The sequence below is a fragment of the Eschrichtius robustus genome, chromosome 3 (assembly GCF_028021215.1).
Source record: "Eschrichtius robustus isolate mEscRob2 chromosome 3, mEscRob2.pri, whole genome shotgun sequence".
NCBI lineage: Eukaryota > Metazoa > Chordata > Mammalia > Artiodactyla > Eschrichtiidae > Eschrichtius > Eschrichtius robustus.
The window spans coordinates 28,299,560-28,367,420 of NC_090826.1; the positions used below are offsets into that span (position 1 = coordinate 28,299,560).

At 38.3% G+C, this 67,861-nt stretch overlaps 1 protein-coding gene and 2 pseudogenes across 2 annotated transcripts; 1 reads left to right on the top strand and 2 right to left on the bottom strand.

The window, feature by feature from the left end:
- Positions 1-1,231: 1,231 nt before the first annotated feature.
- On the bottom strand, positions 1,232-50,301 carry ZMYM6 (zinc finger MYM-type containing 6). 2 transcript variants are annotated; one of them, XM_068539471.1, is made up of 16 exons: positions 50,141-50,301; positions 48,918-49,084; positions 38,714-38,798; positions 37,630-37,879; positions 34,306-34,480; positions 34,014-34,205; positions 24,068-24,218; positions 22,871-22,986; positions 21,775-22,050; positions 21,456-21,606; positions 18,671-18,843; positions 17,411-17,561; positions 16,055-16,189; positions 15,449-15,489; positions 5,679-5,823; positions 1,232-3,086 (listed from the first exon to the last, which is right to left on the bottom strand). In XM_068539471.1, the coding sequence occupies exons 2-16, from the start codon at positions 49,008-49,010 to the stop codon at positions 1,255-1,257; spliced, it is 3,966 nt and encodes a 1,321-aa protein (XP_068395572.1). In that variant the 5' UTR covers positions 49,011-49,084; positions 50,141-50,301; the 3' UTR covers positions 1,232-1,254. The 2 variants fall into 2 exon arrangements, with proteins under 2 accessions (XP_068395572.1, XP_068395573.1); XM_068539472.1 differs by lacking the exon at positions 50,141-50,301 and adding an exon at positions 49,798-50,035.
- Positions 41,222-41,643, bottom strand: LOC137760963 (ribonuclease P protein subunit p20-like; annotated as a pseudogene).
- Positions 46,777-47,158, top strand: LOC137761686 (small ribosomal subunit protein eS12-like; annotated as a pseudogene).
- Positions 50,302-67,861: the final 17,560 nt, after the last annotated feature.

Sequence of the window (67,861 nt, forward strand, 5' to 3'; positions counted from 1 at the left end):
CGGGGGGGGGGGGATAGGGGTAGGGGGGTAGGGGAGGAGGGAGTCGCTCCTGCCCTTGCCACACTAGCTTGGCGATCTGAGCTGTCACCTAACCTCTGTGGGCCTCAGTAGCTTCTGCATCTGTAAATGGGGATAATCCCGTTATCAGTTCTGAGCCTATAGGAGGCCTAGCACAACGCCTGGCACATGTAAGAACTCAGAATTATTTGTAAATTAGTAAATTTATGAAATTATTAAGAATAAATCAATAACTAGTAATTTTTAAATAAATTGTTCTTTTCTATCATTGCCTGAAATATATTTTCCCTCTAATATCTCTCAGCTGAAATTAAAATGTGAAAGGTGTTTGAAAATTCAGATTCTTACAGCCATGGGTAGAGAGGCTTTCACTGAACAAACACCCTACAGGCCACTCCTGGCCCATCTGCTTTTACCTGGAAATCTATCTAGACCTGGATGAGAAAACTATGACAAATTCAGAAAGCGCTCTGGTTTTACTCCCTTCCCCTCCCTCAGCTAACAATGTATGTTTGTTTACATTTTTTAGTAAAATTTTTTAAGGCAGCTTTCATGACATGAAAATTATATGAAATTCATGTTTCAGTGTTCATAAATAAGTTCATAAACTGTGGTTTATTGAACCACACTTTGCGTATTGTCTACCGCTTTTGTGCTGCAACAGCAGAATTGAGTAGTTCCCACCTTACAGCCTGCGAAGGCTAAAATATTCATTACCCAGCCTTTTACGAAAAAGGTTTGCCAAGCCCTGGTCTAGAGAGCCAGAGAGGCCCCTAACAGGGGTCTAAAACTCTCCTGCTGCTTCCACTTCCTGATAGCCGAGCTGCTTGGATCTTTGTTTTCTACCTACCCACAACCTGCTGGGTAGATAGCCGGCAGGCTGAAGACTGAAATGTCCTATGTGCTTCTAAAGACCAAGCAGTTTCAACATCCAGGTGTGCTAGCTATTACATTATAAACTGGGCCTTTCATTACCTACATCTTTGTCACTAATCCAAATTATCTGATCAGTCAATAAAATAGCTAAGTTCTCTACCTTGGACTACTAAAATTATATATAATTAAGTATAAATGCGTAACTATTAAATTCCTCAATGAAAAGAGAAAAATTATTAAAACACTTATTTAATCACCGAGAACACACATCCACATTAGGAATTTATATTTTAGGATACTTATCTCATACAAAATTTAACACAAAATTATAGACTTTGATAATAAGCAATATGCACATTACTATTCTTTCTCCTTTACTAATTTTTCTATCCTCGGAATTAAAGATGTGACTGCAAGTCGTAGGGCAGGGCCAGAAACCAACAGATTTCTTTGTTTTGACTCAGTCAAAGCTGAAAATGTAGCATCACATAAATAAATAGTTGAAAAAGGCAATAAAAATTTCAGTGCCTTTTCATGGAGTTCTGGGTAACTTGCCTTTGCATTTATCCAAAACTGAGTTACAGACATTGATTTAAATACTGACTGTAATCCTAAATCTGACGATAACTGTGCTAGTTTTTCTTCTTCGAAGTCCGTGAGATTACTATTTTGGTGATTCATAAAAGGATTAATTATCCACAAATTTCCTGAACACAAGTCTTCTTCTGGTGGGTAACAGTCATTGAGCATTTGAGAAAGTCCTTCCAGGTGCTCAAAAATAATGCTTGCAATACTGCTCATATTTAAGCCTGATGAGTTTGAGAATTCAGAAAATGAAGGGAACATGTCATAATCATTCTCTTGCATGCGCTTCAACCACATTTTTAACTTTTTCTTAAGCATATCGATTTTATTATACAAATTGAAGAGAGTAGTCATAGATCCTTGGAGACTTAAATTTAGTTCATTTATAAGTGAAAAAATATCTGATAAGTAGGCCAGCTTTGCAACCCATTCCTCATCAAAAAAATACTTGGCCAAATCTGAATGGTTTTGATTTAAAAATATTTCAATTTCATGTCGTAATTCAAATAATCTTGTTAAAATTCTCCCTCTTGATATCCAACGTACTTCAGCATGAAGTGGTAAATTCACGTGCTCAGACCCCATCTCTTCACACAAAATTGTTAACATTCGTGAATTCAACGCATTGGTCTTTATAAAACTTAAAATTTGTGCTGACTGCAAAAGAATTTCATGTAAGCACGGAGACAACTTTGCTGCTGCTAAATGTTCACGGTGAATAAAACAATGTGTAAATGCCACTGTATTCATGGCAACTTCTTGAATTTTTGCCCTTAAACCAGAACACCTACCAGTCATGCTTGCAGCCCCATCTGTACAGAGACCAACACAATGCTTCCAGTTCAGAGATTTACTATCAATATATTTATTTATTAGTTCAAATATTTCAAAACCAGTCATTTGAGAAGGCATTTCAATGCAACATAATAATTCTTCTTTTATATCACTACAACCATAATCAATGAAACGAATATAGCACAAAAGAAGGGTGGTATTTGAGATTTCTGATGACTCATCTATCTGAAGGGCAAACCACTTTGACTCTCTGACTTTTTGAATCAGCTGATCTTCAATGTCTGCAGATAGTTCATCAATCCTGTGTCCAATTGTACTATTAGAAAGAGGAATGGTTTTCATTTTGTCTCCAGCACTGGGACCCAAAACTTCTGAACACATTTCTACTAAATACGGTTTAATTACTTCTTCAGCAATGGAAAATGGCTTTTTGCTGGCAGCAATTTGGAAAGCAATTAAATAAGAAGCTTTCACAAGTGACTTTTCAACTAGTAAACACTTTTTTAAAGCACTGTTTTGACATTCCATTTCAAGAGATTTTTCTTCAAAAAAATCTACTGGTTTGTTTTCTAATTCTGAATGCTTTGTCTTCAAATGATGAGAAAGATTTGCTGGCTTCATGTTTTCACTGGATAAAATTTCTCCACAGATGACACACTGTGGCCTTGGTGAACTTTCTTTTGATCCCGGACAGATAATAAAACCAACTTTTAAATATTCCACATCATAAGTCTGGAAAAAACCTATTCTTTTTTTCTTTGCAGGTGGAGAATCAAGTTCCGCATCATTTTTCTCGTTAGGCACAGATAAATCTGAATGAAATATTTGAATCACTGTTATTTTCAAGAACAAATAAGCAATGTTCTTTATGTTTTTCCCCCACGTGTTTAAAATTTATATTTTATTACTATTTATATTTGTCAAAAGCATACACTAATTAAGGTTTAAACACAAACCATAATACTTCCATGATGCCATTAAAAACTGAATTTCTCGGGACTTCCCTAGTGCTCCAGTGGGTAAGACTCCACACTCCCAATGCAGGGGGACAGAGTTCGATCCCTGGTCAGGGAACTAGATCCCGCATGTATGCCGCAACTAAGAGTCCACATGAGGCAACTAAGAAGGCTGCAGGCAACAACTAAGAGTCCACGTGTCACAACTAAGAAGCCCGCATGCCACAACTATGAGCCCACATGCCGCAACTAAAAGATCCCGCATACCACAACGAAGACTAAGACCCAGTGCAGACTAAATAAATAAATATTTTAAAAAACCAAAAAAACAAAAAACTGAAATTCTCTTTGCCCAAAGCTTGGTCACTGACTGTAGTAAAACTGTAGGCAGTGGTATGTGTCCTAGCAGTGCCATGTATTCAGTAGATTAGTGGAATTAGGGCTGATGTACACAGAATACACCAAGTTAAGAGTAAACTATTTTAGGGACTTCCCTGGTGGCTCAGTGGTTAAGAATCCGCCTGCCAATGCAGGGGACATGGGTTTAAGCCCTGGTCTGGGAGGATCCCACATGCTGCGGAGCAACTAAGCCCGTGAGCCACAACTACTGAGCCTGCACTCTAGAGCCCCCAAGCCACAACTACTAAGCCTGCGTGCCACAACTACTTAAGCCCGCGCCTAGAGCCCGTGCTCCACAACAAGAGAAGCCACCGCAATAAGAAGCCCACGCACCACAATGAAGAGTAGCCCACACTCACTGCAACTAGAGAAAGCCTGTGTGCAGCAACAAAGACCCAACGCAGCCAAAAATTAATTAATTAATTAACACCAAAAAAAAAAAGAATATACTATTTTACTTTTTAAAAGATGGGGAAAAAAAGTGAGAGGAAAAAAAAATTTGGCAAAAAGTTAACATTTGGTGAATCTAGATGAAGGGTATGTTCATTATGTATATTCATCTAAGGGTGTTCATTGTGCTGTATTTTCAATCTTTCTGAATTTTGAATTTTTCAAAATTAAAGTTGAGGGGACGGGGGTTTATTATTAGTTTTAATACGCAGTGTCAGTGAAGGTGTAGAGAAATGGATGCTCTCAAACATTGCTGATTGGATCATAAATTCATATAACTTTTCAGGAGGGCAATTTTGCAATACATATCAAAATCTAAGCCTTAAAATTCTATGAGAGCTTTTGAATCAGTAATTCCACTACTTAGGATTTATCCTAAGGACATAATTAAACAAGTGGAGAAAGATCCATTTACACAGCTTAACTCAATACTGTTTATAATATTAAAAAACTAGAAGCAATCTAATGTCAACCTTAGGAGGATGGATATACATTATATACATCCATACGTTATATACATTGGAATTTATGCATCCATTAAGAATCTCAACGTATATTTAAATTTATGTTGATGTGGAATGATGTTTTCGTGCAATGTCAAGTGAAAAAGTAGTTTACAACAGTATACAGAAAACATCCTAATACTTAATCTAGAAATTCAAAAATGTATAAGCACACACACAGCCACATATATAGCTGTCCAAAGATCCCTTACTACTTTTCACATGTGAATGTGTATTTAATAATTCATGTAAACAAAGAGTGTATCATTTTAACAGGAATATAAAACAATCAAATTTACTGAGAAAGGAAAACAGAATTCTCCTTGACTCCTACTAAAAGAAAGGCATCCTACATAAAAACTCATGGTCAGCTGTTGACAGACTAAGCTTTTACTTTCATTTTTTGGCTGCGCCGCACAGCATGTGGGATCTCAGTTCCCCAACCAGGGAACGAACCCGCACCCCCTGCACTAGAAGCGCAGAGTCTTAACCACTGAACCACCAGGGAAGTCCCCAGACTAAGCTTTTAAATATATTCTGTGAAGTAAAAGTATCATTAAAAACAAAAATCAAAAAATGTTTTGGGCAGAGTAGGCTATAAAAGTAACTGAAAACATAAGGGTAGTGGGATTAAAAGCAGTTAACATGGATTGGGGCAAGAGTGTACAATATTTTCAAGTATGAATTCAAATAATTTTCCTAATCACCAACATCTCAGACATATAGTTATACTCTTAGTCAATTCAGTGTTTAAAAAAAGAACCAAGGTTAAATCACTAATACTTTTAACTAAATTCGTATCTTGGTAATTATTATAATAGCCTGTCTGTACATTAGAAAAGCAGTGCACATGTACAGAAGATGCTTGTCCACTCTACACATAATGCTTTGCGTGCATCTGGATTCAATTTAGTAGTTATTAGTGTTAATGACAATACAAAAGGAATAAATTAGATGTTCAAAGTATGTGATCCAAGAATTGTTTTCACATTTAAGAAACTGTCAATGACTTTCTTTTCCTTTCTTAAAAAATCAAAAACAAGCACACAAAACAGAAAACAAACTTACTACATGTGGAAAGCACAACAACACATACCTGTCTGACATTCCTTGTGTTGTGTGTGTGGTTTGCAAGAGGTGGCCTTGGTCTGTGTGACGGGTTTGCACAATAATGCTTTGTTCTTTAAAAGCTTCAAAGACTGGGAAGACAGAAGTTTCATGGCATCTGTCTGTGTACTTCCCTAGTTAAAAAAATCCAGAAACCAGAGAGATTTTTTTTAGTACCTTCTCACTGACTACAATTGCTATCAGTTGAAAGGTGACATATATCAAGAGAAATATAATTCTCTAAAAGAGTGGTACAAGAAAGTTGCTTTGGAAAATATATACTAATTCCTAATTCTTCAATCAGTATCAGTACCATTTATTGATTTAAAAAAATACTCTGCCGATAATAAGTACAATCAAAACAAAGAAAACAATCTGCTGATTAGGACAATTGGCTATTCAGAAAACTTAGATCCAACTTCAGACCATATGCGAAAAAATATTCCATATCGATTAAAGACCTCAACATGAAAAAAATAAAACTTTAAAATCAATGGAGAATTTTCAAATAACCGGAACTCAGAGGAAGTATTCTTAAATAAAACACAAAAGAGTTCAAAATAAAGTAGAAAAGGTTGATACAACTGACTACCTTGAAATTTTAACTTTTGCAAACAAAGGTCTTTAAGGTTGAAGGATAAACAACAGAGTGGGAGAATGTATTTAGAACATGTTCTTTCATTCAGTAAACATTTACTGAACGTTTACTACAAGCCAGGCACTGTCCTTAGACCTGGGCATACAGCAGAAAACAAGACAAAGTCCTGCGCTTATTGGCCTTACCTTCTAGAGGGAGACACAGAATATAAACAAGTAAAACAAATACATAATGTATAATTCCAGGTCGTGGTAACTGCTATGAAAGAAATAAAGCAGGATAGGGAATGGAGAGTGACAGCGTGAAGGAGAGGTAATTCTGGAGTAAACATTTGAGCAAAGACCTTATGAATATTCAAAAGAGCATGCCACGCAATGCCTGAGGTCAGAGGATTCCAGGCAGAGGCACTGAGGTGCAAAAGACCTGAAGTGGGAAAGAGCGTGACATGCTTTAGGAACATCAACAAGGACAAGACTGAAATAAAGTTAAGCCAGGGCTAAAATGGTATGTTTGGAAAGGTCGGCAGAAGCCGACTTGTATAGGACCTGGAAGGTCTTAGTAAAAAAAACAACAGAAAATTAGGATTGTACTTTAAGTGTGATGGGAAACCACCAAACGGTACACAGTAGCCTCCCTCATCTGCGGTTTTGCTTTCTTTCATTTCAGTTACCCATGGTCAAGTGCAGTCTGAAAATATTAAATGGAAAACTCCAGAAATAAACAATTCATAAGTTTTAAATTGTACACCATTCTGAGTAGCACTATGGAATCTCTTGCTGTCCCATTCTGTCCTGCCCAGGAAGTGAACCATCCCTTTGTCCAGCGTATCCTGCCCATTAGTCATTTAGTAGCCATCTTGGTTGTCAGCTTGATTGCCGTGGTATCACAGTGCTTCTAGTCAAGTAACCCTTATTTTATTTCACAATGGCCCCAAAGAGCAAGAGCAGTGATGCTGGCAATTCAGATATGCCGAAGAAAAGCCCTTAAGTATGTCCTTCAAGTGCAAAGGGAAAAGCTTAACACTTATCACAACGCCTACGTTTTTCACCTCACTTCATCACCTCATATCACTACGACAAAGGTGAATACAGTACAATAAGGTATTTTGAGACAGAGATCACATTCATATAACTTTTTTTATAGTATACTATTATAATTGTTCTATTTTGTTATTGTTGTTAATCTCTTACTGTGCCTAATTTATAAATTAAACTTTATCATAGATATGTATGTATAGGAAAAACATAGTATATATAGGGTTCGGTACTGCCCATGGTTTCAGGCATCCACTGGGGGTCTTGGAACGTATCCCCCATGGATAAGGGAGGACTACTGTTATTTAAATTTACTTTTTAAATAGGTGATAGATGCAGTAATTTTGAATGATGTAACAATTCAAAAGGTATAAAAGTGTATACATGAAAAGTAAGTTTTCCACACCTGTCTGCCATCTATCCAGACTCAGTCTTGAACACAGTGTTCCCAGTTTCGTATACATCCTTCTAGAGATGGGCTATGTAATTAAATACGTTGCTTCTGACTACACATGGTAGCATATTATTAGCAAGGCTCAGCACCTTGCTTTGCCACTTAGTGAACTATCTTGGAGGTATTTTCATAAAACTTTATACAAAGCTGCCTAGTAACAGCTTTATACACTGAATGTACTATATGTAATTTGAAGAGTCCCTGCTGCTAAACATTTAAATGTTACAAATCTTTTGCTATTATAAACAATGCTACAATAAATATCCTTACACACAAATTGATTCTACATGTGTTAGTATATCTATAGACCAAGGTCTTTTTTCCTGCAAAAGCTTTGTTTCCATTGGGTCCATGGCTTGGGAGAGGGCTCCAGCGTGGTTAAAAAGCTGCCTAGTGGCTGCAGGGAGAGGCTCAGGCAGAAGCCCTGACACAGGGGGATAACAGAGGGGCCCTTCAAAGGCAGCTGGGCTGGAGGCTCCTAGCCCTTCTTGAGTTGAGGGTGACCCCCTCAAAGATATACTCGCCCAGCCCAGCCTAACACCAGCTGGTCTGTCAGGTGGTGGCCCATCTTCTTGATGAGTTTCTCCTCCTCATCTATGAAGTGATTCTTCAGGACGTCACAGAGATGGGGGTCTGCACAGGCAGAACCAGGGTATGAAGATCCAAAAGGGCCTGGTTCAGGCTCTTCTCCACAACCATGGTGGCTTCCATGGCATCCAGGGTTTTACCCCACTCATCTTGGGACAGTTTACCCTGGAAGAGGATACAGCCACTGCGCTGGTTTTGCATCTTCAGGAGACTCGGAAGAAGTGGCCCACACTCTCCAGAGCCACATGACCATGGTGGAAATGGACGCTCAGAGAGTGGTATGTGTAGGAGGCCCGCAGAGGCAGGCTCACCAGGCGACTGACGGAGGCCTCCACCTTGGTGGAATAATTCTGACCAGTCTGGGAGTTCTCGGTTGACTGGCAGTAAGGACGATGTTGGCTGGTCTCAGAGACAGCGGATGGCTCAGAGGATGGTTCTGAAGGTTGGGAGTGGAAAAAAGGCTGGAGGGTGGTCAGAGGCTGGAGGAAGGGGCGTCCCGGGGTCTATTCCAGCCAGACACTACTGAAGCAAGAGACATGCCCGCAGGACCACCAGGCACACTGACTGGAATAAGGTGTTTATAAGTGCTGCTTGGTGGGTCAAAGTATATGAAAATCTGTATATTACAATGTATGGGACCTAGTTCCCAATACTCGAAACATTATCAAACTTTTTTGCTATTTCTCAGTAAGTGAGAAATTATATAACAGTATTCAGGTTATATATTTTTCATGTTTAAGCATTATTTATATTTTCTCTTCTGTGAACTGTCTGTTCATATCCTTTTCCCTGTCTTCCTTTATCTTTTAATTCTACGCTTGTTTTTTGAATGGGTAATATAACGTGACAAAATTCAAAGATTCAAATAGTAAACAATGAAAAAAGTAATTCTCCCTCTTAAAATTCTCCCCCCGTCTTTCAGTTCTCCTCAGAGGTAATCACTACTATCTATTTATTGGCTGCCTCCCAGAGATATTCTATACAAATGTAGAGGCATGTGTTTTGTGTTTTTTCACTTATTATATATAAGACTGCTCTATGTCTGTAGAGAAAGAGCTGTCACGTTCTTTTTAACTGCATGATATTCCACTGCATGGGATACAGTATATTTAACTACAGTCCCAACAGAGCCACTGTGTATGCATACAGGGAACTCCACTTGCCAGGCCATGTGACTAAGTGTGGGATTGGAGAGGGTGCATTTCAGACTCTCTAAGTAGAGCTATTTTTTTCTAATTTGCACAATACCTCAGAATGAACTCACAATGGCCTTGACCACTGATGAAACAGTTAGGATGTTTACAGGCTTTTCCTCCTACAAACAGTACTGCAATTGTTATCCTTGTACATCATTCATAAATGTGCAAAATATACCTGAAAGATAAATTCTTAAAATTGGAGTTCCTGGGTAAAACGGTATTTACGTTTTAAATTTTAATAGGTTTTACTAAATTGCCCTCTGTAGCAGTTTTACCAACTGCTATTGGCAATATGTAAAAATGCCTTAACAGTGTAATTCATCATTTTTATCTTTGCCATCTGATGAAACTGTAGTTCTAAATGGCATTTCTCTAATCTTGAAGTTGAATCATGTTTGCATACTTTCATTATTTTTTAAAACTTAAAACTTTTCTCCATCTAGACATCACTTTGGTTTAACTTAGTAGAAATCCAACTGTATTTTCTTCCATATGTCTACTCAGTTGTCACAACACTATTTACTGAATAATCTAGATCTCTCCTACTGATCTGAACTGCCACCTTTATTGTTTCTAAATTCACTGATTCACTTTGCTGTACACCTGAAACTAACACAACCTTATAAATCAACTATATGCCAATAAAAATATAAAAAAATTTTTTCTTAATTTGTAGTTATCCTATAATTTTGGGAACTAGCTCTTCCCCTTCTCTATTCTTTTTTCAGAATTTCATTGAAGGTTTTTAAAGCACTGGAGTGACAATCTGATTTGTGTTTTAAGACGATCATTCTGGCAACAGTGTGGAGAAAAAAACTGCAAAGGGCAAAAATGGAAGGAGGAAGACAAGTAGGAGGTCACTGCAGTAATGCAGAAGAAAGATGATGGTGGCTCAGACTAAGAAGACAGCAACAGGAGTGATAAGAAGGAACACTGGAGAGGAAGTGTGGGGCATATAAAACAGTTCTGCTTTATTTGAGATGGCTAGTCACAATCTAAGAGTAAATGTCAAGCAAGCAGTGGGATGGATACGTGAATCTAGAGCTCAGAGGTCAAGGCAAGAGAAATAAATCTGGCAATCAGCCACCATCTAGGTGGTTTAAAACCACAGGACTATAAGGAGTCCCCTACAAAGAAATGTAGATTGACAAAAGGAACAAATGATTGACCTAGAAGTTGAAGAAGGTATTTCAAGGAATGAAGGAGAGATCAACTGTATCAAATGTTACTGAAAGGATGAGTAGAATAGGAACTGAAAATTGACCACTGGATTTGGCAAAATAAACACTGATGGAGATCTTGACAAGAACACTTTCAGTGGAGTGGTGCAGACAAAAGCCTGACTAGAGTGAGCTAAGGGAAGATAACAGATAAGGAAATAGTGGCAGCAAGTAGAGGCCACACTTAGAGGAGTTTTTCCAAAATGGAGAGCAGAGAAATGGGACAGTAGCTGAAAGGTCATGGTGTTAAAGAAGGATTTTTTTCAGGTAGGAAATATTACTGCATGTTTTTGTGTTGGTAAAAATGATAAGTAGAAAGGAAGGCAAATCCAGAATATATAAAGAAACCCAGGACTTCCCTGGTGCAGTGGTTAAGAATCTGCCTGCCAATGCAGGGGACACGGGTTCAAGCCCTGGTCCAGGAAGATCCCACATGCCGCGGGGCAACTAAGCCCGTGCGTCACAAATACTGAGCCCACAAGCCACAACTACTGAGCCCGCGTGCCACAACTACTGAAGCTCACGTGCCTAGAGCCTGTGCTTTGCAATAAGAGAAGCCACCGCAATGAGAAGCCCACACACCACAACGAAGAGTAGCCCCTGCTCGCTGCAACTAGAGAAAGCCTGCGTGCAGCAATGAAAACCCAATGCAGCAAAAACTAAATAAATAAAAATAAATTTATATTATTAAAAAAAAAGAAATCCATAAGAAAAAGACAAACACAAATATGGGGAAAAATTAAAAACAGGAAATTCAAAGAAAATTCAAATGTTCAAAAACAGAAATATAAGCAAACACACTAGTAATCAGTGACATGTAAAATAAAACAAGATATTACTAAACAGATTGGCAAAAAAAAAGTTTAAATCTGACAACATAAAATAACAATAAGGCTCTGGGAAATGAGTACAAAAATAAACTGCTGGTGGGAATAAAAACTGGAACAGCCACTCTATAGGGCAATTTGAAAACTAAAAATGCAAATGCACTTTGTCCCCAAAATTCCATAATTCCATGTCTACACTAGACAAACACCTGCACATGTGCACAAGGAGACACAGAATGTCCACTGTAGCAGAGATTTTTGATAGTGAAGCAACCTAATGTTTATCAATAGGCAATAGATAAATAAAAGATGGTACCTATGTACAATATTATACAGCAGCAATAGGAATATACCAAATCTATTAAATATCACATGGATATTTTAAAAAATAACATTAATTATTTTCCATGGATGTGTATATATGAATGTGAAAGATTAAAAATGGTCTGGGGCTTCCCTGGTGGCGCAGTGGTTGAGAATCTGTCTGCTAATGCAGGGGACACGGGTTCGAGCCCTGGTCTGGGAAGATCCCACATGCCACGGAGCAGCTAGGCCCGTGAGCCACAACTACTGAGCCTGCACGTCTGGAGCCTATGCTCTGCAACAAGAGAGACCGCGATAGTGAGAGGCCCGCGCACCGCGATGAAGAGTGGCCCCCGCTTGCCACAACTAGAGAAAAGCCCTCGCACAGAAACGAAGACCCAACACAGCCAAAAATAAAAACAAAATAAATAAATTAAAAAAAAAAAAAAAAGGTCTGAAAGGAAACACACCAAACTCAGAACAGTAGTTGCATCTAGGGTTGTGAAAAAGGACTGAAGGTAGTGATTCATTTTTTAAAAAGGAGAAAAAAGGGAGGGTAGAAGAAAAAAAAAAAACTGTGAGCTAATAAGCCAAATCTATCAATGGTTAATTCTGGATGGAGGGAATACAGTAGAACAGGGAGTTGGCAAAATATGGTTCATGGGCCCACCACCTGTGTTTGTAAATAAAGTTTTACTGTTCCAGTGTTTTACTCACTCATGTATTGTCTATGGCTACTTCTGCACTACAATGGCAGAGGCGAGGTGTTGTAACAGAGACTGTATGCCCTGCAAAGTCTAAATATTTACTCTCTAGGCCTTCATAGAAAAAGTCTGCTGACATTTGCAGTATATTCTCTTCTTTGCACTTCCCTGTATCTCACCTTTCCCCCAAATTTAAGACCACTTAAATAACCTGAAGGAGATTCAGACCAAAGTCCCAGAGAAACAAAGAAAAGATTCTAAAACTGTCAGGTTTTTTTTTTTAAATCATAAAAATACTACATTATTTATTATTATACTTTTTATAGACGAAACTGAAAATATTAATCAGAACTATTCTGTAACATAGTTTAAATGATTGGTGAATTACAGAAATACTCCATATAGGGAAAACATATATAGGGCAGTCACATTTAATATGAGGGATATGTTCCTGAAAATCCTGAATAGTTCAAAACCAACATAATTCAAGACTAATTGTCCCATACGTATAAAGTAGAGGAGGGATGCATTATCAGAGTCATAAGCCTATAACCAATATAGAATATTTTTATAATACATAGTAATAATACTTATTAATATAAGGTACATTAACAATGATTCATTATACAATTAGGCAGTTAATAACAAAATTATTAATTCTACAACACAGTGATCTATTAATAATGTAATTTTAAGATATAATTTAATGTACAATACATAGCATACATATAGATACAAAATTAACTTAATGGTAGTTCATTAACTAATGTGGTATACTGCCTGAAAATAATGAAGTAGAGTTATCACCATCTTCCAACAACACTAATAATGGGAGAGTTAAGAGATATGGAACTAAGTAGGATAAACTATCTCTCCACATTATGGTGAAGGCTGGTCTGATTCCCTGGAAGACTTTTGCTAAAGAATGAATCTAATGAATCTAACGTGGTTTGGTTTTTTTTCTCATTTTTTCTTTTTTCACTGAGGATTTCTTGATATGCAGACACACTGTCCGTCTTTCGCCTTGCCACCATGGAACCGCAATCCACATTTGGATCATCTTCAAATATAGCAACTGGTTGCTGAAATATGGTCAAAAGTCTATGCCAGTCACTTCACTGCTAGTTGATGTGTTAAAGGCCCAGGCTAATTGCTGGAGCCCTCTTCCTGCTACCTTTGTTTTTCTAATTCTAGCAAGTCTTCCTTTATTAATCCCTGGGGAACAACCCAAGCAAAATTTCAACATTCCTTTCAACAACCTTGCACAAATTTACCTCCTTTACCATTTTCATAGCTTTTTTTTTTTTAATTAATTCATTTATTTTTGGCCGTGTTGGGTCCTCGTTGCTGCACGCGGGCTTTCTCTAGTTGTGGCGAGCGGGAGCTACTTTGTTGCGGTGCGCAGGCTTCTCATTGCAGTGGCTACTCTTGTTGCAGAGCATGGGCTCTAGGAGCGAGGGCTTCAGTAGTTGTGGCTCACGGGCTTAGTTGCTCCGCGGCATGTGGGATCTTCCCAGACCAGGGATTGAACAAATGTCCCCTGCACTGGCAGGCGGATTCTTAACCACTGCGCCACCAGGGAAGTCCCTAGTTTCTTTATTAGCAGATGTTATGGTGTCTTCCAAGTTAAAGCCTCTTTAAATTCTGGTAAAGCTGAAATGTTTTGATAGCTTCAGTGTTAGCAGATATAGCTGGCCTGCTCATTTTTATATTCTTAAAACCTTGGTGGGCTTTAAAATTGGAAAGCCAGCCATGACTTGCAGTAAACCTTTTTGTCTCAGTGTCGCCTCCTTTCAAATCATCAAAAATAATTCATGCCTTAGCACAGATGATAGCTTGGCCTTAGGGACGCATTATGGCAGCACTGATCTTGCAGCTGTGTTGCCAGGATTTCTTCCATTTATTCCATTATCCTTGCCTGGTTACAAGATAATTTTGTGAACTAAAGAATGTACCTGCTTTAATACTGCTTTGGGGTTTTTTGAGCATTATCTCTAATACTCTGCAGGGTGCACTCTCCTAAATTAACAGCATGAGATATCATAGCAATGGTCTGGCCTTCTTCACAAAGTTTTATCACATCTAACTTCTGCTCCAAATTTAGAATTTGTGGCACACTTTTTAGTATAGGATCACCACTTAATGAACCTGAATGACACTGTTATATGATATCAATATTTTAAAAAAGATTTTAATTGTATCAAGAGCAAATGTTAAGAGAGCAACACAACAGTCACTGAAAACATTAACTCAAGATCTGACACATTAGGTTCGTGTGATATTGATAAAGGATGATAGGAATTTTGTTTTCCTGTTAAAGTGATGCTGACATAGGACAACAATGAGATAGTCTGCAATTCTTTCAGCCTGCCAGATTTGAAATTATGTATTTCTTTAAATTTTTTTTTTAATCTTGGGAAGTTTCACAATAAAGTGGGAATTTAAATATATTTTTATTTTGCACTATTTTCAGCCTCACATAATTCAAAGATGCAGAAACCAACAATATACTGAACTTTTTCAAGAGACCTTCTAGTCCAAAAGAAAAATACTTGAATGTAGTAAAAGAGAAAAATAAGCAACCAGATGGAATTAACAAGTATTTAAAGAAACTAAGGAACCAGAACACAAACAATAAAATCAGGAATGCATTCTTATTAATGATCTAACTTTAAGATTCAAAAACAAAAATCAGTGCATAATATATTACTCTACTTTTTAAAAAGACTAAGCAGCAAATAGACATGAACTCAGACATACATTAGAAGGCTATATCCAAAATGAAACTAAACCCAAGGGGCATTAATCAGGAAAATAATTAATAAAACTTACATCTTCAATGATCTTTGCTGCCTCTTTAGTATTAACTGCACCTGTTATAAATTAAAACATACATTATCCCTAGAATATACAGAAGTAAACACTGAAACCAAGAGGTTACTTTCCTCTTGCTAAGGTTGTCTAGAGCCTAGTCCAGAATTTCTCAAAAAATGGTACAAGGAAACTTGGCATCAATATTACCTGGGGTGCTTGGTAAAGGTAGGGATTCCTGGGCCTAATCCCATCCTACTGTATTAGAATCTCCGAAGGTAAAGGCAGCGATATTAAAATCAATTGGGAGATTGGGACTGACATATATACACTAATATGTATAAAATGGGTAACTAATAAGAACCTGCTGTATAAAAAAATAAATAAAATAAAATTCAAAAATTCAATCAATCAATCAATAAAATCAATTGGGTTCTTAAAAAAATAAACTATACATACCACTTCCTTCCCTATACATGCCACCCTGCTTGCTTTCCACTTCCCTCAGAGACAGAGGGGCTTGTTTCCTCATATAAACATATATGTGAACATTACCAATAAGAGCTATTTACCCTAGACAACGCTCACCTCTACAGTCTACCCAAATGCCTTTACATCAAGTCATACCTTTTAAAACAACATTCCCTGTGAGCTGGGCAGGAGATATTTTTGCCAATGACACCACATTGGTTATAACTGGTATTGTATTTGTCCTTGCAGAAGGGAGCTCCACTGAAGCAGTTTGCGCCTTAGAAATATTTACTGATTAAAATAGACAAAAAGGTAAGACCTAGTATAAACAAAAGGATCACACACACACATTAAAAAAACCCTGTTAACAGCTAAGTTTCAAGGTACAACGCAAATATCTAACTCTGTATAATGTTGGGCTGGGTGATTCTGTTCAGATTAGTGTTCATTAGGACTTAAAGAGTACCTGATTCTCTAAAATTATAAACTTCAAATGATACTTAATAGGTGAAAATACAGGTATCAGCTTCAGGATTAACCAGACTTTTCCATTAGTGAATATTAAAATTCCTACACCTAAGCTTGATTCAAATAAAAATTTAACATGCTAATTTTTATAAGCAAGTTGGTGACGTAGCTGTCCATCCACATAAAAACAGTGACTTTGTTAACCCACATTATAGAACGAAAATTCTACCACCACCCTGACTGGTCTTAGGGAATGAATGATAACACAAAAGATTAGCACAAGGCATATGTGATTAAGGTGATGATTAATAAGATTGCAAAGGTAGACAAAGGCCAGACTTCAAAGTCAAAGCACACGAATTCTGTCAATTCAGCAGCACGCCAGGCTTTGATGAGAGAACATAACATCAAATGTTTTTAGTCTAACTCAGAGAAGTGCTACTTCAGAGAGCTACTTTCAGAACATGCCACATAGCTATTCATCTGGATATTTTGACCACATTAGCTGTCCTACTTGCAAAATTATTTTATTCTTAGCCAGGAAAAACTTTGCTACCTGTGAAGAACTGGTCTACTTTATTTTTTCTGATATAATTAACGTGTTGTTCTTTTTTCCTTGGCTACAAGCAAGCTCTGGATCAAATCTGACTCCAGTCACAGCAACCATATTAACGTACTTATATCCTCTTCCTTTGTTTGCCCTGATGTTCTGTTTTTATTTCTGGTTTATTAACTGAATAGCATATATCCCTTAGTGTAAGTTATTTATGTACAGATAAATTCAATCAAAAGCAATCAAATCTAATTTTCCTACAAAATTAGTGCTTATATATTTATTGATTCCTTGGTGTGTTTGATTTTGATAGCAAAAGGCATCAGGATTAATTTTCCCTCAAGAGCAATCTTTAAGAATTCTTACAGGAAAATTTAAGGAAATTCAGGCTGACTCCAGTGAAATTTGTTTTATTATATTATTTACAACTGTGTGTGCTGATAGTAACTTAGCACTGACATAAAGACCCCCTTAGCCAAGTTTAACTTTACCTTTATTTTGTGACAGAGGGTCATTCATAATTTGTTGACGATGACAAAACTCCATGACACAAAATAGGTTACAGAAATGTTTGATGTTTCCTCGCCATTTTATGGACTCACTTAGCTTACCCTGTCGTTTACAACCATCACACTTGGCCATCTGAGAAAGAAATGTAAAACAGGATAGGCTTAAAACTGTAAAATAATGAAAATGTAACACTAATCATAAAATCAGAGGAACTATGAAAACAGGATACATGAGTCAGTTGAGATCACAAAATGTAAGGTTCCTACCTTAAGACACTGTACTTAAAAATATATACACTATTTGTTTCGTATAGATGCCCTCAATTGAGAGGATATAAAAGTTATCTCCTGTTTTCAAAATTACTGATGAAGGAATCTAAAGATAGGCTTTTTTTTTTTTTTTTAAACATTAAGAGGTAGCCTACTGCAGTATAAAGAATATGGGCTTTGGAGTCATAAAGACTTTGACTCATTCAACAAATATCTAACTAGATACCCTTCATCTTGAGCATTGAGATACGTCTTGGTCATGTAATTATGAAAAAGACCCCCAAAGAAAGTTATGTGTTAGGTAGGTAGACAAGTAAACAGGTGATTTCACTGGAATGTTACAGGTGCTGTCCATCACCTACCAGCTTCTTCAGGGGCACATTACTTAACCTCCCTGGACCTTACTTTATTTCCTTATCTATAAACAGGCAATACTATACCTACCTCTTAGGACTGTGGTGAGGAGTAAATGAAATGACACTTATGAAGCACTGGACATGTATTAGTGGTTCAATCAATTGTAGCTTTTGTTGTTAGCCTTTCAAAAAAAATTTTTTTAAATAAGGCAGGTGAGGGGTAAGGAGGTCAGAGTCATTTGACCTATGAAGTGAGAACAAGGTCTGACTTCAAATTTCTCAGAGTAACCTTCTGAATGAGAGAGCAACTTAAGGCAACATAACTATGTGAAGTTCTAACTAAAAAAAACCCGAAGTTATAAATAAGGTCCGTGTGCCTTATAAGAAAGCAAAAATTAAAGGAACATATCTTCAAACAACAACAAAGTCTCCCGAAATTCTATACTCTTTACCCCAAAGATTTCATGTTTATATTCAATTGAATTTTGCTTTAGGAGCCCATAATTTATTTACCCAATTCTAAACACCCAATTTTTCTTCTCATAATCTGAATATATTTCAAAGAGAAAATAATTTGTACTAACTTCAGAAAGCCAAAGAGATATATTACATTTACCTGGTAAAACAGAACAGTAAATTTGGTCATGCAGTCTTCACAACAAAACTCTTCTAACTTGCCCTCCAATCGATTTTCTACCAAATTAGGGGATGTCTGTGAACAATAACTGCACATCTTACAGTAGTTTCCCCATCGTTCTCCAAAGTCACGGGCAGAGAGGAATTTGCAAACTGAGAACCAGAGGGATAAAAGCAAGAAACATCAAGTTTATATAAACTTGAAGACAGTAAAGTGAGTTTCTACAGTCTTAGATACCAACTTTAAGCTAATTTCTAAATACTTGACACAATTATTTGCCTCTAGGTTAAAAGACAGTCTTATCTACATTCACAAAACAAACATATCACTTTTGCAATATACTCTAAATATTAGGTCGTCTATGTTCAGAAACATCAGAGGTATTAGGTTGGCCAAAAAGTATCTTCAATTTTAAGTAAAAATAAAAGACACATTTTTCATTTTCACCAAGAACTTTATTGAACAACGTTTTCACCCTTTTGTTCCACTACCTTCTGCCATTTTTCAGGCAACTTCACAATTCCATCTTCACAAAACTTTTTTATCTTTTTGAGCAAAGAACTGTTCAGGTGCCTTTTACAGTCTTCCAGGGAATTGCAATTTCTCCCATTAAAAGAACTTTGTAAAGACCAAAATAAAAGGAAATCCGAAGGTGCAATGTCTGGTGAATACAGCGGATGAATCAAAATTTCCCAGCCAAGTTGTAACAGTTTTTGCCTGGTCATCAAAGAAACATGCGGTCTTGTGTTATCCTGATGGAAGGTTATGCGTTTTCTGTTGACTAATTCTAGACACTTCTCATCAAGTGCTGCTTTCAGTTGGTCTAACTGGAAGCAGTACTTGTTGGAATTAATCGTTTGATTTTCCAGAAGGAGCTCATAATAGAGAACTCCCTTCCAATGTCACCGTATACACAACATCACCTTCTTTGGATGAAGACTGGCCTTTGGTGTGGTTGGTGGTGGTTCATTTTGCTTGCCCCACAGTCTCTTCCATTCCACATTATTGTACAGTATCCACTTTTCATCGCCCGTCACAATTTGTTTTAAAAAATGGAACAGTGGGACTTCCCTAGTGGCGCAGTGGTTAAGAATCTGCCTGCCAATGCAGGAGACACGGGTTCGAGCCCTGGTCCAGGAAGATCCCACATGCCGCGGAGCAACTAAGCCCATGCGTCACAACTACTGAACCTGCTCTCTAGAGCCCGTGAGCCACAACTACTGAAGCCCATGTGTCTAGAGCCCGTGCTCCGCAGCAAAGACAAACCAGTGCAACGAGAAGCCTACGTACCGCAACGAAGAGTAGCCCCTGCTCGCCACAACTAGAGAAAGCCGGCACACAGCAACAAAGGCCCAACACAGACAAAAATAAGTAAATAAATAAATAAATTTATTTCAAAAAAAGAGAGAAAAAAGCCAAGTTCAAAAAAACAAAAAAAAAAGGAACGTCTTCCTTACGTTTAAGTAGAGAATTGCATGCGGAAATACAGTCAAGAAGGTTTTTTTCGCTTAACTTATGTGGAACCCAAACATCAAAGCGATTAACATAAGCAACCTGGTGCAAATGATTTTCAACGCTTGATTTGGATATTTTGAGTACGTCAGCTGTCTCCCACGTGGTATAACGTTGATTGTTCTCAATTAAGGTCTCGATTTGATTGATCGCTATCAACTTCAACTGGTCTACCCGACCGTGGAGCATCGTCCAGCGAGAAATCTCCAGCACGAAACTTCGCAAACCACTTTTGACACGTTCGATCAGTCACAGCACCTTCTCCATACACTGCGCAAATCTTTTTTTTGTGTTTCAGTTGCATTTTTACCTTCCTTGAAATAATAAAGTATAATATGCCAAAAATGCTTTTTTTCTTCCATCTTCAATATTAAAATGGCTACATAAAAATTCACCAATTTTTTTATTTTTTTAATTTTTGGCCGTGTCGGATCTTAGTTGTGGCACACAGAATCTTCGTTGAGGCATGCCAGATCTTCTCGTTGCAGCACGCAGGCTTCTCTCTAGTTGTGGCGTGCGGGTTTTCTCTTCTCTAGTTGTGGCACGCAGGCTCCAGGGCACATGGGCTCTGTAGTTTGCGGCACACAGCCTCTCTAGTTGAGGTGCGCAAGCTCAGTAGTTGTGGCGCATGGGCTTAGCTGCCCCGCAGCATGTGGGATCTTAGTTCCCTGATCAGGAATCGAACCCGTGCCCCCTGCATTGAAAGGCGGATTCTTTACTACTAGACTACCAGGGAAGTCCCTCAAAATTCACCAATTTTGATGTCTTTTTTTAAATGCACGCTGATATGACAGCTGTCACATACAACCTAACAAAATTGTTTCGAATGAAGTTAAAGATAACTAAGTGCTACTAGAGCCATCTTACAGAAAAAACCGAACCAACCTTTTGGCCAACCCAATATAAAAGTTTCTTAAGCCAAGAAGCAGTAATTGCCTAAGTACCCTCTTTATGAATGGGTGCAAAAACAAAAAGATCTCTGAAGTCATAGCTAAACTTACGAAGAGACTTTCTATATACTAATACCATTGACCTAATTATATTTTGAAAGTTTTTCTTTATTGAGAGTATTATAACATTTAAAAGGATAGACTTTAAAGTGAATTAAGTATAAACGCAATAAAAAAGCTTCAAATTATAGTTCATTAAAGAAATTACTTGAAAATTAATTGTGGATTAACAGCTCAACTCATCATGAATTACTTCATAACAACCGTATGCTCTGTGGCCAAAACTGAGCTTTTTTCTTTACCTTCACTACAGAATGGCTTATCAACCCCTGAGAATCGTACAGTCTCCTTTATAATTTTCTGCAGTTTACAGTAGTCACACATTGCCATAACTTTATTTCTCTTTTTGTATTCATCAGAGCAAATCGTGCCACAAAACAGAAACATTTTACCCTGCAGAGGAAGAACAGTCATTAATATCTAATTAAACAGTTGCTTTATTGTTAAGAAATCCTTTTCTTTCTCATTTCAAAGCAAACCAAGTGACTGTCAAAGATGAAAAGACAAAAATGCTTCCATTAGATAAACTCATATTCAACCCCTTCCACCATCTCTCTTTACCTTGTAGAAAAGAAGTTCTGGTTTTGTGGCAAACAGATGGTTACAGTGCTGACACTTGAGTTTAACAACTGTATGGGTCAAAGCAACTTGCTGGGACTGAGCAGAAGGAGGCTGGAGATTGGCTGCGGCAGAGCCACGGACGGAGCTGTGGGAAACGGCAGAGGTGTCACCTCCTCCTGCTGGCACTGCTGACCCAGAGGGTGGTCTTACAACCACTTGGCCCTGAGACAAGGGCACTGCTGAAGAGTTTGTTCCTTTTGGCTTGTTAAATACATTCTGAATGAATACAAATAAGGCAAAGATTTTATCAACTGAGAAATAAGGTAACTTGATCAATTTCATTTTCTCATTTTAATAAATTAACTCCCCCCAAACGTTTCTTGAAAATTTTATTGAGTAGTTCACAGCAAGAGTTGAAATGGCATACTTCCAGAATAGGACTGAGAAATGCAACATTAAAAGATTGAGGACTAAAATTCAGGCTTTCCAGACAAAGATCTCTAGTACATGACTAATTAATAAATTAGAGCAGGCCTCTCCTTTCCCCCCAAGATACCCCTTCACGTGCACTCCCATTACCAACCAGCCTCTCACGGCTATTAAGAGCACAGTGGCCACCAATAGTCTCTTTCTCCCTGGTGCCAGGGATACTACATCAGGCATCTTCCCACCCAGGAGGATGGGAAACTCTACCCTTTCCCTGTGTATCAGAGAGGAGAGACTGGGACAAGTAAGTGGAAGCTTCCAATTCCACGCCAGGAGTCATTATGTATCTGGCCCAGGATGAAAGGAAGGGACACATGAGCACATCACCATGCCACCTATCCAAACCATAGCCTAGCTTCCATTCTTTTGAAAGGGAGAGAGCCAAGGGAGAAAGTGGGAGAGAAAGGTAGTTTAGGTGAACACTCTGAATAAAGAAGGACTGAGGGTAAAATCTTGGGCTCAGACATTTTGCAGAAATGACCTCTTGGATCACAGCTGAATAGAATTTTTTTCTTTCTAACTTAATAAGCATGGTCCTTCAGCAGTTAACATTTGCCATAGACCAACGCCTAAGAGAACTGCAAGGGTAAAATACTACCTTAGGTCATACCTGGAAAGCCACCACACAACTGGAGCTGCAGAAGCTGTATATAGTTCCATTGGACATGGCTAGGTGATACTGAGGGACTGCTGAGGTTTTACAACTATGACACAAAACCTGGACACCTTGGTAGCAAAAAATAAAAACCAATGAGTAAGTTACACAGATGAACAAATGATCCAAAAATGTATTAGGAGAGTAAAAAAACAAATATTCAGTAATATACAAAACAAAAATGAAGGAACTTTACAATAATATGTAAACCTAACCTCAATTAAGTCCCACTTATGCAAAAATTAACTTGGAACTTATACGTGTTTTTTCTCTCTTTTCACATATGAAATTACAAAATAAATACTTCAATCAAGAGAATCACTGACAAGACGGGAATAAAGACACAGACCTACTAGAGAATGGACTTGAGGATATGGGGAGGGGGTGGGGTGAGATGTGACAGGGTAAGAGAGTGTCATGGACATATATACACTACCAAATGTAAAATAGATAACTAGTGGGAAGCAGCCGCATAGCACAGGGAGATCAGCTCGGTGCTTTTTGACCACCTAGAGGGGTGGGATGGGGAGGGTGGGAGGGAGGGAGATGCAAGAGGGAAGAGAAATGGGAACATATTGTATATGTATAACTGATTCACTTTGTTATAAAGCAGAAGCTAACACACCATTGTAAGGCAATTATACTTCAATAAAGATGTTTAAAAAAAAAAAAAAAAAAAAAAAGAGAATCACTGAAAAACTTCGTCACTTAAAAATCAGCTCTTTGTGGGACTTCCCTGGTGGTCCAGTGGTTAAGAATCCGCCTTCCAATGCAGGGGACATGGGTTTGGTCCCTGGTCGGGGAACTAAGATCCCACATGCCACGGGGCAACTAAGCCCGTGCGCCACAACTACTGAGCCCGTGTGCCACAACTAGAGAGAAGCCCGCACACCACCACAAAATATCTCACATGCCGCAACTAAGACCCGAAGCAGCCTAAAATAAATTAATTAATTACTTTAAAAAAATACTGCATGGATCCTTCAAAGAAAATAAAAATAAAAATAAAAATCAGCTCTTTGAAACTAAAATAACCTTGGGTCTTTATCTATCCACATAGATCAGTTTAGTTTGTAACGAAGTGAAAGAAAAGCAGTTACATTCTTCTTTAATAGTTACGAAATCTATAAATTTATCAAACTTAAACATTACCTGAAGAAATAACTGTCTTAACTCTGTAAGCAGATAAGCAATTAATAGAGCAGAAAAGTTCTGTTTTTCCTGAGTCATTCGTAGTCTCAATCATTTCAGCTGAGGGCCTCAATGATTTCCCCAAGGCATATGGAGGAGTTTGGGCTGAATTCTATTAAAATAAAATAACATTTAGATACCTAGGACAAGCACACATATATACATATGGTTTAAGGAAAGAAAAAGAAAAGCTACCTACAACCAAAGCCTTTGGCTAAAATATTTGAGCATGACAATGATAGCAGCTACATTAAGTACAGACTTTCCTAAAAGTCGGGATGTAGGAAAAATAAGTTCTTTCAGACAATAATACAGGCATACCTCATTTTATTGTGCTTCACTTTATTATGCTTTGCAGATACTGCATTTTTTACAAATTGAAGATTTGTGGCAACCCTGTGTCACGCAAGTCTATCAGCGCCATTTTTCCAACAGCATTTGCTCACTGTGTCACATTTTGGTAATTCCCACAATATTTCAAAATTTTTCATTATTATTGTATTTGTTATGGTGATCTGTAATCAGTGATCTTTGATGTTACCATTGTAACTATTTTGGGGCGCCATAAACCACGCCCATTTAAGACTAGCTAAATTGATAAACGTTGTATGTGTTCTGACTGCTCCACTGACCGGCTATTTCCCATCTCTCTCCCTCTCCTCAGGCCTCCCTATTCCCTGAGACACAACAATATTGAAATTAGGCCAATTAATAACCCTACAATGGTCTCTAGGTAGTCAAGTGAAAGGAACAGTTACACGTTTCTCACTTCAAATCAAAAGCTAGAAATGATTAAACTTAGTGAGGAAGGCATGTGGAAAGCTAAGAGAGGTCTAAAGCTAGGCCTCTTGTGCCAGTTAGCCAAGTTGTAAATGCAAAGGAGAAGTTCTTGAAGGAAATTAAAAGTGCTACTCCAGTGAAGACACAAATGATAAGAAAGCAAAACAGTCTTACTGCTGATATGGATAAAGTTTTAGTGTCTGGACAGAAGATCAAACCAGCCACAATATTCCCTTAAGCCAAAGCCTAATCCAAAGCAAGGCCCTACCTCTCTTCAATTCTATGAAGGCTGAGACAGGTGAGGAAGCTGCAGAAGAAAAGTCTGAAGGTGGCAGAGGTTGGTTCATGAGTTTTAAGGAAAGAAGCCGTCTCTAAAACATCAAAGTACAATGTGAAGCAGCAAGTGCTGATGCGGAAGCTACAAGTTATTCAGAAGATCTAGCTAAGATAATTAATGAAGGTGGCTACATTAAACAACAGATTTTCAATGCAGATGAAATAGCCTTCCATTGGAAGAAGATTCCATCTAGGACTTTCATGCTAGAGAGAAGTCAATGCCTGGCTTCAAAGCTTCAAGGACAGGCCGACTCTCTTGTCAGGGGCTACTGCACCTGGTGACTTTAAGTTGAAGCCAATGCTCATTTATTATTCTAAAAATCCTAGGGCCCTTAAGAATTATGCTAAATCTACTCTGCCTGTGCTCTATAAATGGAAAAACAACGCCTAGATAACAGCACATCTGCTGACAACACGGTTTACTGAATATTTTAAGCCCACTGTTGAGACCTACTCCTCAGAAGAAAAGATTCCTTTCAAAATATTATTGCTCGTTGACAATGCATCTGGTCACCCAAGAGCTCTGATGGAGATGTACAATGATATTAATGTTGTTTTCACACCTGCTAACAAATCATCCATTCTGCAGCCCATGGATCAAAGAGTAATTTTGACTTTCAAGTCTTATTATTTAAGAAATACATTTTGTAACGCTATTGCTGCCATAGATAGTGATTCTTCTGATAGAGCTGGACAAAGTAAATTAAAAGCCTTCTGGAAAGGATTCACCATTCTAGATGACATTAAAAGCATAAGTGAGTGCAGAAGCAAGAAAAACTACAATCCTGCAGCCTGTGGACCAAAAACCACAGTTACAGAAAGATAGACAAGATGAAAAGGCAGAGGGCTATGTACCAGATGAAGGAACAAGAAAAAACCCCAGAAAAACAACTAAATGAAGTAGAGATAGGCAACCTTGCAGAAAAAGAATTCAGAATAATGATAGTGAAGATGATCCAGGACCTCGGAATAAGAATGGAGGCAAAGATTGAGAAGATGCAAGAAATGTTTAACAAAGACCTAGAAGAATTAAAGAACAAACAAACAGAGATGACCAATACAATAACTGAAATGAAAACTACACTAGAAGGAATCAATAGCAGAATAACTGAGGCAGAAGAACGGATAAGTGACCTGGAAGACAGAATGGTGGAATTCACTGCTGCGGAACAGACTAAAGAAAAAAGAATGAAAAGAAATGAAGACAGCCTAAGAGACCTCTGGGACAACATGAAACGCAACAACATTCACATTATAGGGGTCCCAGAAGGAGAAGAGAGAGAGAAAGGACCTGAGAAAATATTTGAAGAGATTATAGTCGAAAACTTCCCTAACATGGGAAAGGAAATAGCCACCCAAGTCCAGGAAGCGCAGAGAGTCCCATACAGAATAAACCCAAGGAGAAACACGCCGAGACACAGAGTAATCAAAATGGCAAAAATTAAAGACAAAGAAAAATTATTGAAAGCAGCAAGGGAAAAACGACAAATAACATACAAGGGAACTCCCATAAGGTTAACAGCTGATTTCTCAGCAGAAACTCTACAAGCCAGAAGGCAGTGGCATGATATACTTAAAGTGATGAAAGGGAAGAACCTACAACCAAGATTACTCTACCCGGCAAGGATCTCATTTAGATTTGATGGAGAAATCAAAAGCTTTACAGACAAGCAAAAGCTAAGAGAATTCAGCACCACCAAACCAGCTCTACAACAAATGCTAAAGGAACTTCTCTAAGTGGGAATCACAAGAGAAGAAAAGGACCTACAAAAACAAACCCAAAACAATTAAGAAAATGGTCATAGGAACATACATATCGATAATTACCTTAAACGTGAATGGATTAAATGCCCCAACTAAAAGACATAGACTGGCTGAATGGATACAAAAACAAGACCCATATATATGCTGTCTACAAGAGACCCACTCTAGACCTAGGGACACATACAGACTGAAAGTGAGGGGATGGAAAAAGATATTCCATGCAAATGGAAATCAAAAGAAAGCTGGAGTAGCTATACTCATATCAGATAAAATAGACTTTAAAATAAAGAATGTTACAAGAGACAAGGAAGGACACTACATAATGATCAAGGGATCAATCCAAGAAGAAGATATAACAATTATAAATATATATGCACCCAACATAGGAGCACCTCAATACATAAGGCAACTGCTAACAGCTATAAAAGAGGAAATCGACAGTAACACAATAATAGTGGGGGACTTTAACACCTCACTTACACCAATGGACAGATCATCCAAAATGAAAATAAATAAGGAAACAGAAGCTTTAAATGACACAATAGACCAGATAGATTTAATTGATATATATAGGGCATTCCATCCAAAAACAGCAGATTACACGTTCTTCTCAAGTGCGCACGGAACATTCTCCAGGATAGATCACATCTTGGGTCACAAATCAAGCCTCAGTAAATTTAAGAAAACTGAAATCATATCAAGCATCTTTTCTGACCACAACGCTATGAGATTAGAAATGAATTACAGGGAAAAAAACGTAAAAAAGACAAACACATGGAGGCTAAACAATACGTTACTAAATAACCAAGAGATCACTGAAGAAATCAAAGAGGAAATCAAAAAATACCTAGAGACAAATGACAATGAAAACACGACGACCCAAAACCTATGGGATGCAGCAAAAGCAGTTCTAAGAGGGAAGTTTATAGCTATACAAGCCTACCTCAAGAAACAAGAAAAATCTCAAGTAAACAATCTAACCTTACACCTAAAGAAACTAGAGAAAGAAGAACAAACAAAACCCAAAGTTAGCAGAAGGAAAGAAACCATAAAGATCAGAGCAGAAATAAATGAAATAGAAACAAAGAAAACAATAGCAAAGATCAATAAAGCTAAAAGTTGGTTCTTTGAGAAGATAAACAAAATTGATAAGCCATTAGCCAGACTCATCAAGAAAAAGAGGGAGAGGACTCAAATCAATAAAATCAGAAATGAAAAAGGAGAAGTTACAACAGACACCGCAGAAATACAAAGCATCCTAAGAGACTACTACAAGCAACTCTATGCAATAAAATGGACAACCTGGAAGAAATGGACAAATTCTTAGAAAGGTATAACCTTCCAAGACTGAACCAGGAAGAAACAGAAAATATGAACAGACCAATCACAAGTAATGAAATTGAAACTGTGATTAAAAATCTTCCAACAAACAAAAGTCCAGGACCAGATGGCTTCACAGGTGAATTCTATCAAACATTTAGAGAAGAGCTAACACCCATCCTTCTCAAACTCTTCCAAAAAATTGCAGAGGAAGGAACACTCCCAAACTCATTCTATGAGGCCACCATCACCCTGATACCAAAACCAGACAAAGACACTACAAAAAAAGAAAATTACAGACCAATATCACTGATGAATATAGATGCAAAAATCCTCAACAATATACTAGCAAACAGAATCCAACAACACATTAAAAGGATCATACACCACGATCAAGTGGGATTTATCCCAGGGATGCAAGGATTCTTCAATATACGCAAATCAATCAATGTGATACACCATATTAACAAATTGAAGAAGAAAAACCATATGATCATCTCAATAGATGCAGAAAAAGCTTTTGACAAAATTCAACACCCATTTCTGATAAAAACTCTCCAGAAAGTGGGCATAGAGGGAACCTACCTCAACATAATAAAGGCCATATATGACAAACCCACAGCAAACATCATTCTCAATGGTGAAAAACTGAAAGCATTTCCTCTAAGATCAGGAACGAGACAAGGATGTCCACTCTCACCACTATTATTCAACATAGTTCTGGAAGTCCTAGCCACAGCAATCAGAGAAGAAAAAGAAATAAAAGGAATACAAATTGGAAAAGAAGAAGTAAAACTGTCACTGTTTGCGGATGACATGATACTATACATAGAGAATCCTAAAACTGCCACCAGAAAACTGCTAGAGCTAATTAATGAATGTGGTAAAGTTGCAGGATACAAAATTAATGCACAGAAATCTCTTGCATTCCTATACACTAATGATGAAAAATCTGAAAGAGAAATTATGGAAACACTCCCATTTACCACTGCAACAAAAAGAATAAAATACCTAGGAATAAACCTACCTAGGGAGACAAAAGACCTGTATGCAGAAAACTATAAGACACTGATGAAAGAAATTAAAGACGATACCAACAGATGGAGAGATATACCATGTTCTTGGATTGGAAGAATCAACATTGTGAAAATGAGTATACTACCCAAAGCAATCTACAGATTCAATGCAATCCCTATCAAATTACCAATGGCATTTTTTACGGAGCTAGAACAAATCATCTTAAAATTTGTATGGAGACACAAAAGACCCCGAATAGCCAAAGCAGTCTTGAGGGAAAAAAATGGAGCTGGAGGAATCAGACTCCCTGACTTCATACTATACTACCAAGCTACAGTAATCAAGACAATATGGTACTGGCACAAAAACAGAAACATAGATCAATGGAACAAGATAGAAAGCCCAGAGATTAACCCACGCACCTATGGTCAACTAATCTATGACAAAGGAGGCAAAGATATACAATGGAGAAAAGACAGTCTCTTCAATAAGTGGTGCTGGGAAAACTGGACAGCTACATGTAAAAGAATGAAATTAGAATACTCCCTAACACCATACACAAAAATAAACTCAAAATGGATTAGAGACCTAAATATAAGACTGGACACTATAAAACTCTTAGAGGAAAACATAGGAAGAACACTCTTTGACATAAATCACAGCATGATCTTTTTTGATCCACCTCCTAGAGTAATGGAAATAAAAACAAAAATAAACAAGTGGGACCTAATGAAACTTCAAAGCTTTTGCACAGCAAAGGAAACCATAAACAAGACGAAAAGACAACCCTCAGAATGGGAGAAAATATTTGCAAATGAATCAACGGACAAAGGATTAATCTCCAAAATATGTAAACAGCTCATTCAGCTCAATATTAAAGAAACAAACACCCCAATCCAAAAATGGGCAGAAGACCTAAATAGACATTTCTCCAAAGAAGACATACAGACGGCCACGAAGCACATGAAAAGATGCTCAACATCACTAATTATTAGAGAAATGCAAATCAAAACTACAATGAGGTATCACCTCACTCCTGTTAGAATGGGCATCATCAGAAAATCTACAAACAACAAATGTTGGAGAGGGTGTGGAGAAAAGGGAACCCTCTTGCACTGTTGGTGGGAATGTAAATTGATACAGCCACTACGGAGAACAATATGGAGGTTCCTTAAAAAACTAAAAATAGAATTACCATATGACCCAGCAATCCCACTACTGGGCATATACCCAGAGAAAACCGTAATTCAAAAAGACACATGCACCCGAATGTTCATTGCAGCACTATTTACAATAGCCAGGTCATGGAAGCAACCTAAATGCCCATCAACAGATGAATGGATAAAGAAGTTGTGGTACATATATACAATGGAATATTACTCAGCCATCAAAAGGAACGAAATTGAGTCATTTGTTGAGATGTGGATGGATCTAGAGACTGTCATACAGAGTGAAGTAAGTCAGAAAGAGAAAAACAAATATCGTATATTAATGCATGTACGTGGAACCTAGAAAAATGGTGCAGATGAGCCAGTCTGCAGGGCAGAGGTTGAGACACAGATGTAGAGAATGGACGTGTGGACACCAAGGGGGGAAAACTGCGGTGAGGTGGGGATGGTGGTGTGCTGAATTGGGCGATTGGGATTGACATGTATACACTGATGTGTATAAAATTGATGCCTAATAAGAACCTGCAGTATAAAAAAACAAACAAAACAACTAATACTAAACTTTCATTGGGTTATTTGTATGGAAATATGTTAATATAAATGTTTCAGACATTACATGAAATTTCTAAAAATCTTATATTTGTATTTGTATGGAAATATGTATGGAAATATGTTAATATAAATGTTTCAGACATTAAAAAAAAAAAGACAGTAAAAAGAAAAAAAAAAAAGCATAAGTGATTCATGGGAAGAGGTCAAAATATCTACATTAACAGGAGTTTGGAAGAAGTTGACTCCAACTTTCATGGATGACTTCGAGGGGTTTAAGACTTCAGTGAATAAAGTAACTGCAGACTGGTGGAAATAGCAAGAGGACAAGAATTAGAGGTGGAGCCCGAAAGATGTGACTCAATTTCTGCAATCTCAGGACAAAACTTTAATGAACAAGGAATTGCTTCTTATGGATGAGCAAAAAAGTGGTGTCTTGAGATGGAATCTACTCCTGGTGAAGAGGACTGCTGAAATGACAACAAAGCATTTAGAATATTACATAAATTTAGTTGATAAAGCAGCAACAGGGTTTGACAGGATTGATTCCCATTCTGAAAGAAGTTCTACTGAGGGTCAAATGCTATCAAACAGCACTGCATACCACAGAGAAATCGTTTATGAAAGGAAGAGTCAATCCATGCAGCAAACTTAATTGTTGTCTTATTTTAAGAAACTGCCACAGCCACCCCAGCCTTCAGTAATCACCACCCTGAGCAGTTGGCAGCCATCAACATCGAGGCAAGACCCTCCACCAGCAAAAAGATTACAACTCGCTGAAGGCTCAGATGAATGTTAGCATTTTTAAGCAATAAAGCATTTTTAAATTAAGGTATGCACATTGTTTTTTTAAGACATAATGTTATTGCACACTTCACAGACTACAGTATAGTGTAATCATAACTGTTATATGCACTGGGAAACCAAAAATTTGTGTGTCACTTTATTGCAATATTTGCTTTATTGTGGTGGTCTGTAACTGAACATGCAGTATCTCTGAGGCATGTCTATAAATGCCCTCTCTTTCTAAAGGTGAAGAAAAGACATAATCTATCTAAGTTAGTTATCTAGGAAGCTGCTTTCCTAGCTACAGAAACTGGATGAACTCAATCACATGTCTCTAAAACTCTTAACTGATGAAATGTCTATAAACACTATTTTAGAATTATTTAAGGATTAGCTCTTTACTTTTTGAAAGGACCCACACAGACCTGAAACATACCTCTTTCAACCAAGAATATATATCAATTATATATATATGTATATATATAAATTATATTTGTGTGTATGTGTATATAAGAATTGATATATATAATCTTGCTTTATTGCAGTGGTCTAGAACCAAACCCACAATATTTCTGAGGTATGCCTGTAAAATGTAAACTGAAAAAAATTAGTAACTACTCATATATATTAGCAACAACAAAACACATTAAAAGTAATAACTAATTAGTCATAACATACTTCTCTCATCACAAATAATCAGAGAGGACCAAGTAATCCATGAACCAAAGGACCACCCTCAGGACAGACTTGGACATCAATCTAGGATAGAGTCTACCACCTTGAAGGTTACTTAACTAGGAAGACTCTTTAGCAGGAGATAGAAAAGATGTTTAATGTATATTAGGAGATTCTACAGTACTACCTGTAGTTCAAGCTGAGTATCATAATAAAATTTGCCTGTAAGGTTATTCATGTTTTAAGAAACAACAACAATAATAATGGCTACCATTTATATAAATCACCAGTGTTATTACTTACTGAGCGCTTACCATGAGCAGGCCCCACACTAAGCAATTTACATACACTGTACCATAAAATCTTTTCAATAACATAGTGAGATACTTTAAAAAAATTATATATCTTTTTTTAAAAATTTAAACAAACTTTAAATTAACAAATAAACAATAAAGTAGGAGACTAAACTTACTTCATCTGGCTCCAAAGTCCAAGCTCCTAACTGCTACCCTATACTGTCACTGACACAATATAAGGTCTTTTAGTAATGAATTAAATAGGGAAGTAAAAGGAAGGAAAATATAAATTGCAAAGTTACAATACATAATCTTCCTGGTAAAAGAGGAACATCATTCATGCAGTTGATAGGGTATAATACCAGTAACAAAATCAGGAATGGAACTGATTTTTGGAATACATATATATATGTATATATATACACACACACATATATATAAAACATGGATTTTATTCTTGTGAAAGTAGTAACCAGACTGCAAAAAGTGGCTAAGTTTCTAGAAAAGAGATATTTTCCAAAGATGAACATCTATTACCAACTGCTCAAAGGAATTAAAAATAAACCAAACATCCTAACTGAAAAAAACTTTTAATTATCATTTATACCTTTTTAAAAAAATAGCTTTTTAAAGACCCCATATTATTCAGCAATAATTAAATTGACACAAATTAATATATTTAGTAACGAAACTAATAAATAAAAATTAGCTAAAATTTTTAAAAAGGCAGTTGGAAAATAGAAAAAAGAAAAAAAAAAAAGTTACAGTATTCTAATACGGCAATGTTGCCAGAATAATTACAATTCATTCCAAAACACATTTAAAATATATATTTTCTAAAAGGAAAAAGATATGTTTTATATTTGCTGATTATATCATCTTTTAACTTTGGTCATAGTTTATTCACAATAATATGGGGTTTTCTTCACTATCAATATGTCACAGAATATTTCAGACTCATAGCAAATCATGAAATTATATTTGTGAATTCTTGGCCATGAAGGAAACCCTAAAAAATGACCTAGTTCACCTATATCATCTCACTATCAAAATCAACCCTTACAGCATCAGAATCTATCCCATTTTTCAGAAGGGGAAATCACACACCAAGATCAACTGATGGGAAGAGTTCACTCTTTTATTCTGCACTTCATCCCTGTGCAGCCATCTCAGAAGGGATAAGCCCAACTGTACACAACAGACTGATATTCATACCTGTTTATATGCTGTGATACTTGTTGAACTAAAAACCTTCTGGGACTGGCAAGGACCAGAGCTACTATAGCAATAGCTCCCACAGTTCTCACAACAGTTCATGGTAAGGTTGTTGGTAGAATGAAATTTTGAAAAACAGGCATCACTACAAAGACCATGTACCACATTTTGATATTTAACTTCAAATCGAATCTAGGAAATAAAAAAACACATACAGATACAAAATAAGCAAAGCCGGTTAAAAACCTCTAATCTGTGAAGAGAATCCCAATAAAGGTGAAATGTAACTTACATCAGCATTCTTCCGACACATACTGCACCTAGTTGAAATGCTATTGGTATATATGGTAACAACAGGTTTTTTCTTTAGCTCATAAGAAGAAAGGCATGATTGGCTGCAGAAATCTTTGCTAGGAGAGGAATTTTCAAATCGGGTTGTGATCACATCCTTTGGATTTAAAATGTTTCTAAAAATAAATAACAAAGGCAAAATGAAATGTGTTCTTCGTTAATTGTAATTTCTTCCTCTTTGTGAGCTAAAATAACTACATTTACTAAGGGCAGCTATTGTATAGTAGTAAATGGGTGGCCCTGGAAAAGGCATCTGGAAAACTGGGTTTGATGATTAGTTCTATTACTTATCATCCGAGTGACAATGAGTGAGGCAATTACTGCCTCAATTTCCTCATGTATAAAACGGAGTTTATAATACTGAATTCATAGATGTGTTGAAGGAGAACTACATTTAAAATATATCTAGCCAGATGCTCATGAAAAAAACATTGAGGCTTCCAGCTCCAACCAAGTTTCATCCACTGGAACCAACAGAACAAGTGACCATCCCACAACTCCAGACTACAAAACACTTGTCCTCTTACTAGCCAGTAGCTGCCAAGAGTAGAAACATGAATGAAACAAGGGATGAAAAAACTTTTTATTTAAATGTAAGATTTGGGAAACAGATGAACTACCAAAGATTAGCATTAAAAATTAGCATGATATATAAATCTTCACTATAACTGAAGAGACCAAAGAAACAAATGACAGACAAAAGCGCTATTAAGGCTTGGTATCAGGGGACAGATGGAAACAAGAATGAAACAAAAAGAATACAAATAACTGAGTTGTTCTATGAGACTTGTAGAGTTATTCTGTAAGAGCTAATTGTTACAATAAGCACTGCCAGTAAAAACAGAGACTAAGTTATTGCCATTCTTCTGACAAGTATAAAAATTGAAGGAAATAGGCATTAATTAGAAACACTAGTTTCTAATTAATGACCACAAAGTAAAGAAAATTAATGGCAATAATATTATGTACTACAATAATGTACTGGGTAATTTCTATGTGCCAGACATTGTTCTCTTTACTCAAATTATCCAATTTAATTATCAAAAAACTCTGTAAGGTAAGTATTATTAGGACACCAAATCAGAAAGGTTAAATAATGACTTGCCAAAGTCATTCAGCTGGTAAGCAGTGAAGCCAGAATACAAATCGAGGCAGTCTGATTCTACAGTCCATGGACTTCATCATTCCACTATTCTGCCTTCCATCCTGTACCTTTATTATACAGAACTCCATGGTAAACTATGAAAGAATAACAACAGCAACAGGGACTTCCCTGGTGGCCCAGTGGTTAAGACTCCGTGCTCCCAATGCAGGGGGCTCAGGTTTGATCCCTGGTCAGGGTACTAAGATCCCTCATGCTAAGATCCTGCATGCCGCACCACACGGCCAAAATAAAAAATAATTAAAAATATAAAAAAACAGCAACAGAGCACTACTTTAATGTTCTAAAACTCACCAAGCCTTACTAATACGACAGTGAATCTTGGAAACCAAGTGGATATGCTTACATGCAGATGAAGTATTAATTTTGAAAAGTAATTTTTCTACTAAAATCAAAGCAATTAAGAATTTTATTTAATAATGTAAATCTGCCAGTGCTATGTATATATAAGTAAACCAATGAGAATGACTTTTTAATGAAATCTGTGCACATAAATATAAATGCATTCTAAACCTTACACATCCAAATATATGTTACATCTTAACTAACATTTATCTTAGAGAAACCATACCTCTCCCAACAACATGGCTCAAACATTTTTTCTAATTTCTCTTTTAGTTTATAAGAACTCTAAGCACAACTTTTTAATTTTATAGTCAGAGACCATGTTTAACAGTATGACTCAGTTTAATCATCTACAGTAGTCAGCTGGTAAGACATCAAGTAACTTTTGGCAATGTGCAAAAATCAAACCCCAGCTTGAAAGACAGATTTATCACCTAACTTAGTCTAAAAGAATGTTTCACAGCCTCTGAAGGCAATGCAAAATCAAGAGACAAAAAAAAATTTTGAATAACAACAGCGTTGTGGTAAAAAGCCAAGGACAAGAGTGACTACTTTTAAGAGAATATGTATTTGGACGTACAGGCAGTGTTATGCTCTTTAAAATTTAATTAATTTCCTTTTAATATTTGATATGTTGAGATTGAATATCTAAAAACAAAAAACTAAATTTACTCTTCCAGATCAGTTTCATGAGAATGACATAAAAGAGTTAAAGTAAGGTATTAGAAGGGCATTTTGGAACAAAACTAAATTTGAATATTTAAGTAAAATGTTTTAAAATTCCTCTTTCCTTTTAGTTGGGGATTTCCATTTTAACAGGATCTACTTTTAGATACCTAAGGCCAACACACCAAGCAGATAAAGAAACTATCATATATCGCCAAAGACAAAATAGAGGCCTATAAATTATATGTTAAATATACATAATACCAAATTTATTATTAAAAGTAATAGGATCCCACTTATTAAGCATTTGCTATGTGCTAGGTCCTGTGCCAACACTGTCTCATTAAAACCTGAGGAAGTAGATACTATTTACCAATGAAGAAACTAAGGCTTAGAAAGGTTAAATATCTGGCCCAAGGTCATATAGCTAGTAAGTGATAGAGCTACAATCTAAAACCAAGCTCTTAACTTTCCTTGCTCTACATTAGTGACTACTGACAACATACTGTATTCCTAGAATTGCACCACCACACAAATAGGTAAAACGTGCCAAATTCTTCAAACTTACTGAGGTAGAGAAAGAAGTTTATGTACCTTCGTTGCTATTTCTTCCTCTCTCTGCATCTATGCATTATTATAAAGTAACAATGACCCCCAACAAAAGCTCACAAGGACTTTTCAGGAATAAATGCATTATTTTTGTGGCCATTTACCTTCTAAAGAATTAAATAACTTTCATATACTATTATAAGGGTGATATTATTTCATTCTATACTTCAATAACTTTCAAGATAACATAATTTTGAACAGTTGTTGTCTACAATTACAGTAGACACACAATATATGAGTGGTCCTATAGTTTCTCACAAATAATTTATTTCTTTCTAATTGAAAGAGACAGGAAAACTGGTCTAGGCAATACTTTTTTACATCAAGTCACTTATTTAACTTTACAAAACTTTAGAATTTGCAAACTTCTCAATTAGCTAAAAAGTATTTCCAGGGAAATGAGCTAAAGAGATTTAAAATAGCAATAGCATATTTGAACTAAAAACACTTAAAAAGTAAGGGATATAATTAAGAATTTCATACTTTGAGCAGTTTGCACAGGTTTTCTTGGGAGGAGGTGGTAGGCAGACAGGTGAAGAATATCCGATGATGCACCTTGTGGAGCAAAAGAGCTGAGTAGATCCTGTCTTATGAAATGCAGTTTGCCCCTTATAAAGCATTTTTTTGCAACCAGAACAAAAAACCTGAATAGCTACGGCTGGAACTGAAGGAAGCGATATATTTGGGCCAGATGATGCAAGAGAAAGCTGAAAGCCTGGGGTCAACTGTTGGGCTATAAAAACAAAATAAGAAAAAAAAAACAACAACAACAAAAACTGTTTTGACATCAACATGAACATATATACATTCTCTATTTTTTAGGACAAATTCCCTCAGTCTTGAAATCCAATATTGAGGCAATAACCACTCTAAAACAGGCAGCTTCAAACTTTTTAACCATGACACATAGTTAGAACTACATTTCACATTATAACCCAAGAGACACACACATACATCTGTATGTGCATGTGTGTGCATGCATGTGTGTGTATATGTATATAAAATTTAATAACTGAAACAGTAATTTCATGAAATAACGTTTCCTTACTATATGCACCACATTGATATACAGTTGACCCTTAAACAACTCAGAGGTTAGGGGCGCCAACCCCACGCAGTCAAAAATCCGTGTCCTGCTATCTCTGTCTCAAAAACAAAAGAACTGAAAAAAAGAAATGACTCATCCAAGGGCAGGAAGCTGAAACAGTCTGGATAGAATCAGGACTCAAACCCTAGTTCTTCTGATTCCACATATTGTGATCTCCAATAGAACATAAAAATGTCCCCACACTTAATTTACAGATCTGTAGAATAAAAATACAGGTACTATATTTATTGAAAAAAATCACCTGTAAGTGGACCTGCGCAGTTCAAACCCATGTTGTTCAAGGATCAACTGTAATTATATTCCACTTTTTAAAATACTGGTCAAGACCAGCTAGCTAGTTTGAAAAGCACTGCTTTGTCTAAAGGAAGAAAAAGACTTACATGAGGTACTTTCCCTCAATTCTACTCGTCAGAATATAACAAATACTGATTCTAACTAACTTACAGTTCTGTTTCTTACCAAGAGGACTGTCACTGACTGAAAAGACAGCACTAATTTTCAGTTCACTTTCTTGAGTTTTCGGCTTTGAAGCATGTACATATTCCTTAAAGAAAACAAGAAGAGAGAGAGAAATGAATACAGTGTTAGTACTGAGGAAACTAGAAATTCAAACAAAAAAATAACTGTCATATTCATCTCTTCTACATTATAGTCGTAATCGCCTTCAAATACCTCAAAAGTCAAAATTTACAAGTTATCAGACTAGATTCAATCTTTTTTTTTCTTTTTTTTTTGGCTGCGTTGGGTCTTCGTTGCTGCACGCGGGCTTCTTCTAGTTGCGGCGAGCGGGGGCTACTCTTCGTTGCAGTGGGCAGGCTTCTCATTGCGGTGGCTTCTCTTGTTGCGGAGCACAGGCTCTAGGTGCACAGGCTTCAGTAGTTGTAGTACACAGGCTCAGGAGCTGTGGCTCGCAGGCTGTAGAGCGCAGGCTCAGTAGTAGTGGCACACGGGCTTAGTTGCTCCACAGCATGTGGGATCTTCCCAGACCAGGGCTCGAACCTGTGTGCCCTGCATTGGCAGGCAGATTCTTAACCACTGCACCACCAGGGAAGCCCTAGATTTAATCTTTACAAAAAGCATCTTTAGAATTGAAGAATCTTTTATGATAGTTATATCTACTTCTCAAATGTAATCTTGATATATGGGAGTAGCACACAGCTATTTCAATGCTGAGCACTACCCCTTTTATAGGCTGTGTTTATAAGGGAGCAATAAATGAAATTAAATCTGAATGATTTAGAGTTTGGATCAAATTAGTAATTTTAGCCAACAGAGTTGCAAGTGGCATATCTCTTAATGTCAGAAAAGACACAAGTTTCAATGCAATCTGCTCATTATACAAAAAATCAACACAGCCTAAATCAGGTTTATCTTTAATATATTCTTCAAAATGCTTTAAAATAACACGTAATCATGAAAGAAATTAAAATACATATACCTAACTTGAAAAAGAGTGCCCCTTATTCTGAGATCAGAACTACCCTACATTTTGGAGCAGTGGGGGGCGGGGGGGTTGTTAAAACAGCCTTACATATTTCAAATAAAGTTTATTTTTTTAAATGACAGTGTTCTTTTTTTTTAGTATAGTATTTTATTTATTTTATTTGTGACTGCGTTGGGTCTTCGTTGCTCTGCGCAGGCTTTCTCTAGTTGTGGCGAGTGGAGGCTACTCTTTGTTGCGGTGCGCGGGCTTCTCATTGTGGTGGCTTCTCTTGTTGCGGAGCACGGGCTCTAGGCACGTGGGCTTCAGTAGTTGTGGCTCACAGGCTCAGCAGTTGTGGTGCATGGGCTCAGTAGTTGTGGCACGTGGGCTTCAGTAGTTGTGGCTCGCGGGCTCTAGAGCGCAGGCTCAGTAGTTGTGGTGCACGGGCTTAGTTGCTTCATGGCATGTGGGATCTTCCCGGACCAGGGCTCGAACCCGTGTCCCCTCCACTGGCAGGCAGATTCTTAACCACTGCGCCACCAGGGAAGCCCTCAAAGTTTTTAAAAATAGTCTTACTTTTTTGAAACAATGGTGATAATAAATGGTAGTTGTATTTTTAATCTCCCTGTACTTAGCAAAATAAATGACAAATGTATCAGTTCCCAAAGTTACTCTGGAATTTCTTTGGAATATTAAATGCCGAAGATTAAGAACCACTGCATTAATTTATCACTTCCCGTGATGTACGTTATGCCACCAAACAAACTGCTGCCTATAAGGTAAGAATTATTGAACCTTCTTTATGGATGAGGAAAGTGAGGCTTAGAGATGTTCATCAACTTGTCCAAGGTCACAAAGATACTAAGTGCACAGATGGGAATCAAACCCAGGTCTCTCTGTTTCAAAACCCATGCTGTCTCCCTCCTAAATGTACAAATACAGTATAACATAATTACTATAATGAATTCAAACCCTGGTCCCCAATTGAAATTAAGTTCCCCTGTTGTAGCTTCTCCCATCTCCTTTCACTCATAGCACTTGTCATAATACATCATATCATATTTATTTGGGTGATAATCTGTTTAATGTCTAACACCCCTCCTCCTCCCCCACACCTACACTAGACCAAAAGGACCATGTCCACTAGGGACAGGGACCACATCTGTTTTTCCACCTCTGTACATTCAACACCCAGCACAGTCAACATAACAAAGAAGACTATGGGTTCCGAGAGCAGACAGAAACAGGTGTGATCCTGGTTCTTTTTTTTTTTTTTTGCAGTGGGGTGGCCGGGCACCAACACAACTTGATACGTTTGACTGTATAGGACAATGGTTACAGAACACAAAGATTCAGAAAGACCCACTGCTTGGGCCCAACAAAAGACAATATTCGCCCTCTGAATTCATAGTCCTCGGGGCTGCAAGGAGGACAGGCTTTTTCCTACATGCCTCTGGTAGAAGGTCCATGACAGTACTCAGTAGAGCCATATCTGAGCCTAGTTGTATGCGGTGGGTAGATAAGACGGGCCAGCCTCATTTCAATTACTTGGGTGTGACCCTGAAGACACAGATGTGGATGACTGAGTTGTTGTAGATCTGGGTCAGCAGCTCTCACGTGTAAGTCTCTGGTTCCAGCTCATTGACAAGCTCCACAGTGGAGGTACTGGCACCACCTGCAGGGACCCGAAGCTGCCAGCCTGAAGCTGTAGGGCAATGTTGATGGTGCAGTTAATGGCCAGGCCCAAGCCGTGGATGTAGATCTCAGTGCATGAGTTCTGACCCCATGCCCGTCCGTCCAGCAGTTTCTGGCAGTGGGCCAGCTGGGCCTTAACGTCAGTCTTCATGTTGACAGAAATGTCATTGGGCTTCCGGCGCAGGCAGTGGAGAAGCCACATCCACAGGGTGTACTAAACCGGGTCCAGCTCAGCCTCGACGGCCCCGCGGGGCTCTCGGTTTTCAGCCATACTGTGTGCCTCCCTCCGGTCCACAGTGCCCTCCACGCACATGTGGCCCACTCCCCTGCCAGGCCACTCAAGCGTTGCGCCAACCCGCCAGAATACAGAATGCTGCCCATGACCCCAAGGCCCCAAGAAGGGAAGAAAAGAAAAGGGGTATGCCGCAGGAATGCCAGAACACCAGCGATCCCTGTTCTTAAACAAGTTATTTAATCTTTCTCAGTTTCAACTTCCTTATCTATAAAGATAATATTATCTAACCCACTGGACTAGATTTATGGGGGATAAATGATTTAATACAAATAAAGTATGTAGTGTGATGCCTTACAGTTAGCCAGAAGTTAAACATGATTTAGGAACAAAAATGCTAGCTCTTACTATTTTCATAATTATGACATCGAATAAATATTTGTTGAATGAATGAATCTAAGTTCATTCAATTCAAAGTGGACATTCAAGTTCATTCAATTCAAATGTTCTTAAACATTATACTTAAATAACAATATTTATTTATTGGCACTTGCAAAAAAAGGAGGAAGTTAAAAGTACCTATATACACCTCCTTCAACTTACCATAAAAAACACTTAAGACTCAATAAAAAATTATCATCTTACCATCAACTCAATCTCTAGTATTTTTCTAATATGCCTGTTACATTTCCCTAGTCAGTTTCTTTTACTTCATAAAGTAACTGTTCCACACCTCCATCACTCATAAGTCCCAACCCCACATACTTCCTGCTCAATAATGTTTCTATTTCACCAAGAAAACAGAAGCAGCTAAGTAAGAATTCCTGTAACATCCTGATTCCCCCCCTCCACCATGCCTACAAATTGATCAGCAAACTGTCCTTGAACCTTACAGGAAAAGGCAACCTTCTCAGCCATGACTAAAACAGTGCTTATGTTCAGGATCCCTTTCCCTCTCCCTTCTTACAGCACTTCATACTGTCTTTGTGTGTCCTCAGCCTCTCTCCACTTTGTCAACTAAAAGCAGCATGAACCGTAAAGAGGCAAAAAGGTAGTTTATTTGGGTTCTTAGAATTGTAATTCAGGGATCACAGATTCTGGAAGAACCCAGAATAGTGTCCCATTGGAGGAAAATGGGTAGAGGTTTCTATGGGGAAAAGGAGGAAGTTCACGAAGGCTTACACAAGCTGTTTACCAAGAATGTGGATTGGACGATAAATCTGTTCTGTTCATACGATTGGGTTATCAAGCACATCTCATCCATTACTAGGGAAAGGTATGGCTTCCTTAGTCCAGAAAGAGTCCAGTTCTCAGCATTGTTCTTTCCTTTTGGCAACTCAGCAACTATTCAGCAGTTTTACGTTAGAGAGTTCAGCAAAAGTTCAGCATGGGCAGCAAATGTGGAGATCCTCAAGACAGTCTCAGTCATTCTTGCCTTTGTTCCTTTCACAACCTCCATATAGGTTTCTTCCCTTCAGCTTATAAGGAACTTATTCCCTAAGGAACTACTGCCCTCTCTTCTCTCTCCCTTTACAACCGAACTTAGAGAAAAAGTATTCCATTCTTTCTCTACTTCCTCACTTTTGATTCCCTCCTGAACACAATGCAATCAGGCTACTGCTTCAACTGAAGGTGTTTTAAGATAACCAATCATCTCACTATTGCGTAATTCAACAAACAATTTTAGGTTTTATCTTACTTGGCTTCTCAGATACATCTGACACTGCCAATGATTCCACTGGTTGTCTTCAGATTATGTTATTACTTCAATGCATCATTACTATTTCTTAGTATCCTTCATTGATCTTATATACACCCCTGAAGTCAATGGTTCCAAATTCAGTGGCATCAGAAGCCCCTAAAAGTCTTATTAAGACATAGAGTGTTGGGTTTCAGGCTCAGAATTTCTGATTCAGCAGGTCTGGAGCAGGGCCCAAGAATATACGTTTCTAACAAGTTCCCAGGTAATGATGAGGCTGCTGCTTGGGGGACTACTTTGAAGCCATTTTGAAGCACTGAATTAATCTAGTTCCCAGCTTTCTATCCTGAGCTCTACTCTCTTTTCTCTACTTTATCACCTATATAGGGTTATCAGATATAGCAAATAAAAATATAAAATGACCAGTTAAATCTGAATTTCAAATAAACAACAAATAGTTCTTTAGTATAAGTAAGTCCCAAACATTGCATGCAACATATTTATATGAAAAAATATTCATTGTTCATTTGGTAATCAAATTTAACTGAGCATTCTACATTTTTATCTGGCAACACTATACCTACAGGTAGATAACTCTGATCTCTAAATACCACATCCATATGGGCAAATGCCTCCCAGTGCAAATTACCACTTGAATGTCCCACAAGCCCCTTAAACACAACAGATTCCAATACTTATTACTTCCCCCCGAATCCTGTTCCTAGCCCCTCAGTAAATGGTATCATCACAAACTCAACTTACTGAAGCCAGAAACCTCTTGAGTATTCCTGGATCCTCCTTGACCCTCATATTTCATTTGCTATCTCTAAGTTGGATCAATTCTACCTAAGCATCTAAAATCTATTCTCTTCTCCCACTTTACTACTGAAATACTCAACCACTAAACACACCACATTCTCTCACCCCTCCATGACTTGGCACATGCTCTTCTCTCTGTCTGAAGATCTTAATCAATTGCTATAACTCAAGCGCTACCCACCCTGTGAAGCCTTCCTCTCCTCCCTAGACAGACATAAGGGATCCTTTCCCTGTGCTCCCAATGCACCTTACACAATATTTAAAATTACAGTAATTACATAATACTGTGATTTTATATCTGTACAGAAGTGGCACAAAGCAACAGAAAGAATATGTTTGAAGCCAGTCAAAACTAAGTTCCTACTTTAGCTCTGATGCTTCCTTTGAGTTTGCAAGTTACTTAACCTGTCCTTCCTTCAGTTCCCTCCTTTGTAAAATGGGGTAAGGATACTTCCCTCCTATGTTTGTAGAGTTTAAATGAGAATAGGTAAGACATACTTAGCATACCTTCAGGCAGGGAGCAGTCATCCAGCAAATAATTACCTCTCCCATTTCCATACCTTTATTCCCCCTTACACTATCAATTCTCTTGAGAGCAGAGGCCCTATCTTTTCATCTTTGTAGCTCCTCTGAAAACAAAATAACTAACAAAGCTTAGCATCCTAGTTAAGGGTTTGGGCTCTTGAACCAGACTGCCTGGGTTCAAATGCTAACTCACCCATTTACTAGTTGTGTTACATTTAGTTTAGCAAGTTACCATCTGTCTCTCTGTTTCCTTGTATGTAAAGTGGGGATAATAACGTACTTAACTCGTAGGGTTGTAAGCGTCACATGTAAACTGCTTACAATGGTGTTCAACAAGTGCTTTAGGTTATATAAACAGGAATAAAAGTCACTGAACGACTGAATGAGAGCTCAACTATAGCTTTAATATCCGGAACAGACCCTTAGTATATCATAAAATACTCAACTTTTCAATTTTTTGCCTCCTATTTTCCAATATTCAAATATGACATGAAAAATTGCACACACTATTTGTTCAATTGGCTTTTCCATCATAGGCCACACTCTCAATCATGAAAAATTATAGCCTATTCACCTTGAAGCATTAATATAAACCAAAAGGAACTAAGTAGGTCCCTATCCACTTAAATTTACAATGTAAGCTGTTAATGGGATTTTCATTATCACAATTTTTATACAGAAAGAATACTCAATTAACTCAGTACAATATTTCTTAAATTTTTATACTACAGGCAAGGTACGATGCAAGAAATATTGGATCTGGAATTTTAAAAAACTGGTTTTGTATCCCAGCTGTGCCATGAGACCTTGGTGAAGTCACTTATTCCGTCAGGCTCAGTTTCCTCATCTGTGAAACACAGGCTCTTTTATTTTAATTATTGAGCATGTGCCAGTCATTGTGCAAGGAATTGAGATCAAATAAAACCAGACCCGGGAAAACAAAATTCATTGACCTCCAGATGCCATAATAAATGTAAAAGCACTGCACGATTAAAAAAAAAAAAAAAAAAAAGAGAAAGAACGGCTAATTCTACCTGAGTGACAGTTAAACTATATCTTAAAAGAGGAGGAACTTTTTGCCAAGCTACCCAGTTTAGGATACACAGGCAGAAGAAATGGCATGTGCAAAGGCAAGGAATTAAAAATCAACAGAATATACCTTTCTGTGAAATGCAAATAGTTTGCAGGAGCATAGATTAGAAAAGGTGGGAAGCACTACTGGGCATATACCCTGAGAAAACCATAATTCAAAAAGAGTCATGTACCACAATGTTCATTGCAGCTCTATTTACAACAGCCAGGACATGGAAGCTACCTAAGTGTCCATCGACAGATGAATGGATAAAGAAGATGTGCCACATATATACAATAGAATATTACTCAGCCATAAAAAGAAATGAAATTGAGTTATTTGTAGTGAGGTGGATGGACTTAGAGTCCGTCATACAGAGTGAAGTCAGAAAGAGAAAAACAAATACAGTATGCTAACACATATATATGGAATCTAAAAAAAAAAAAGGTTCTGAAGAACCTAGGGGCAGGACAGGAATAAAGACGCAGACGTAGAGAATGGACTTGAGGACATGGGGAGGGGGAAGGGTAAGCTGAGACGAAGTGAGAGAGTGGCACTGACATATACACACTACCAAATGTAAAACAGATAGCTAATGGGAAACAGCCACATAGCACAGGGAGATCAGCTCGGTGCTTTGTGACCACCTAGAGGGGTGGGTTAGGGAGGGTGGGACGGAGATGCAAGAGGCAGGAGACATGGGGATATATGTATATGTATAGCTGACTCACTTTGTTATACAGCAGAAACTAACACACCATTGTAAAGCAATTATACTCCAATAAAGATGTTAAGAAAGAAAAAAAAAGGTGGGAAGGATGAGTGATGACACTGAAGAGGAAAACAAAGGCCTAAACATGGATAGTTCAGATGTCACACTAAAAAGTTTATGTTTTGTCCCGCATGAGGAGACAGGGTCTTTAAAGAGAGCAGTGTCATCAGATCTATAAAGAGTACCATAGTGCTCTTTCCCTGTTGCTGGGGAAATGCGTGGGAGGTAGAGGCCCCGGTGCATTCAAGATTCAGCTCCACCCATAACCCATTGCTGTGGCCATAACCCACCGCCTTGGTGGAGGAAAGCATTTCCACTGGAGGTGTAATGGACATTAATACTGCTTTACAAGAGGTGCTGAAGACCACCCTCATCCAGGACGGTCTAGCATGTGGGATTCCGAAGCTGCCAAAGCCTTAGACAAGTGCCAAGCCCATCTTTGTGTGCTTGCATCCAATTCTGATGAGCTTATGTCAAGTTGGTAAAGGCCCTTGTGCTGAATGACAAGTCAACCTAATTAAGGTTGATGGTAACAAGAAACTAGGGGAATGGGTAGGCCTCTGTAAAACTGACAGAGAGGAAAAACCCTGTAAAGCGGATGGTTGCAGTTGTGTGGTGGTTAAGCAAAGAGTCTCAGGCCAAGGATGTCATTAAGGAGTACTTCTAATAGAAGAAATGATCAAAATAAAAACGTGGCTCTTGTTCCTCAAAAAAAAAAAAAAAAGAGTATCACTATACAGAGTTTTGGTGAGATATGTGACTGAAGACATGACAATGAATAGGAAACTGTTATAAAAGTCCAGATGAGAAATAATAAAACAGGGAGGAAAGAGCAGGGTAAAAAAAATTCTTAAAAGGTAGAACCCACAAAACTTGACAAACAAATGGTTACTTCTGGCAAAAAGAAGAGAAAGAATTTACCATATGGAGGGAAAATAAGTGTCATGGATACCACCATCCCCCACCCCACATCCTGTAGACACTACCTCAGAACCCTTCGTAGCACAGCATTTTAGGAAGGCGTGGAGTGGATGAACAAGACAACATCTACTTGACATCCCTGTCCTGGAATGACACTGCCTTTGAGATAATATGAGAAATAGAGTATTATCATTATTACTTATTTTATTATTTATATTTTCAATATTATTGATTTGCTTATGCAATGAAGCCAATAACTAGAGTATAAAGCAAAAGAACTGTCCACGAAGGAAAAAAAAAATCGTTTTTTTGCCAGAACAACTAACTGGTCTCTCCACACTAATCTCCACAGATTTCCAATCTGGGTCCCTAAAAGGTAGCCATATGATCTTTCCAGACATGTTTATCTTATTCTCCCAAGTAAAACCCTACAATGGCTTCCCAAAGCTCTCAGGAGAAGACCAAAATTCGTAACAAGGTCCACAAGGTTCTGCATAATCTGGCCCCAAACTACCTACAGTGCCTCATCCTAGAAGTAGGATAGCATAGGCTCTGAAGTCTGATACCTGGGTTTGAATTCAATCTTTGCCATTTATGAGCTGTGATCTGTGGTAAACTGCGTGACCTCTTTGTACTTGGTTTCCTCATCTCTAAAATGGGGATAATAATATGGTTGTGAGAATGGTGCCTGGCACAGTCTAAGTACATATAAGTATTAATAGTAATAAGTTAGTATTTATAAGGTCATGTTATTATGATATAATATACTCTACATATTGACATATTAATACCACTACTAGTATTGTTATTATGATCATCACTATCATCGTCATCACCATTTTTGCACCTCTTCTGTTCCAGACCCGCTGGTCTCGCAGTCCTTCAAAAGAACCATGCATCTTCACAAATCAGAGCTTTCCTGTATGCAGATCACTCTACCTGGAACTCTCCTCCATGCCTTCGCCTAGTCAATTCATTCTTCATAATTCAGCTGACAAATCCTTCTCTAGCCCCCTGCCCCCAATCAAAACTAGGTCAGATTCCCCATTTCAGGCTTTTCTTCCACAGCACTTGTCTTAGTTTGTAATTATATATATCATGTGATCAATTACTTGTGTAATGTCTATCTCCTCTACTAACCTGCAAGCTCTATGAGGGAAGGCACTAAACTGATTTTGCTCACTCCTGGATCCCCAGAGCCTGGCATAGAGTAGACCACAAATACCTACAGAATAAACGGAAACTACTATCGGATACAAGAGAATTTTTTAAAAAGGTACCAATGGAAAAAGGGTAATACACATTACTTTCTTCTCACAAAAAGAAATATAATAGAGTTACCAAGATCTTTTTTCATTCAAAGAGCAGAAAAGGTGATTTACTCATCTAATGGGGAAAAAATCAGTTTGGGTTACCTTACAAGTCAGAAACTAACTAAAAATTTGAATTCACCAGGTAGAAAAGAAGAAATAAAAAAAATTTTTTAATAAATATGAAATGCTTACTTGAGCATTATCAGGTTCTTCTTTAATTTTGTCCAGAAGCCCCCGCTGTGGTGCCATCGCTTTGCCACATTCACCATCCAAAGGTTCTTTCATTCTAATTTTTTAGGTAAAGGAATTCCCCGGTCTAAAACTAATAGATTTCTTCTTGGTGATGGATAGCTGGATTCCTAAAACACAACATAAAGGATTGGTATTCTGGCTTTTTTTTTTTTTTCCATGTTTATCTATATCAAAAGCTTTGTGTTGAGCACAAGGTTTTAGAGCTAAGCATTTGAAAAAAACAACTCTTCTGGGGCCATGACTCTTCTCCTTTCTTCCTGCCTTCTGCTTCTTTAGTAGCTGCCTTCACATAAAAAAAGTCATACAGCAATAGCTCCCACTTCCCTGATAGCTTTAAAGACAAATACTCTGGTCTTTTATATGTTGAAAGTTACTGAGGTAATTAGACTGGCAGACCAACACGTGAGAGGAAGTTACCAAGCTCTTAGAAGAAAGGACTCAGAAATACTGTTTCTGAGTCCATGAGAATTAGTACTTGGAGGCCCACCTCAGCTTATATTTCTCAAAGTGGGGCACACCAAGCTCCCCACCCCCACCTCTAACTCAGCCTTCACTAGAGGCCTCCATAAGGGCCCCAACTCTCGGCTTAAAGATAGATGAGAGCGCAAGTTGCCACCACAAATGAACAGGTATACCCTTACTTAAAGTGGACCACCTGCAGGGTCTCATGGGGGGCCGTGCCCAGGAATGAGCCCCTCTGAGATTATTTTCCCAATACGCCTTCTTGTAAACAAGATTAGTCATTCAGCGGACTTCCCTTCCCCTAAACAGGACGTAGTACACCTGAAGCAAAAAGGAAACTCTCCAAAGTTGTCTTTACCCAGTCAAGCCAGACATGGAAATGGGCAACTGGCTTAACAACCAGTGCGAGGGATGAGAACTTAGAACCACCGGCCACAGTTACAACAATCTATGGGCTCTCGTGTCGTAATCGCTCCCAAAATCTCGTCCCCACCAATAATTCCCACGCCTGTCACAGGGTACAAACGCTGCAACTTTGTATCTTTTGGAGAGAACACGACTCGCAAATGCCTGTCAGCGTGTCCCTGCAGCGAAACCGCAACGCCCGACGGCGCCGCTTCCGCCCAGCGCCCGCCTCGTCACGTGGCGCGGCCGCCGCCCCGCCCCACGCGGCCCCTCCCGCTGCTACCGGCCGCGCTCACCTTCTGGTGGCTTCCCTGCTCCCGGGGCGCACCGACCGGGGAAGGGGGAGTAGAACCCAAGGCCCCCACGCTGGGACGAAGATTATTTTCTCTTACGGGAATTTTTCCGCCTCATCCATTGCAACGCAACACCCGGACAACTGCGCGTGCGTAACCCTGGTCTCCGCCCCCTTTCCCATTATGCTCCAGACCTGAGCTGAGTGGATTTCCCAGCATTCCTCTTTCCTCAGTTATGGTTGACTTCTTAAAGAGACCAAAACCCAATGGTGAGAAGATAGAGGAAGGGATTGGGAGGAAACTAAGGGGCGTAAGATGACGCTGTTAAGTGCCCTGCACCATTCTTTATTGCCCATGTCTGGAAAGGTGACCTGCCAAGAGAACATGAATAAATAATAGCTGATATATATTAAGCCAAGTGTTTGGTAAACACTTGATATGAATCTTTCCACTTAATGCTCACCACAGCTCCAAGAGGTACAAATTTTTGTCTGGGAGCTGTAAATGAAGACATTAACTTGTTCAAAGTCAAGATTTGATATGTTTTCATTCAACATTGTTTTGGAGATACATCTATGATCTGTGAGGCTGTCGTTTATTTGTTTTGACTGCTGTATAGTATTCCACTTTATGAATGTGCTACAGTTTAACTGTCTACTTCTGATGGACATTTGAGTTATTTCCAATTTTTGGCTATTAGGAATAATAGTGCCGTGAACATTCCTGCCTCTTGTGACACATATGCTAGGTTTATACCTAGCAGTGAAATTGCTTGTTGTGTATATATGAAACTTAAGTGGATAATTTCAAACAACTTTAGAAAGTGGTTGTTTCAGTTTGTACTTCCACCAGCCATTTATAAGAATTCCATTTACCCCACATCCTTGCCGGTAATTACTACTGTACATCTTTTTAATTTTAACCATTCTGGTGGGGGTATAGTGGTATCTTGTTGTGATTTTAATTTGGATTTCCCAGATTTCTAATGAGGTTGAACCCATTTTCATGTTTTTTGATATCTGGATAGCCCATTTTATGAAGTGCCTGTTCAAGTCTCTTACTCATTTTTGTATTGGATTGTCTGCCATTTTCTTATGGATATAAATTCTGGTGTCCTTTGATGAACATAAAAGACCTTTATGCTTAGTGTTTCTTGTGTCCTGTCAAGAAATATTTTCCTACCAAAGGTTCTGATTGACTTATGGAATTGTTATTACTTTGTCTTTCTCATTTAGATCTACAATCCATCTAAAGTTGTATCTTCTGTATGGTGTGAAGTAAGTCAGGTTTCATTTTTTCCATGTGAATGTTAAGCTGATTAAGTGCTGTTGTTTAAAGTCTGTGCTTTCCCCCACTGTTCTTTATCATCACCTGTATATATATATGTTGTCTATAAATGCGGGTTTGTTTGAAGACTATGTAATCTATTCTTTTTGTCTCTTTTTGTGGAAATATCACACTGTCTTTATTTCTGTAATAGCTTTATAATAAATCTTGATATCTGGTAGAAAAAGTCCTTTGTCCCATTATGTTCTTCAAGACTGTCTTGGCTTTTCTTGGTCCTTTGCATATTCATATACATTTTAGAATCATCTTGCCAAATGTGACAAAATTTTCCTTATAAATGTTAGAGTCAGCTAGGATTTTGTTTAGTATTACACTAAGGCTGTAAACCTGTTTTGGAGAATTGCCATTTGTTATACACTGTGTTGAATTGTTTCCCCCAAAAAGATATGTTGAATTCCTAACCCTCAGAATGTGACCTTATTTGGGAATACGGTTGTTGCAGATGTAATTATTTAAGACAAGGTCATATTGGAGTAGGGTTGGCCTTAATCAAGTATGACTGGTGTCCTTATAAGAAGAGGAGATGTAGAGACAGACACATGAAGGGAGACCACCAGTTGACAATTGGGGCAGAGATTGAAGTGCTACAACTGCAAGCCAAGGAATGTCAAGGATTGGTGTTAAACACAAGAAGCTAGAAGAGGTAAGGAAAGATCCTCCCATACAGATTTCAAAGAGAGAATGGCCCTACTGAAACCTTGATTTTAGCCTGCAAGCCTCCCGAACTATGAGACAATAAATTTTTATTAGTAGCACTTTATGACAGCAGGCCCAGGAAACTAAGACAGCATTATATAGGGTTGACTCCTCCAATCCATGAAAATGGTATATCTGTCCATTTATTTAAATGCCTGTAATTTAATAATGTTTTATAGTTTTTAAGTATAGCGAGCTAACATCCTTTTAAGATTTTTTTCTGGATCTTTGATACTTTATGTCATTTTAAATGGTAAAATTTCATTTTCTAATAGTTCATTTCAATTGTAGAACTACAATTGACTTTTGTATGTTGGTCTTGAAGCCAGCACAGTTGCTAAATTCATTTATTAATTCTAACAGTTTATCTATATATTTAAAAATTTTTTTTTTAGTTTTCCAACTATGTAGAGAATAATGACAAATCATCTCTTCCTTTCCAAGCAAATGACTTTTATTTATTTAATTTTCTTGCCTTATTGTGCTGGCTAAAACCTCTAGCAATGTGTTAAATGGAAATAGTGACATTGGGCATCTGTATCTTCTTCCTGCTATGTTGCTTTCAACATAAAATCATTAAATACTATATTTGCTTTAGAATTTTTGCAGTCACCTGTGGGGGATTAAATATGTTGTATTGTTTGCAACTCTTCCCATCAAGGAAGGGAGTCTATTTCCCTACCCCTTGTTTCTGGGTTGGGCCTTGTGAATTATCTTGACTTATAGAATATTACAGAACCAATGTCATGTGAATTCTCAAGCATAGGCCTTATAGTCCTTGCAGCTTCTGCTTTTTTTTTTTTTGGCTGCGTTGGGTCTTTGTTGCTGCACATGAGCTTTCTCTAGTTGCAGCAAGTGGGAGCTACTCTTTGTTGCAGTGTGCGGGCTTCTCATTGAGGTGGCTTCTCTTGTTGTGGAGCACAGGCTCTAGGCCCGCGGGCTTCAGTAGTTGTGGCACGCAGCCTCAGTAGTCGTGGCTCGTGGGCTCTAGAACGCAGGCTCAGTAGTTGTGGCACACGGGTTTAGTTGCTCCACGGCATGTGGGATCTTCCCGGACCAGGGCTCAAACCTGTATCCCCTGCATTGGCAGGCGGATTCTTAATCACTGTGCCACCAGGGAAGTCCCACATCTTCTGCTTTTACTTTCTTGGAACATTCCTACAACATATCAAAGTTAGATGGGTTAAACTACTGAATGATGAAAAGTCATGCAAAGAGTGGCTACATGGCCAGCACCAAGGCCCCATACTTGTGAGTGGAACCATCTTAGATCCTCCAGGTTGCTAGATGACTGCAGCTTCATGAGCAAGCGCAGGCAGAAGAATTGCCTAACTAAGCCCAAATTGTAGAATCACAAATAAGTAAATGGTTTTTGTTTTAAGTAAATAACTTTTGGGGTGCTTTGTTATTTAGCAATAGGTATCTGTTCCAGAATTAATACTTAGAAGTGGAGTACTGCCAATACTAAAACCTAAAACATACAACATTGGCTTTGGGACCAGGCAGCAGGCAGGGTCTGGAAAGACAGCAAGGAAACTGTTAGTGGAGTCTGGAAGAGCAGTCAAGAAATTGTTATTGGAGCCTAGAAAAAGACCAACCAGTGTTATGTAGTGACAAAATGTTTGGCAGTGCTGCCACCTGTACTAACTTAGAAGACAGAAAATGTACTTAATGAACTTGTGGACCTAGATTAGGGGATTTCCAGAAAGAATACTAAAAGTGCCTATTGATTTATTTTAACCATCTGTGATAAAGTATTGTAAAAGAGAAATAAGCTAAAGAAGAAACGATTTTGTTTTCAAGCAGAAATTAGACAAAATATAAAGGGGTCAGGACAGTCTCTCCAGCTAGCAAAATATCATCAAAATAAGAAATGGCGGGGGACTTCCCTGGTGGTCCAGTGGCTAAGACTCCGTCCTCCCAATGTAGGGGGCCTGGGTTCGATCCCTGGTCAGGGAACTAGATCCCACATGCCTCAACTAAGAGTTGGCATGCCGCAGCTAAAGATCCCGCATGCCGCAACTAAGACCCAGCACGGCCAAATAAATAAATTAAATAAATGGCCTCAGAAGAAAGACTGAATCTAGGACATTACAGGTAAAATATGGCCTCAAGGTCAAGATCAACACAAGAGTGCAGCTGTAAGAACTCATAAGGAGTTAAACAGTACCTCATAGACCCTCTCTCTCATCTAGATAGAAGGGCTTCTAAGAAACGTAAGGACCTTGTCCCATAGCAAAGTGTGGTCGAAGCAAGTCACAGGCCAGCTTTATGAGAGTTCTGTCTCAGAAAGAAGTATGGATGTGGTTTGTGGGGCATGGAATGAATCCCAGCAAAACTCATAAACACCCACAAAGTTTTTAAAAGGAACATTTCAGCAAAAGCAAAACCTTAGACTATAAGGGGCAATGACAATTTGAAATGAAAAAATCTCTGGTCCCCAACTTGCTATGGGCAGAGAGGAGCTGAAAAGTCTACTCAGCTGCAAAAATGGACCATTTCTTATGGAAAAGGAAAATTTCTCAGGGAGCAAAGCCACACACCCAGAGAGCAGAAGCAAACACATTTGAAAAATGCATAAAGAAATCATTCCCAAAGAACAGAACAATCAAAGAACATTCCCTGTCCTTAGAGTAGGAGAATCTAACAACAGTTGCCGGGGTTGTGAATTACTATGAATCAATGACTGTTATGTGCTTTCTGTTCCTCCTCCTTTTGAACAGGAGTGTCCGCTGGAGTCATTATGTCTCTGTATCATCAGATGTATAGAGTGTGAGGGGCGGGGAGTAGGCGGAACTCCCCTAGCTGGTCTTTTTAGTTCACAGGTCTCTGTGAAACTTGATTGAAAAACTACACCAGAGGAGTTTCATCCTCATAGGCCTAATTTATATGGGAGATTGTTGGAGGATGGAGGGAACAAAAAGTGCCCACCAAACTGAGAAGGTATCTTGAGTTATTTTCCTCAAATAAAGTTATGGATGATAAAATGTTTGAATCCCTGTGTATTAAAGACTAAATTTCTATAACAAAGAAACCCCAAAATGCAATAGCTCAGATAAAACTGAAGTTTATCCTCTCATGTCACAGATCAAGGCATGTGTTCCAGGTCATTAGCAGCTGCGCTTCCACACAATCATTTATGGACAGAACATTCTCCCAACTTGTTTCTCCATCACTGAATCTGGGTAGAGGCACATCTTGCTGAGAGCATGGAGTAGGCACATATGGGTCTTAAGTTGCTGGGCTCAGGAATGGCACTTAAACATTCTGAGCACATTCTGTTAGAGACAGCTTTGTCCACATGGCCATGTATAGCTGCACTGAGGGTGGAGGGAGGGAATAGTGTCATGTCCAGGCTACAGTTATAATCCCACAGAAAAGGGGACTGAATTTTATTGGAAGGTTAGCGATCTCCACCACACTTTGTATAGTATTTCCAGAAATGTCATCAGTTGGCCCTGATGAATGATTCCTTGACTGTGTATAACATTCTTGGATTTTAGTTTCTGTCATAGTAATGCAGATGAGAAGTCCAAAGCTAGTCTAATCTTTTCACTTTGTAATTAAATGTTCTTTTTCATGCCTGGACTTGTTTCATTTAGGGTTTTCCCCACTAACACATCCTGCACTATGCTCATGTACTGGAGAGTTGCCTGACACTTCCAACTTTTTTTTTTGAATTTATTTTAAAATTTATTTATTTTTGACTGCATTGGGTCTTCGTTGCTGCACACGGGCTTTCTCTAGTTGCAGCGAGTGGGGGCTACTCGTCGTTGCGATGCGTGGGCTTCTCATTGCAGTGGCTTCTCTTGTTGCAGAGCATGGGCTCTAGGCGCACAGGCTTCAGTAGTTGTGGCACACGGGCTCAGTAGTTGTGGCTCGCGGGCTCTAAAGCGCAGGCTCAATAGTTGTGGCACACGGGCTTAGTTGCCCCGCATCATGTGGGATCTTCCTGGACCAGGGCTCGAACCCTTGTCCCCTGCATTGGCAGGCGGATTCTTAACCACTGAGCCACCAGGGAAGCCCCCCAACTTTTTTTTAAACATACTTTTACTTTATCAAAGCTGAAATGTAATCAGTAGTACTGAAATTCACATATTTACTATTTATTATAAATTACTCTTTTCTTTCATTTTTATACCAGGAAATCCATTTGAAACGTGGGGTGTTGGGACTTCCCTGGTGGCGCAGTGGTTAAGAATCTGCCTGCCAATGCAGGGGACACGAGTTCGAGCCCTGGTCCAGGAAGATCCCACACGCCGGGGAGCAACTAAGCCGGTGCACCACAGCTACTGAGCCTGTGCTCTAGAGCCCATGTGCCACAACTACTGAGCCCGCAGGCCTAGAGCCCATGCTCCGGAACAAGAGAAGCCACCGCAACTAGAGAAAACCCAGGCACCGCAACGAAGACCCAATGCGGCCAAAAATAAATAAATAAATAATTTTTAAAAAAAAGAAACCTGGGATGTTCTTTTTTTTCAGGTATAGTTGATGTACAATGTTATGTAAGTTTCAGGTGTACAACATAGTGATTCAGGTGTACAACATAGTGATTCACAATTTTTAAAGGTTATATTCCATTTATAGTTATAATAAAACATTGGCTATATTCCCTGAATATATCCTTGTAGCTTATTTATTTTACTAATTTTTTTAAAGGTTTTCTTTTTTATTTATTTATTTATTTATTTATTTTTGGCTATGTTGGGTCTTCGTTTCTGTGCGAGGGCTTTCTCTAGTTGCAGCAAGCGGGGGCCGCTGTTCATTGCAGTGCGCGGGCCTCTCACTATCGCGGCCTCTCTTGTTGTGGAGCACAGGCTCCAGATGCGCAGGCTCAGTAATTGTGGCACACGGGCTTAGTTGCTCCACAGCATGTGAGATCTTCCCAGACCAGGGCTCGAACTCGTGTCCCCTGCATTAGCAGGCAGATTCTCAACCACTGCGCCACCAGGGAAGCCCACTAATTTTTTTTTAATTTGGCAGCACCTCATAACCAAGTACGTTATTTCTTTTTCAGTGAAAGCTTAATGATGTCATAATAAATACGGTAAATAAAAACTAAAAAGAGCTTCACATTAGTTTTGGTCAGATTTTGTTGTTAAAAGAGTTCAGACCAGGTAATTATGCCACCAACTGAACTGTGAAAAACTTTCAATTTTTGGAGCATTTTGGATCTCAGGATTGTAAGTGAGAGACTGTGGACCTTTAGATTTAGGTTTAAACTTTTCCTACTTTCTTGTGAAGTTTTTGTTTATAATGGTAAGAATCAGGGACAAAGTTTTTGTTAATATGCCCTCTACATCACCCCTTTTCTAGAAATTTGGGAACACTGACTTGGGTCTACAAGTGGCTTAAACATAATGAGAGTTTATTTCTCTGTTATGTAGAAGTTCAGAGGATGTTGGCCTGACAGATTCATAGTCATCAGAAAAGTATACAAATCATGAGTTTATTATAATATATGTATAATATAAGTAATCATGAGTTATTATAAAGTGAACATAGCCTTGTAAACACCAACCAGATCTCGATATAAGACATTACTAGTCCCCCAGTACCCCCACTTCTAGGGAAATGAAATTTGGAATGCCCCCCTCTGTGAGCACTAATTTTTTTTAAATATCTTATTGGAGTATAATTGCTTTACAATGTTGTGTTAGCTTCTGCTGTATAACAAAGTGAATCAGCTATACGTATACATATATCCCCACATCCCCTCCCTCTTGAACCTCTCTCCCACCCTCCCTATCCCACTCCTCTAGGTCATCACAGAGCATCGAGCTGATCTCCCTGTGCTGTGCAGCAGCTTCCCACTAGCCATCCATTTTCCATTTGGTAGTGTATATATGTCAGTGCTACTCTCACTTCGTCCCAGCTTCCCCTTCCCCCCCGGAGCACTAAATTTTAAACTGGGAAGATAAGTTGTCCTAATGTAGCCAGATGAGGGAGTGGACTTGAGGGAAAAATTGAGGGGAGGGGACAGTGGTGCCAACACAGAAGTCACATGGTTTATAGCAAGAGACCAGACCCAGATAGGAGCCTGGAGATAGAGGTAAAGGAGCCAACCTTACCTGGACAACCTTAGCAACTCCAACACAAAGCTCTGGGTTCAGGACAGAAAAGCAGGTCATTACAAGGGCTGTATTCAGAGACATCTCAAGGGAGTAATACAGTAAATGTGTACCATCCCAGGAACTTGGCCCCTTCCCTAATCAGAAGGGGAAGAATGCATCCCTGGGATTACATGGTCTGAAGCCCTGGTTGGTCCTTGACCAAATTCTGGTCCAGAATCTGAGAAAAACACTTGCTACACCTTCTGGGTAGCCACCCTCTGACCAGTCTTGGGTTCCCCTGGCCTCCAGCAGTGTCAGCCATGCTCAATCACTGTCCTCACCTACGAACACTCTGGTCTTGCACTAAGGCTGCAGGGCCAAGACTGGTTCAGTGTTTAATCCAGAAATTTCTGTACCCTGGAGACAACAGAGATAGTCTCACTCTCTCACTGCCTCTCAGGCTCAACCTTAGGTCCCCCCCCATGACCAGGGCTGGCCCAGGTCCTCAGCTGTGCACACACCTGCACACACCAGCCTTGCAGCCTCTCTGACTCTGCCTACTCTTGCCTGGATTCTCACCCTCACCTCCCGCTCTGCCCCCACTTGCTCCACAGGCCTCAGAGTGAGGTCTCTTTCATTTCTCCCCTTTGACTTTAGGCTTCAGAACACTCTCCTTGCAGCTGCTTCTCTGCCCTTGGCATCTTCTTTTCTGCTCCCAGGAGGAGGAAATAATCCCTTTGGGTCCTAGAGACGCTTTGCGGCATTAAGTTGTCCTTATCTGAGTCAGAAACCACTAGACCGTTATCTGACCTCCAGGAACACAACTTCTTTTCTGTAAACTGCTGGCCAGAAAGGATGGCGTAAAACTCCTTCTGGGACTTCCTCTTCTTCTGAGATTCTCTGGACATTTTTCTGTCCTCTAGATTGGGCGTATCCTGTAAGTGGCTCTCACAGAATGGGTTTCTTTTTAAACATTTTTAATAGCTTTATTAAGATATAATTCACATACCATACAATATACCCATTTAAAGTGTACAATTCGGGACTTCCCTAGCAGTCCAGTGGTTAAGACTTTGCGCTCCCACTGCAGGGGGCACAAGTTCGATCCCTGGTCGGGGAAGTAAGATCCCACATGCCACACGGCACAGCTAAATAAATAAATAAATAAATAAATAAATAAATAAATAAATAAAAATAAAATGTACAATTCAATGGATTTTGTGTATTCACAAAATTGTGCGACCATTACCACAATCAATATCAGAACATTTTCATCACCCCAAAAAGAAACCCTGTATCTATTAGCCATCACTCCTCATTTCCTCCCAACTCCTAGGCAACTACCAGTCTACTTTATTTCTCTATAGATTTGCCTATTCTAAACATTTTTTACAAATAGAATCATACAATATGTGGTCTTTTGTGACTGGCTTCTTTCACTTAACATGTTTTCAAGGTTCATCCACATTACAGCATGTATCAGTATTTTATTCTTATTGCCAATTAATATGGATGGATTACCATATTTTATCTATGCATTTATCATTTAATGGACTTTTGATTATAATGAATAATGCTGCTATGTACAATCCAGTACAAGTTCTTATGTGGACATAGGTTTTTATTTCTCTTGGGTATATACCTAAGAATGGCATTGCTAAATTATATGGTAGGTCTGTGTTTAACCACTTGAGATTGTTTTCCAAAGTGGTGTCCCTTTTTTGCATTCCCTCTAGCAGTGTATGAGAGTTTCATTTCTTCTCATCCTCTAAACATTTATTATTATCTCTCTTTTTGCTGATAGCTGTCTTAGTGGATGTGGAGTTGTATCTCATTGTGGTTTTAATTTGCATTTCCCTGATGACTAATGATGTTGAGCATATTTTCATGTGCTTATTGGCCAATTGTTGATCTTCTTTGGAGAAATGTCTATTCAGATCATTTGTCCATTTACTGGCTTGTCTTTTTGTTATTGAGATATAAAAGTTCTTTATATATTCTTATTGCAATGCCCCTATCAGATATGTGATTTGCAAAGATTTTATCCCATTCTGTGGGTTGCGTTTTTACTCTCTTGATGGAATCTTTAATTTTGCTGATGTCCAATTTATTTTCTTCTGTTGCTTGTGCTTTTCAGTGTCATATCTAAGAAACCATTGCCTAATCCAATGTCACAGAGATTTATGTCTATGTCTTCTTCAAGAATTTTATAGTTTTAGCTCTTACATTTAGATCTTGATCTATTTTGAGTTAATTTTGTATACAGTGTGAGGTAGGGGGTCCAACTTCATTCTTTTGTATGTGGATACCAGTTGTCCCACCCCCATTTGTTACAAAGACTATTCTTTCCCCCACTGAATTATGTTGGAATCCTTGTGGAAATGAATTGACGTGAAGGTTTATTTCTGGTCTCACAATTTTTTTCCATTGACCTATATGTCAATACTTATGTCAGTACCATGTTGTTTTGATGACTACAGATTTGTCATAAGCTTAAAATACATATATTTTTCCAGGTTTTTCAATACTAAAAGAGGCCCAATAGCAGCTCTAATATTTTTGCCCAACATTTACTCTTGTGTACACCCTTAAAACCTAAATTTGGTCTCTGGTGGTTTTCTCCCACCAAAAGAATCTGGAACTCATTGCAGAATAGATGATTCTATGGGGCAGGAGAAAAATCAGTATGGCTTTGGAACATTCTGTTGTGTCAAGAAAGAGTGTTTCAAGGATGTCAGGGGCAGAGCTAAAAGGCCAAAGGTTAAAGATGTGCTCACTGACCAACTTGCAATCATTTTATTTTATTTTAAATTATTTACTTTTCAGTTTGTGTCTCTTAATTCCCTACCCCTATCTTGTCTCTCCCCCATTCCCTCTCCCCACTGGTAGCCACTAGTTTGTTGTCTATATCTGTGAGTCTGTTTTTGTTTTCTTGTATTCATTTGTTTGTTTTATTTTTCAGATTCCACATGTGAGTGATAACACACAGTATTTGTCTCTCTTTCTTTGACTTATTTCATTAAGCATCATATCCTCTAGGTCTATCTATGTCATTGCAAATGGTAGAATTCCATTCTTTTTTTCATCATCAGTGATGACATATGGTCCTAGGCTTTTCTTTGTTGAGAATTTTCTTATTATTACTGATTCAATTTCCCTACTGGTTAGGTTTTTTTGTTTTTGTTTTTGTTTTTGATTTGCCATGCCACACAGCTTATGGGACCTTAGTCCCCCCACCAGTGATCGAACCTGGGCCCCAGCAGTGAAAGCACTGAGTCCTAACCACGGACCACCAGGGAATTCCCAAGAATTTCATTCTTTTTTATGGCTGAGTAATAATCCATTGTATATATATACCACATTTTCTTTATCCATTCATCTATTGATGGACACTTAGGTAGCTTCCATATCTTGGCAATTGTAAATAATGCTGCTATAGACATTGAGGTGCATGTATGTTTTCGAATTAGTGTTTTCATTTTCTTCATATATATAACCAAAGGATTGGAATTGCTGGATCATATAGTAGTTCCATTTTTAGTTGAGGAACCTCCACACTGTTTTCCATAGTGGGTGCACTAATTTACATTCCCACCAACAGTGTGCTAGGGTTCCCTGTTCTTCACATCCTCACCAATATCTGTTATTTGTAGACTTTTCGATGATAGTCATTCTGACAGGTGTGAGGTAATATCTCATTGTGGTTTTGATTTGCATTTCTCTGACTGTTAGCAATGTTGAGTATCTTTTCATGTGCCTTTTGGCCATCTGATATATATTTTTCAGAAAAATGTCTATTTAGGTCTTCTGCCTATTTTTTAATCAGGTTGTTGGTTTGTTTGTTTGGTTTTTTTTTTGATACTGAGTTGTATGAGCTGTTTGTATATTTTCAATATTAACCCCTATCAGTCATATCATTTGCAAATATTTTCTCCCATTCAGTATGTTGTCTTCTCACTGTTGATGGATTCCTTTGCTGTGCAAAAGTTTTTAAGTTTAATTTGGTCCCATTTGTTCATTTTTGCTCTTGTTTCTTTTGCCTTAGGAGACATCCAAAAAATATTGCTATGATTTATGCCTATGTTTTCTTCTGACCAACTTGTAATAATTTGATTGTAAAACATCATAATTTGGGTTAATTGGAATAAGTCAAATCTATAAAGGTTATGCATCCATACTAAGACTGAAAAGAGAAAAACAGCTTTAATACAATAAAAGGATGAATACAATATGATACATTTAATAATGAGTTATATGTGTATCTGCAAGTAGAGGTGTGAATGCACATGTATTTTTTCTTCTGTAAAGGGTATGTTGATTTAAATATATCTACATATAATTTACTTATGTTTATGTTCTATGTATGTATGTGTGTGTGTGTATATATATATATATATATATATATATATGCAAGCAAGTAAAAATGAACCAAAAATTTATGAATAAGCCAAAGCACCTTTAAAAAGTACCAAGTAGGGGACTTCCCTGGTGGCACAGTGGATAAAACTCCACTCTCCCAATGCAGGGGGCCCTGGTTCGATCCCTGGTCAGGGGGACATGCATGCTGCAAACTAAGAGTTTGCATGCCACAACTAAAGAGCCCACCTGCCACAACTAAGACCCAGCACAACCAAATAAATAATTTTTTTTAAATAAAAAAAATTAAAAGTACCAAGTATAGGAAGGAGCCATCAGCACTAGTGATTTCATAAAATTATCATGACCAGATAAAAGACAGTCCAGCAGTTACTCAGCACCAGATTAACAGTAAGCAAGTAAAAATAGAGTTCAACAGATAGTCTAAAGATGAGAAAAGTGAATCAAACTTTCAACTCTCAGGTGATAAAACAACTAAATGGCCCTACTACTTATAATAAAATACTGGTTAGAAATACCTAAGTTTTCAAGCAGAATGATGTTATGTAATGGCAGGATGATTGATTAGGGACTATTGATCATGCAAAACTTAGAGCTTACAAAATTTCCAGTATAGACACTAAGCTTCGAAAATTAAAAACCATAAGGATGACAGAGAGTTATGTCTTATGATATTTTTTAAAATTTTATTACTTAAAAAAAGGGTTTTAAATTAGTCTAAGTTACGTTGAACAGCAAAACTAGGTCTTAAATCCCAACTAAGAAAGAATTAGTTGATATCGCAGATCCCAGAACCTCAACTGGTCTAAAATTGCATTTATTTTTCTATTGAATTTGGTAATATTTCTGAAATCCCAGAAATATTTAAAATAATATTACTAAAACCTTAAGAAGATAACGAAGTATAGGTATAATATAGGCATAAACTTAAGAGGTATAAAAACAGTGCAAAAATAATGCAGTAATATTTAACCTACAGCATTGAATAGGTTAAATATAAGTGTAGTCAATTGTGTAATCTTTGCATTTGTACATGCTTTGCTGATTTTTAAGGCATATGAGCTATTCAAAAGTATCAGCCAGGGACTTCCCTGGTGGTGCAGTGGTTAAGAATCCGCCTGCCAATGCAGGGGACATGGGTTCGAGCCCTGGTCCGGGAAGATCCCACATGCCATGGAGCAACTAAGCCTGTGCACCACAACTACTGAGCCTGCGCTCTAGAGCCCGCAAGCCACAACTACTGAGCCTGTGTGCTACTGAAGCCCGCATGCCTAGAGCCCATGCTCTGCAACAAGAGAAGCCATGGCAATGAGAAGCTCACGCACCACAACGAAGAGTAGCCCCCGCTCGCTGCAACTAGATAAAGACCGTGTGCAGCAAGGAAGACCCAATGCAGCCAAAAATTAATTAATTAATTAATTAATTTTTTAAAAAAGTATCAGCCATATTAAATTTGTAACTGCAGTTTAAATTGTTTAAGGAAGTTAAAGTAATCAAACGTGTATTCCATATTTAATGCTCAAGAAAAAAATGATTTCAACATTGTTTATTAGAAATATGACTTTAGTAAATTGGGTGTTAAGCAACAAACAAGTAGCTGTGAGTATTCTTCCCCAGGTACAAAAGTCCCCTGGATGTAAAAGAATCCATCAAAAATACTGAATCATAAGTCACAAAGTAGATAATATGCTTTTACTACTCCTTAGGAAGAAGGGAATGTAATAAATAGGGGACTGGAATAAAGGGTTGGTTGAAAGAATCAGGGAACTGTGGCACATACACTTTCTGAGAAGAAGGACAGACAACCAAACAGATAATTAGTCTACAGTGTGGTGAGTATTACAGAAGAGATACTCTGGGAGCACAAGGAAAGAGAAGTTAACTCAACCTGTGCACCCTTTACATACCAGACATAATAGAATACTATGCAATTGACCAGATGTTTGTAACCAAAATCATGGAAACCTCACATCCAATGGCCACAATCTGAATCCTTCGACCACCTAAATTTGTTCCACCTCTGAAATAATATATTAAGATATCCCACTTTCTGACTACAGCCTTCTATCTTTTCTATTTTCTCACTCAATTTCTCTCTCTAAAGCTATACTTCTATCTTATGAAGACATCTGGTTCCTTAATCAGTCTATTTTCATCCTATTAACCTTCCACTGTCTTCTCTTCCTTTTAGATTTCTGTACTAGTCCCTTGCCAATATGCTCACCTTTCTCCTATGGCCCTTCTGTTGTACCTACCTAGAAAAAACAACCCTGAATCAACTTCTCCCTGCCTACACCTGGGCTGCTTACTATTGTTGGTAAAAAATCATACAGCCTACCAGGCTGGCATGAATATACATTCAAGTTCCTCAAGCTCAGCTGTGCTAATGGTATTGTCCAGAAATCTTCCCATGCCTTTTTTGTCAGTTCTCTCTTTCATTCTTCACAATGACTATTCAGAGTTTCTCCCTTCTCTTCAAATCTCTGACCCTTTCATCTCACTCATGGCAGATGACCTGACCTCTTAGTTCACAGAGAAAATACCATAGAAGCCATTAAATAAGAACTTCTTCAGTTCCTGGCACCAAACTCACAAGGTTTTCTGCAATTATACCAACCATTCTTTCTTTCCTCCAATTACAAAGCAGGGAGTGTCTTACCAGCTACCATTTTATCTTCTTTGTCATAACAACACACCTCTTGGAAGAGCTCATTATACTCACTGTTTTCATTTCTTCATATCACACCCACTCTTCAACCCACTGCTATGATACCATATTCACTGCTTTGTGATACCATATTCTCGTACGCCTTGGTCATTTCTTTTTAATCTCTTTCCTATGTTCCCATATCTGTACTAATTTTTAAATTATCAGTGCTCCTCAAGGTCTCTCTCTTTGGTCTTCTTTTCACCTCATTGTACCCACAATAAGTGTACTCTCATCACCCACTTCTGTGGCTATAATCATCAACTCTGTGATGACCCAATGCTGTAACTCTTTCCCAGATATTTCTTCTGAACTGTTCCAGCTGCCTATTAAATATTTTCCTTTGGGTATTCCATAGGACCTGAAACTCAACAAATCTAAAATTGCACCCATTATTTGCCCCAGTGCCCCACCCCCTCAACTATTTCTCCTTCTCCTGTGTTCCCTATTCCATGGAATGATACCACCATCCACCAGGTTTTCTTTCCACCCCCCACCCACCCCCACCCCACCCCCGCAACTGGCAGTGGAAGTGCGAAGTCCTAACCACTGGACTGCCAGGGAATTCCCCACCAGGTTTTCTGATCATCATGCTTAACTCCTTCATCTCATACTAATCCACAGTGATTCTTCTCTTAAACATCTCTTTAATAGGTCCTTTTTTCTCCATCCTCACTTCTACTCCCAGGTCAGACCACCATCATCTCTGATTTGGATTACTACAGCAGTCTCTGAATTGGTCTTCAGAAGTGATCTCTGTACCTACAGCTATTCTGCCCTTCCTACCCTTACCCCCAACAGCAGCAGCCAAAGCAATTTTTCTAAAGTGTAAATCTGATCAAGTAACTTCCTTGATTAAAATTCTTTTGTCTTCCCACTACCCTTCCCACTCCCTAACCTAGTTTATAAGGCCCAACATGATGTGACCCCCATCTACTTCCAGCCTCAATTCTAGCTACTCCTTCCACTTTGTATAATAGGCTTCAGTAATACTGAATTTATTTCAATTCCTCAAATGCTTCAAGCTCTTTCTTGCCTCAGCCTTTGAACAGGCCGTTCCTAGAATATTCTTCCCCCTTCTCTTTGCCTGGCTAAGTCCTACTCAGACTTCTTATATCAACTTTTATGTTATTTTCTCCTGGAAGACTTCCTTGACCTCCAAGCCTGAGCTAGATGGGAACTTTTATGGGCCTCCCAGCATCCCATACTTCCACTCTCATAGGGTCATGTTGGTAATACCTATTTACATGTCAAAATCCCCCACTAGACCAGCTCCATGAAGTTAGGAATTTGTGTATCTTGGTGCTTTTTTTATTTTTATTTTTATTTTTAATTTTTTATTTTTTTGCAGATTACATTTCATTCATTATGCTTAATTGTTTACAACAATCCTGGGTCAGGTACTTTTTTTTTTTTTTTTAATTTATTTTTGGCTGTGTTGGGTTTTCGTTTCTGTGCGAGGGCTTTCTCTAGTTGCGGCAAGCGGGGGCCACTCTTCATCACGGTGCATGGGCCTCTCACTATCGCGGCCTCTCTCGTTGCGGAGCACAGGCTCCAGACGCGCAGGCTCAGTAGTTGTGACTCACGGGCCTAGTTGGTCTGCGGCATGTGGGATCTTCCCAGACCAGGGCTCGAACCTGTGTCCCCTGCATTGGCAGGCAGATTCTCAACCACTGCGCCACCAGGGAAGCCCTTGGTGCTTTTTTTAATCCCCACCATCTAGTATAGTGCCTGTCACATAAACAACACTCAACAGATATCTGTTAATTAATAATAATAATTACTGATATTTATTCAGCACTTACTTTTGGGCAGATATTATGCTTTACATACATTGTCCCGTTTGATCTTCTCAGCAACCCCATAAAGTATTATTGCCATTTCCATTTTACACATGAGGAAACTGAGGCTCACACAGGTTAATGCCCAAGGTCATTCAACTAGTAGTGAGAGAGCCAGAGTTTACACATGGGCTGTCTGACTCCAAAGATAGTATTGCTATATGCTGATCTTTAAAATGGGAAGATGAGCTAGCAGGAAAAGAATACTATTATTTCAGATATTACCAACTAGGTTGGCCCAGATTAAGTGACTCCAAGAGGTCCATGGAGGTCATGATGGAAACACTGGGGAACAGTGCCAAATGCCAGGCCCCTGTAAGATTTAATATCAGCTGAAAAAAAAATAAGCCAATTTCAAGGTGAATTTATTTAGTATTTCGTCATTTGGATTCATAGTCCAGAGGCAGTGACAATGAGAAATAGAAACAAAGACATCCTGAGGCAGAAATGATACATTCACCGATCCATTCATTAAACAAACATTTATCGAGTGACTCCCTGTCCACTATTGTGTTAAGTGCTAGGAGATGAGATGTAAGAGGCAAAGACATCCAGTTTCAGAAACAGAGAAAGTGCATGTGAGGCAGAGATGCAGAGCAAGACTCACACAGAGAGTTTCGTCTGAGTTTGTTTGTGTGATAACCAGCAAATAAAATCCAAAATATATTTCAAATAATTGTCCTGAGACACATAATTAAGGTGC

Coding starts and splice junctions, on each gene's coding strand:
- ZMYM6 (XM_068539471.1), bottom strand. CDS start 49,010: ATGAAAGAACCTTTGGATGGTGAATGTGGCAAAGCGATGGCACCACAG. Junction 38,799..48,917: donor AAGAACCTGATAATGCTCAA/GTAAGCATTTCA, acceptor GTTTTCTTTAAG/GAATATGTACATGCTTCAAA. Junction 18,844..21,455: donor TAAGCCATTCTGTAGTGAAG/GTAAAGAAAAAA, acceptor TCTGGTTCTCAG/TTTGCAAATTCCTCTCTGCC.